The sequence below is a fragment of the Bos indicus genome, chromosome 3 (genome assembly GCF_029378745.1).
Source record: "Bos indicus isolate NIAB-ARS_2022 breed Sahiwal x Tharparkar chromosome 3, NIAB-ARS_B.indTharparkar_mat_pri_1.0, whole genome shotgun sequence".
Taxonomy (NCBI): Eukaryota; Metazoa; Chordata; class Mammalia; order Artiodactyla; family Bovidae; genus Bos; species Bos indicus.
This window is the reverse complement of record NC_091762.1, coordinates 99,056,289-99,126,726: the sequence shown is the minus strand read 5'-3', so window position 1 is coordinate 99,126,726 and position 70,438 is coordinate 99,056,289. Positions and strand designations below refer to the sequence as shown.

At 50.5% G+C, this 70,438-nt stretch overlaps 2 protein-coding genes and 1 long non-coding RNA gene across 3 annotated transcripts; 2 read left to right on the top strand and 1 right to left on the bottom strand.

Moving 5' to 3' along the window:
* The first annotated feature begins 15,999 nt into the window (after window positions 1-15,999).
* Window positions 16,000-17,038, top strand: FOXE3 (forkhead box E3). The gene has a single exon (XM_019957515.2). The coding sequence runs from the start codon at window positions 16,000-16,002 to the stop codon at window positions 16,945-16,947; it is 948 nt and encodes a 315-aa protein (XP_019813074.2). The 3' UTR covers window positions 16,948-17,038.
* Window positions 17,039-17,657: 619 nt separating this feature from the next.
* LOC139182248 (uncharacterized) lies at window positions 17,658-33,559 on the bottom strand. The gene is made up of 3 exons (XR_011565896.1): window positions 33,168-33,559; window positions 21,307-21,392; window positions 17,658-19,458 (listed from the first exon to the last, which is right to left on the bottom strand). It is a non-coding gene; the product is annotated as an uncharacterized lncRNA (long non-coding RNA).
* Window positions 33,560-33,631: 72 nt separating this feature from the next.
* FOXD2 (forkhead box D2) lies at window positions 33,632-36,271 on the top strand. The gene has a single exon (XM_019957514.2). It carries the CDS (start codon window positions 34,020-34,022, stop codon window positions 35,478-35,480), a length of 1,461 nt encoding a protein of 486 aa, XP_019813073.2. The 5' UTR covers window positions 33,632-34,019; the 3' UTR covers window positions 35,481-36,271.
* Window positions 36,272-70,438: the final 34,167 nt, after the last annotated feature.

Below are 70,438 nucleotides of genomic sequence, written 5' to 3'. Positions count from 1 at the left end.
TCAGTCCATGGGATCGCAAAGAGTCGGACACGACTAAGCAACTGGACTGAACTGAACCCTGAGAAACCCTCCCAGGGGCTAATTCCTCCCAATCCTTCCCCGTATCCACTAGACATCCACTGGAGCTCTCCATGGCTCCCAGGGGACCAGAAGAGCACCATCCTTCTTGTTTGCTCCTTCACTGCTCTGCTTAGCCCTACATTTGACTCCTTCAAATTAGCCTCTCTTGCATCATCTCAAGTGTCCCCTGGAAGTGCTCCTGCCTCTTGCCCTGCTTACATGCATCCTATCCTTCAAGGACGGACAGAGGAGTCCTGCTTGCTCCAGTAAAGCCCTTCTGACCACTCCAGCCTACACAGGCCTCTTCACCAGACCGCCTGAAATACCTGAAGTAACCATGTGACTTCACTCAGTGACCACCCCCCGCCTTTGAGTAAAGGCACTTTGCCACATACTGTAGAAGGATGCCACTTTCCACTAGTCTGTTTAATATATGTATATGTATAATGGATTAACTTTGCTGCATAGCAGAAACCAACACAGCATTGTAAATCAACTATACTCCAAGAAAATTAATTTAAGAAAAGAAATCCACCAGCGTCTGTTTAAACACAGGAAATGGGGGTTGATTACAAGGTACTTAGAGTCTCAAGTGACCTAACATGGTAAAGGACTTTACCCAGCTCATGACCACAGGGGTGGGGACTCTCCCCGCCTCTGTCTCTGCCTCTCTGTTCTTTTCTCTTCCCGAACTGGCCTCCTTTGCCCCTCTGATCAGATGGGGGAAACGTGGCTGCTCACAGCACCTGTCATGTCCAGCCACGTGAAAAGAATTTCCGCATTCCCAAGAGAGGATGACTGAACCAACAAGAGCTGGTGTCCCACTCTTGGCCCAACCGGCTTTGGGAGGAGAACAGGGCCACATTTTGCTAACATGACTGCCAGACTACCCTCTGGCGTCATTCCTCGTAGCCCTGGGGATTGGTGGGTGGGCTGTTTTGAGAGAAGGGAGTTATCATGAGCAGAGCAGATACCCAGAAGAGGCCTGTTACGTATATAAAACTGTGATGTGACCACGTGCTCATGAATTCCAGTTCCAAACTATGCTACTGACCTACTCTGTGACTTCAAGCAAGTCCCTACCCTCGCGGGTGGCTGAAGGCTCTTCATTTATACTCAGCGGAGGGTGGGACTAAGTGTCTTACTGGGTTCCTTAACTCTCTTAGACTTTGGGCCAATTGTCCTCTTCAAATCTAGGTTTTCTCATTTGTGAAATGGGAGTAAATATATCCACCTCACAGAATTATTGTAAGAGAGTGGGCGGGAAAATATCTAACGTGGGTGGGGTACAGAGATGCTCAACAAATGCTAGTGACTCTAGTAGATATAAACGGTGGTGGCTGCCCAGTCCATATTGATATCCCTCAAGGGTCATGGCTGGGATGCCCTCGTGTATTTGGGAGAATTGCTCCTCCCTCAGTTCGGAGCTGCCACCCTCTGACAGTGATTTGCAAGGCGTGAGCATGGGTCCCAAATTGGATCATTCAAGGTGCCTCTTGGGGGATTTTTTTCAAGTGCAGCTCTTTTGTCTCTGTTTGTAGAACTGTGAGAGATTGGGGCTTGCCAACAGCCAGGTCTCAACCTTGTGGAGAAAGTGGTCTGGCACAGTGATGCTGACATAAAGGGATGTTTGACTACTTGGTCCTGATGTCCCTAAATCCAGTTTCATCCTTGCCATGATTAATGCACCAGTACACCCGCCTTGTTTTTCTTAAGTTAGTTTGACTTGGTATTCTGTCGTCTGCAACCAGTGGCTCCTGATCATGCCTTCTCCCTTCCCTTTCTAAGCCTCACTCTCCTTATCTGTAAAATGATGGGGCTGATGCCCCCTTGATCTCTGATGCTCTATTACTATGTTCATTAATTTATTCTATCAATTAATCAGTCAGTATCACTTGTGCATCTGTTCTGTCCCTGACCCCATGTTCGACACAGACTATTGGTAAAGGAATAATTCCCATCGCCTGTTCTCAAGACTCACAGAGTTAGGCAGGGGAGGAGTTAGGCAAGCATTTGAGTACTGAGTGAGGTAATGGCTTTGGGAAAGGGAAGCACAAACACTGTGGGGAAGTCAGAGGAGACGTATCCCCATTTAGAAGGCTTCCTGGAGGAGGTGGCATGAGCTGAGTTTTTCAGAGAGGGGTGGATGTGGAGAGAGGAGGACAGGCCCTCCAGGCAGAAGAACCTGGCTTGTAAGGGCCTAAAGGAGAATGGGAGAAAGTGGCTGCCTAAGGCCAGAGGGGAGGGGACATAGGAGTTGACCTTTTATTTGTATTTCCCACCCATTTAACTTCTGCGAGAACAAGAAAAACTCCTTTTGTTTTTTTTTAAAGCTTGTAAAATCCCCAGGGTGAAGTCTTTGAACACGGATAAAAAGAAGTGACTATAGACCACAGAAAAGCACTGGAATGAAGGATGCTTCCCCTAGTAAGCTGCTCCACTGATCCTTGGTACCATCATGAAAGCCACGCTCACAGCTGCATTCGGCCACTGGTCCCAGCGCTGTTGGATCCATATAAAAATAGGGAGGCCTGGAACCTACGGCCAAGCAGATGACAGAAGAGCAGCCCAGGCAGGCCTGGGAGGAGTGTAAACATCCCTACCTCGTAGGAAACATACTCATTACATTCTGAGCAACAGTGGTTCACAACGCACCCTGGAGAAAATATGCAGTTATTGTCTTAAACATGCCAAAGCCGTACTAATGACTGCGCGCTTGCTCCAAAGCAGAAACTGTTCCAGATGCTGCTTCTTGCTTCTTGCCTCTAGGAGAGCCCTTCCTTCTTCCCACCCAAGATTCTGGACTCCTCCTTGGATTCTAGTCCTTAGGGAGACATAGGGTGGCCTGGGGTGGGCAAAGTGATTGCCCTTCTGGGTCTCATAAAAGCAGTCTAGGGGAATCTCTACAGACTGCTGTGGACATGGCCCCTGCCCACCGGGGGTAGAGTCGGGGGAGAAGGGCGCCCAGTGGGACGCTGGGCACCAGCACTCCAGGTGACAGTGGGGTGGAGGTGTGCATGCTCAGTCAGTCACGTCTGATTCTGTGTGGCCCCGTGGACTGTAGCCCTCCAGGCTCCTCTGTCCGTGGGATTCTCCAGGCAAGAATAGTGAAGTGGATTGCCATTTTCTCCTCCAGGGGATCTTCCTGACTCAGGGATCAAACCCACATCTCTTGCATTTCCTGTTTTATCGGGTGGATTCTTTACCACGGCACCACCTGAGAAGCAGTGGGGTGAGGGAGGTGGACGCTAAACTTAAGTATCTTCAGCTTCTGCATCTATAATGAGTAACGAGCCTATAGGGAAGCAGTAATTTGTACACTCAAAGCCCCAGACACACCCAGCGACAGCTGCCCCTGGGGCCCTGGGCTTGGAACTGTCTCCTGGCTGGGTGACTCTGGGCAGTACCCCAACCTCTGCTAGTCTCCACTCCTTCATCTGTAAACAGGATGCTTTTGGAAATTAATATTTTTCCTCTTGTTAATGAACTCACGCATGCTTATTATGTTTTTTTTTTTTAATTTAATCAATCCATCTTCGAATAGGTGATACACTCATATGATCTCAAGTTCAAAGAATACAAATGGAAAAGGGATAAAGTCTCCCTCTCTCACTCCTGTTTTATAACCACACTGTTTTTCTTCTGCCTGTGGCAACTGCTATTGGTTTCTGGTGTATCAAATGTGTAGAAATTTAAAAAAATTTTTACTGAATCATTAGCACATGTAAACACAGCAAAATGTATATGTCTTAAGAGCACAACTTGGCAAATAATGTTTATAGTTTTAATTTCTAAAAAATTAGAAAAAAAATCACCCCAATCTATTGTCTAGAGATAAAGCTTTTGATATTGTTGTGCATTTTCTTCCCATTCTTTTTCCATGTATATACACATACACAAACATTGGTATTGTACTATGTAACTTTTACATGCTGTTTTTTATATTTAACATTATATCATAAATGTTTCCTCATGTCCTTAGAAAGTCCTCAAAAATGTTCTTCTTCCACTACTTGCCGAATGTTTGCAGGAATAGACCCAACCTACTGCAAGACAGTAGGTTCAAATTTTCCCCTATTATAAATAATACAGTGAATGACCATCCTTGAATAAACCTGACTTGTTGAGCACATCCCTTATGGTGAATTCCTAGCCAGGGGAATTACTGAATCAAATAGTGTGAACTGAGTATTGGAACTCAGGATAGAATGATGGCGATGGTCAGGCCTGGTTCACAGACCACTGTGTTAGGGATGTCCTGTAAGACTCTTGGCTTAGTGCTGGACACAGGCACAGAGTTCCAGAAGTGTGAGATAACGGCTTCTAGAGAGACCACAGGTCAATGCCTGATCCTCACCCCCTCCCAGGCCCTGCCCTCGAGGCCCTCCCTCCTGGAGCCCCCTGAGAGCCACAAAGAAGAGTCTCAGCCTTATCTGAGCTTTATTATTTTAATCACTGGAACTTTGCCAAGTGGTGGGCTGCTGAATGTTTAACAGCTGGATTTGGGGCATGGGGGGGTGGGCACAAAATAGAGGGGAGTAGGTTCTGATTTGTAGCGTTTGCCAATTTCTGGTGCAAAACCTCCCACCGTGGCCAATTTCAAACTACCAATAAGTCACTGAGGGCAGTGCTGGGAGGAGATTGGCTAACCTCACCGGCTGGCCGACCGGCTCCAGCACTCCAGTTCTAGTCTTTTCACCTGCCGTCTCCCTCTACTCCCTTTTGCTTAACCCCTTCTCACTCATCCCCCACCCACTGGCTCATCCATGGTGATAGAGATGGAAGACTGTGGGAGCTGAGTGTGGTTAAAGAGCAAGAACATCCTCTCCCAGGTCTCTAAAGGAGAAACTGTGGCTCAGGGAGGCCAAGATGATGGCCCCAGCTCACCCAGCCGGGTGATGGTCCACAGGGTTATCTTCCCTGGTCCGTGCTTGGGGCCCTTCTCAGATGGGAGCCCGTGCTTTCTGCTAGTGGAATACATTGGCTTTTATAACCACTCCTCTTCCTCTCTGGTGATTCCAGTGCCTGGATCCACAAGAGGTTGAATTCCAGGCCTTGCCTTCAAGGAACTGAGAGCCTGGTGGGTAAGCAGACATCTGTGAGTGTCTTGTATGATGCAATGAGGCGAGTGCTGTATGGAAGCTGGTCTTTTCAGTGGACTCGAGGCTGGGCTTCCAGCCTTCTTGCTTGTCTCTTTGTATCAGTCTTTGTCCTTCCCTCTTTCCTAAGGGAATCTGTTTGTTTTCAGTATCCACTTTCTTCCCCACAGCAACCCTGCTGATAGGAAAGTGACTCATTCCCAGTTCTGCGGGTGGGTAGGTTCTGATTGCATGCATGCAGGCATGCTAAGTAGCCTCAGTCAAGTCCGACTCTTTGTGACTCTATGGACTGTAGCCCACTGGGCTCCTCTGTCCATGGGATTCTCCAGGCAAGAATACTGGAGTGGGTTGCCATGCCCTCCTCCAGGGGATATTCCCAATTCAGGGATCAAACCCACGTCTCTTATATCTTCTACATTGGCAGGCGGGTTCTTTACCACTAGCACCACCTAGGTACTGATTCAGTTCAGTTCAGTTCAGTTCAGTCGCTCAGTCATGTTCCTCAACTCTTTGCGACCCCATGAATTGCAGCACACCAGGCCTCCGTGTCCATCACCAACTTCCAGAGTTCACTCAGACTCACGTCCATCGAGTCAGTGATGCCATCCAGCCATCTCATCCTCTGTCGTCCCCTTCTCCTCCTGCCCCCAATCCCTCCCAGCATCAGAGTCTTTTCCAATGAGTCAACTCTCCGCATGAGGTGGCCAAAGTACTGGAGTTTCAGCTTTAGCATCATTCCTTCCAAAGAAATCCCAGGGCTGATCTCCTTTAGAATGGACTGGTTGGATCTCCTTGCAGGCCAAGGGACTCTCAAGGGTCTTCTCCAACACCACAGTTCAAAAGCATCAATTCTTCGGTGCTCAGCCTTCTTCACAGTCCAACTCTCACATCCATACATGACCACAGGAAAAACCATAGCCTTGACTAGACGGACCTTTTTTGGCAAAGTAATGTCTCTGCTTTTGAATATGCTATCTAGGTTGGACATAACTTTCCTTCCAAGGAGTAAGCGTCTTTTAATTTCACGGCTGCAGTCACCATCTGCAGTGATTTGGGAGCCCAAAAAAATAAAGTCTGACACTGTTTCCACTGTTTCCCCATCTATTTCCCATGACGGTGAACTTCCTGATGTTCAAGCTGGTTTTAGAAAAGGCAGAGGAACCAGAGATCAAATTGCCAACATCTGCTGGATCATGGAAAAAGCAAGAGAGTTCCAGAAAAACATCTATTTCTGCTTTATTGACTATGCCAAAGCCTTTGACTGTGTGGATCACAATAAACTGTGGAAAATTCTGAAAGAGATGGGAATACCAGACCACCTGACCTCCCTCTTGAGAAATCTGTATGCAGGTCAGGAAGCAACAGTTAGAACTGGACATGGAACAACAGACTGGTTCCAAATAGGAAAAGGAGTACGTCAAGGCTGTATATTGTCACCCTGCTTATTTAACTTATATGCAGAGTACATCATGAGATACGCTGGACTGGAAGAAACACAAGCTGGAATCAAGATTGCCGGGAGAAATATCAATAACCTCAGATATGCAGATGACACCACCTTTATGGCAGAAAGTGAAGAGGAACTCAAAAGCCTCTTGATGAAAGTGAAAGTGGAGAGTGAAAAAGTTGGCTTAAAGCTCAACATTCAGAAAACGAAGATCATGGCATCCAGTCCCATCACTTCATGGGAAATAGGTACTGATTAGTCCTAGTCAAACCTAGCATTCCCCTCTCCCGGTAATTGTTTTAGGAGTGGGGAAGTGATCCAGTTCTGGCCAATGAGAGCTGAGGAGACACTGGGGTATGGGGAGGGGAGCTTTCCTCTCCTAAGAAAGAGGCATAGGATACTTGCAAATCACTGCTGTAGTTCTGGGTGCTATAATTATCCAATCACCAGCCTGATAATGAAGCCAACCCATGAGGGACAGCAGAGCCAAGAGAATCACAGAGGAGAGCCAGAGCCCTCACTGCATCCTATCTCTGACCTTGTCAGGGATAAAACATATTTCCCTACAGCCTAGATCACTCTGAGTTGAGTTTTTCTGTACCTGTAGTCCAAAACATCCTAAATAATATCCTAAATGATAAAACCCTTCCGGTCTATCATCCACATTGCAAATGCAGTGGTTATTAGACAACAGGAATCTTACCACATCACTTCCTGATTCCAGTCCTCCCAGGCTCCTTTGGGGAGTTAGGATAAAGTCTTTGGTCAGTGTCACCTCTCCCGGACAGAATGTCAGTGCCTGAGGCTAGGATGGCGGGTCTCCATCACTGGCTCCCTGGTGCCCAGGGTAGGGTCCCGCACAGGCAAGTGCTAATAAATACTGTTGAATAAATGCAGAGAAGGAGGAGTTGGGGGTCAGAGACCTAGGCTCCATTTCTGGCTTTGCACTGACTGGCTTTGAGACTTTAGGCAAACCTCTTTCTTTCCTGGACCTCAATATACAAAACTGTGAAGAAGGCATATTGGACTAAAGCGGTAGTTTAAGAATGGGGATTAACAAATACCTCTCTGCTGCCCCATATGATAGCAGTTGTGCTTCTAATATCCACTGATGGATTAAAAATTAAAACGACTACAAAGCTTTGCCCTGTGGGTTTTTCTCAGTCACAGCAGCTTCCACATCCATTTGCAAAACATTCATACTTGTGTGTGAGACACACTGTGCATCCTCTTTACAGACAGCACAGGGTGCCACGTGGTTTCCAGATGCCTTGTTTTGGCTAAAGGGCCTCTAGATTGGGAATCATTGGCCCAGATCCTCTTCAGGCCCTGCGGGTTTATGTGTCTAACATGGGCCACGGGAGTTGTGCAACTTGCTCAGGCTCACATAGCAAATGAGCGGTGGAGTCTAACTTGCTCTTTTCCAGCCCAGGCTCCCTTGGCTCATCAGCTGGCCTGGCTGACAGTACTGCTCCCCATCAGCTACCCTGGAAATGAGAAGCAGGGAGGCATGAGAACCCTGAAACTGCCTAGGTTGAGGGTGAGGAGGATGGCAGAACACTGACAGCCACAAATGATACGGAACATGCTTCAGATGCCAGGTGTGTGGTTTAGTAGTGGCTGGAATTACACCCTCAGGGCTGAGCCTGAATCAAGTCTGGACCCAGCCGAGGCAAGGATCGCATGGGGGGTCTCAGCCCAGAGCCATGAAGCTGAGCAGAGAGGCTGCAAGGGCAGGAGGCAGGTTCCCAGCTGGAAATCAGGTGCCCGGATCTGTTGCCATTCCAGACACTTGTGGTGGTTTGTTCATTCATTCAGTGAGGTAGTCAGTCAGTCACTCAGCAAAGCTCCGTGAGCTGGGCAGCTCTGTGGCCTGGCACAGGGTCCAAGGATGAATTGGGCACAGAGGAACACAGACGCAGAGCATGTCTGAAGGCTCAGTTGAGTCAGGGGCGCGGGCAGAAGGAGAAAGGAAGGGGAAACTGGGGAAGGTTTTCCGGAGGATAAAATGGTTATCTTCTGTGTGCTAGTGCTTAATCGTTCAGTCGTGTCTGACTCTTTGCGACCCCATGGACTGTAGCCTGCCAGGCTCCTCTCGGCATGGGGATTCTCCAGGGAAGAATACTGGAGTGGGTTGCCATGCCCTACTCCTGGGGATCTTCCCAACCCAGGGACTGAACCCAGGTCTCATGCATTGCAGGCGAATTCTTTACCAACTGAACCACCAGGAAAGCCCCCAAGAATACTAGAGGGGGTAGCCTATCCCTTCTCCAGGAGAACTTCCTGACTCAGGAATCGAACCAGGGTCTCCTGCACTGCAGGCAGATTCTTTACAAGCTGAGCTACCAGGGAAGCCCTATCTTCTGTGAACGGTTCTCAGAGGACAAGGAGGGGTCCACTGGGCAGGCTGGGTGGAATCTTTCAGAGAGAAAGATGGACTTTCCTGTTAGTTAGGATCTTAGGAGATCAAGGGGCTGACTGGAGAAGTAAATGAGACTGCCTTTGTAGCCAAGCTGGCAAAGTGGTTTGCTCAATTTGGCCAACAAAGGCTCAGGGTGGGAGAGGACCTGGCAGTCTGCTGACAGTGGGTCTGTAAAGAACACGTGTGTGCTCAGGGGGAAGCAGAGCACGGGGAGACAGGGGAGACATAGGCAGTGGGGCCTCAGGGGAGTCAGGTGGTGTGGCTGCCGCCAGCCGGGTTAGGGACTCGGTCTGATTCTTGAGCTGGTGGGGAGACGCCTACCATGTTCAACCGATGAGGCCCTTCTCTAGTGGCTGAGGATAGAAGGGGTCTGAGTGGAAGGTAGGGAGCCCAGCCAGGAGGCCACTGCAGTCGGCAGTGTGGGAGCTCATGTCGGCCTTAATGAGGACTAAGACAGAGGGACAAGAGAAGAAAGTGCTTGAGACAAACCTCAGAGAACTAATGGATCTTGGTGAATGGAGGTGGTCAGAGAGGGAGAGAAAGGCGTAGAGGGGGATGGCCAGTTCCTGGATGTGTGACACAGCTGGGGTTTAAGGCGCTCTCTGAGATGGGCACTGGAGGCCCCCTCTGCCCTGGCGAGGAGTAAATGGCTATGAAGAGTCTGCTGCTTCCCCAGAACTGGAGCCTTGATTCACACAGCATCACATGCTGGGCCTTAGCTGCCTGGTCTCTTAGCGGCCGGCCCCTTCCCGCTTTAGTCCATCTGCTGTCACACTGATCTAAACAACGGATCCGACCTTGTCACTCCCCTGCTGGAAAATACTCCAAGCCTTCCTGTTGTCTCTAGAAAGATGTAATCTCTGAAACCTGGCAAATAAAGTCATCTATAATCTGACTCCACCTACCTTCTCTGTCTCAGTACCCCGATGTCCTACACTAGCCACAGTAAACAATAATAGTAACAACAAAAAACAGTTCATAGTGTTTTTAGATAACAAACTTTTACTAAAAGACCAAGTGATTTTTTTCATCACATTTTTGCTCTGCTTATTTTGATATGCTTTACAATATTTATTATTATTTGGTTCACAACTTTTGTCTTTTTCACAAAATTTTGTCAGAAAAATACATATTCTTCATCTTAGAAAAGCTGTTAGAGTCATAGGTACCACTTACCAAGACCTATGTTCTATTAATAAATGTATTCAAAAGTTCAATGTTTTCACTAAAATAAGCAAATAATTTAAAGCTTTATTGAAAATAATAATTTAAAAAAGTTAAAATAGCCAACAAGCAGTATTGATGTGTCAGGCAGTGTCCTAAGAATTTTATAGGTATTCAGCTCATCCAATTTTTTTAGCTTTTTACTTTATATTGGAGCACACAGTTGATTAACAATATTGTGTTAGTTTCAGGTATACAACAAACTGATTCAGTTATACACATACATGTATCTATTCTTTTGCAAATTCTTTGCCCAATTAGGTTGTCATGGATATTGAGCTCATCTCATTTTTCGTAGAAAAATACTGAAAGTCTTGCACTTCCCAGAAGGGACTATATGCTCTCGTCTTTGCACCCTCGATTTTCTTGTCCCAGTACTTAGCCATCCTTCTGACCATTTGATTCACATTTATCCACTATCAACTTGTACCAGGCACTATACTAAGTGCCAGGGATTCCAATATGAGTGAGACACAGTACCCGTAATGCAGGAGACAGACGCATGGAATTCAGTAAGTGCAGTGATGAGATGAGGTGGGGGCACAGAGAATGAGCCCTCATCCAGCCTGGGCCTGCCCCCCTGCAGCTGGACTTCCACCCTCTCCAGGAAGCCCTCTGGCTTTGCCAGGCTGGGTGGGCTCCCTTTTCTGTGCCCCTACCATCCCTTCTCTGCCTGTATCACACACTGACCACCCTGTATGGGCAGTGGCTGCATGGCTGCCCTCTCCAGGGCATAGTGAAGGCAGAGGACAGTCTGGCTCATCACTGACCCAGCACCTAGGACAGTCTAGACACAGGTGCTTGGGATTTGCTGAATGAGAGTGCTTGAGGAATGAAGACGCAAAACGAGGGGCAGCCTCCTCCTGGGTTCTTCTCTAATGCTCTCTCTCCAGAGTCAGGCCTGCTGCCCCTGTTCCGTTCTCCAAGGCTGGTGCAGGCCACTCAGCCCAGAAAGTGTTGCAGAGTTCAGGCTCTGTGGGTAAGGGTGGGGCTGCTCCTTTCATCCCTGGTTCAGGAGCAGCCTGGTTAGAAAAGGCATCCCAGACTGGGCACCCAACATGCCCCCTCACCAGGCTGCAACTCTCTGCCCCTGACTTCTGAGGAAGGAGCAGTATCTTGGGCAGCTCTGGTGTTAGAGGTAAGAGGGAAGAGGCCCTGAAGCAGCCCTTGGGATCCCTGGGTGTCAGGGCTGGGGTGGGGGTGTCTCCAAGAATTCCTTGAGTTCCTAAGCCCCTTTTCAGCCTCTGGGCTATGGGTTCTGTGGCAGCTGTGATGGAGGGCTTTAGGAATAAATGACTAAAGTGGTCTCAAACTAGGGTGCTGCTGCTGCTGCTAAGTCACTTCAGTCGTGTCCAACTCTGTGCAACCCCATAGATGGCAGCCCACCAGGCTCCCCCGTCCCTGGGATTCTCCAGGCAAGAACACTGGAGTGGGTTGCCATTTCCTTCTCTAATGCATGAAAGTGAAAAGTGAAAGTGAAGTCATTCAGTTGTGTCTGACTCTTAGCGACCGCAGCCTACCAGGCTCCTCCATCCGTGGGATTTGCCAGGCAAGAGCACTGGAGTGGGTTGCCAGTGACTTCTCCGTCAAACTAGGGTATTTGAAGAATATCCTAGGAAGCCTTTCAGGGCCTAGTGACAGCTCAGGCTGGTCCTTTGGACCCTCACTGGGTTAACATAGCTCTTTTTCTCCAGAGCTCTGGAGAGGAAGTTGGGGGCCCTCTTAGGGTGGCTGTGAATCTTGGAGCAAGGACCCAAGATAACTTTCAGCCTCAGCCCTCTCTCCCAGGCAGAGTGGCTGGGAAGCTCTGGCCCCCACCCTCTGCTCCTTGCCTCGAAGCCCCTCTTGGCTCATGGTGCCTCTGCAGAGGTGGGGCTGGGGGCAGGGAGCCTTGGGGGCTGACGCTAACAGCTTTGGACAGGGTGGGAATTTCCACTCCTATCTAGTGAGCCATCAACACTGTGTGCCCTGACCTGGGCCTTTGGCCTCTAAAGGGCAGTGGGAAGGCCGGCCCCAGGGCCAATCCCTGGCCATTAATCCCTCCTGCCAGCCTGAATATCCACCCAGCATGGTCAGACAAAGGCCTGCCCAGCCCAGCCACTGTGTTCCTCCCGCCCCAGGGGCTCCACTCAGACGCTGGGCCGCCTGGAATCCAGGCCCATGAGAAAGGGGCTGCCTTCACTGGCCATCTTATGCCCGGATGCTCAGCCGCATCCCGTCCGGCCCAGGGCCTGTGAAAAGAGGGCCCAGCCACGCTGAAAACAAGGATTAGCCCTTGGGCCACCCCCTGACACCGGCCTGCTTGGCTCCGGGAAGCAGGCCCAAAGGAGGGGGCCAGGCAGACACAGAGAACTGGAAAAGTCTGGGTTCTCACCCCTTTGGCCCAGCTCCCTGCCCCCACTCTCCCCAAGAGTGGCACAGCCAACCATACATTCAGTATCACTTACCCAACATACACTATATGTCCCAGACTTTACACATGGACTGGAAAATTGATAATACAAGAAAATTTCAGTCTGCCAAGGGAGGTAGTAAGAGTCATTCTCCCACAACCTACTCCCGACCCCGGGAGGCTATGGTAGGGGTCTTTGGAGGGGGGCTTCAGCCCTAAGGGAAGGGGAGACAATGGCTCTGGTTTCCTGCCTGAGAATAGCTGCAGCATTCTGCTGCACCTGGCTGAATACACGCAGGTGCTAAAACCATTTCTGTGGCTCTGCCTCTCTCCTGCCCTTCCTGGTTTAATACCAGAAATGCCAGGTGTGTAGTAGAAAATAAATCTCTTATTTAAAAAGTCTATTACCAGGTGCCAGTGTGGGCCAGGCACTTTCATACATGATCTCATTTGAATCTCATAACAACACCGAGCGGGTCTATTATGGTCCCTCTTTGGCAGGTGAGGAAACTGAGGCTCAAACGAGCAATTGGCCCTGGACTCGGCTCTTGAAGCCAGGCTCCCTGCTGCTGCAGCTGCCCGTCTTGCCTTCCTCTTTGGTGAGCTGTTCACTGTGGCTGCACCATCTTATGCTCCCAAGGCCTGTGCCAGGCAGCAGGCTGCAAGGTGGAGAGGGGACCGAGGTGGGGTCTTTTCGTGTGAAAACCAGGCTGATTCTTCACTTGTGGTGGGAGGGTGGTTGTCTCTAGATCTCTCTTGTGTCATCTTCTCCTTCCTCTCTGCTTCTCGGTCCTCTCTGCCTGTCTCTCTCAAAGTGGTTGGTAGTTGTCTGGGTGTCCATCTCTTCACTCTGTCTCCCCTGAGCACTGGCAAAGGACATGGCACAGAAGTGCTCGATCAATGATGTGGGTGAAACGGAGGCCACGAGAACTGAAGGAAGGACGGATTTGGATCCATGTGGAATCGACAGGACTTGCGGATTGCTCAGATATGGGGAGTGATGGGGGAGGGAGGAGCCTGAGATGATGCCCAATATTTCTGATCTGGGTGGTAAGGGGCAAAGGGTCCATTGGCTGAGATTTGGACTGCAGGATGGGGAGGAAGATGGATTTGGGGGTGCCCTGGGTTGAGGGTTATGTTAAATGGACACTTGGATATGCTGACTTAGAGGTCAGGAGAGAGAGGCTAGGCACCAATTTTGTAGATGAAGTTGTGAGAGCTGGAAGGACTCTAGAGTTAATTATTTCAATAGTCTCAGCTTTAAAATATCATGGTATGATGGTGTGCTGGTGCACTGAACTCTTGGTTTAATCCCACCTGCCACTTACTAGCTTTGTGAAGTCAGGCAAGTCTTTTAACCTCTCAAAACCTTAGTTTCCTTATCTGCAAAACAGGGATAATTACAGTGCGACCTCACAAGGTATTCACATTTAAGTGAGCTAATGTATGTGTTTACCACATACACAATGCTCAGTAATGGTGGCTGTTATATTATCTGCTGAGATTGGAGCTGGGAGAGTGGGCTGTTGAGCTTTGAGTTTGGAATTTGAAGCCCTAGGCCCTCTGGCTGATGTAGCTAGCTTTGATCATCTGTACCCAGGGGCCCTCCACAGCAGCCGAAACTGGGGAGAGACACCTAGGGCTCCAAATTTAAGGAGGCACTGGCTCTTAAATGCTGACCCTGCACTTGTATCACCCTGAGAGTGAGCACTCCCTTAAATTTGGGCCACTTCCATAGTCTTACCTAGTCTCAGCCCTGATCCCTTGAACTTGCCTAGCTCTAAGACAGACAAGCCTCTTTAAGACAAGGCTCTTTTATCCCTTAGTTCCCTCCAAGCCATGTCTGGCTTTCCTGTCACTTTGGAAAAGTTTCCTGAAATAGGCTCAGGGTTACATCTCTTTTGAACAGTGTGGTAGGTGGTGGTATTTCCTACAAATAGATTTTAATAAAGAATAAGGGACCTCCTCATCACCACCTTCCCCAATGAGCTGTGAGTCTGGCATTTCTGGAGCTTTCCAGATGGCACTAGTGGTAAAGAACTCACCTGCCAATGCAGGACACACAAGAGACCTGGGTTCAATCACTGGGTCCGGAAGATCCTCTGGAGAAGGGCACGGCAACCAACTCCAGAATTCTTGCCTGGAGAATCCTATGGACAGAGGAGCCTGGTGGGCTACAATCCAAAGGGTCCCAAAGAGTCGGACACAACTGAAGAGACAGCATGCGCACACCCCGCCAGAACATTCCCCAGTGAGACGTGAGTCTGGCATTTTTGGGCCAGTAAGCAGCTCTCTCAGATTTCCAGTCTGTGGAAGCACTTGGGGGGTCTCTCTTTGAACCAGTAACCGCTTCTTGGAACTTTGGGCTGTGCGTCTGTGTTTTGTGGATCTTCCCAGGGTGCATGACATGAGGGTGTGAAAAAGGGAGACTTTTTTCCTAGAACAGAAGATGCATGGAGAAGAGGCAGCCAGAAGGCAATTCCAAATTACAGATTTTCTAGGGGGCTCTTGATTTAAAGTAATCAGTTCTCCGGTTCCCAAATCTGCTGGCTGGATCGCTTTTCACAATTTTTTTTTTTCAAAGGTTACTGGCCTGGATGGGGCAAGGTTGTGGGGGAGAGAGCAGAGAGAGGAGACGCTAACCCTGGAGCCAGGAAATATCCTCCCCTGACAAAGCCTGCCTCCTGCTCTTCCCTTCCCCCCAGCCTACCTTTCTCCATTGTCTAATGTCCTGGGGTGGGTCTGACACCTCTTTGACCAGCACAGCATTAGGATGCTGAGGGTTGGCAAGTTGGCTCTGGGCGGCTCTCATCTCTGCCCCAGCTGGGATTGGAAGGACGAGGAGGAGTACCAGGAGAGACGGACAGAGGGGACAGGACTTAGCTGAGAGAAGTAGGATGGGCAGGGGGCCCAGAGAGTGCTCTGAATGGATGGATTTGTGATTGGCATTGACCCAAAGCGGTGGAGGTTGAGGCAAGAGTGGAAAGGGAAGGGGGCTGACTGAGTCTGGTGTGATGGGCCTGGACCAGGGGCTGACCCAAGGGAGATGGAGAGGGATGAGGCTGGGTCTGGGAAAGACTGACCCAATGGAGATGGAGAGGGATGAGGCTGGGTCTGGGAAAGACTGACCCAAAGGGACGGAGCCAAGGGATGGGTGAACGGTTGGGGATGGGGGAGAGAACCGTCAACCTTGTAAGAGGATTGGGAAGGCAAATTAGAGGGGGAGGCGCTGGCCAGCGGAGAACATCCGAGCCCTCGCCCCTGGCTGGGGGCACAGAGGGAGGGGGCCGTGTCCATATAAGGCAGGTCAGCGGCCCGGGTATCTCCGAGAACGCGGGCAGCCCGCCGCATTCCCATGACTGGGCGCAGCGACATGGAGCCGCCCGCAGCTTTCTCGGGCTTTCCGGCCCCGCCCTCGGTCGCGCCGTCGGGGCCGCCGCCGTCGCCGCTCCCCGGAGCCGAGCCCGGGCCGGAGCCCGAGGAGGCGGCGGCGGGCCGCGGGGAGCCGGAGCCCGCGCCGGCGCCCGGGCCGGGCCGGCGGCGGCGGCGGCCCCTGCAGCGCGGGAAGCCGCCCTACTCATACATCGCGCTCATCGCCATGGCGCTGGCGCACGCCCCGGGCCGCCGCCTCACGCTGGCCGCCATCTACCGCTTCATCACCGAGCGCTTCGCCTTCTACCGCGACAGCCCGCGCAAGTGGCAGAACAGCATCCGCCACAACCTCACGCTCAACGACTGCTTCGTCAAGGTGCCCCGCGAGCCGGGCAACCCGGGCAAGGGCAACTACTGGACGCTCGACCCGGCGGCCGCCGACATGTTCGACAACGGCAGCTTCCTGCGGCGCCGCAAGCGCTTCAAACGCGCTGAGCTGCCCGTGCTCCCGGCCCCGCCGCCAGCCGCCGGCCCGCCGCCCTTCCCCTACGCGCCCTACGCGCCCGGCCCCGGGCCCGCGCTGCTCGCGCCGCCGCCCCCAGCCGGCCCCGGCTCCGCGCCTCCCGCGCGCCTCTTCAGCGTCGACAGCCTGGTGAGCCTGCCGCCCGAGCTGACGGGGCTGGGCACCCCCGAGCCGCCCTGCTGCGCGGCCCCCGACGCCGCCTTCTCGCCCTGCACCGCCTCCCCGCCGCTCTACTCACCGCCGCCCGACCGCCTGGGGCTGCCCGCGACGCGCCCCGGCCCCGGGCCGCTGCCAGCCGAGCCGCTGCTGGCCTTGGCAGGGCCGGGAACAGCGCTCGGCCCCCTCGGCCCGGGGGAGGCTTACCTGCGGCCGCCGGGCTACGCGCCAGGGTTGGAGCGCTACCTGTGAGCCCCCTTCCCATCGGCGGGGGGCGGCCCGGGCCCCTCTTCCCCAGGAAGGGGCGCTGCCTGGGAGCCCCAGTCTCTGTCCCCGTGCCTTAGAGCGCACCTCGGAGCTCCCCAGCTCTGCCTCGTGGACTTGAGCACACCTGTTTCACCCGCCGCTGTCCCTCATCCCTGGGGAACCTCGCACCATCTCTCCACTGGACTTAACTCCCCATCCCCCATTCAGAATTGTAAGGCCCGCATTTCTTCTCCCTCCACTGTGAGCCCTCATCTGGGCACGCCCCCGACCTCTGCACTGTTTTGGGTCCCATGTCTGAGGATCTGGAGAACCACCTGTGAGGCCCCACCTCGAATTTCTAGTGAATTTCAAGCCTTTGGAAGTCAGACCTTCGATCTCAAACCACCTCCCAACTGGTCTTTAACCTCCCCTGGGTGTTTTGTTTTGTTTTGTTTTAATAACACATTAGAGGCCAGACTCCTAGGTCTGTGACTCCCTGGCTGTTGTCCCTTCATTCCCCCCACAAGCTTATCCCCCACTCCCACTTACTTGTCCGCTCTATTTCCTACTGAGAGAGCACACCCCTTTGACACAGACTGGAACCTGGCTGAGCTCCTCCAGACCCCAGGACAGCTCTTCATTTCTGAGACAAGTAACACCTTGACTTCAGGAGGAGTTAGTGGGCTGCCCCATCATCTGAAAAACTTGAGACTTACTAGATTATTATTATTTTTAATTAAAACTAGTTTAATTAAAAAGAAGAAACTTTCCTCTGGGCTTGGTGTGCTGGCTGGTGACTTGGGGGAGTGGTCTGGGGAGACAGTAGGGGAATTCTGTTCAGGATCTTGGGTTGCCGCATAGGGTGAGCCCCTTGTGAGTTACCAGGCAAAAGTTCATGAAGTAGGATTAGGATGTGATTCAGCCATAGCTGTGCTCATAGTAGGCCTGATGAAATGCCATCCATCACCTGCTGCAGAAGCTGGTAGAGATGGGGCATGCAGGTGAGTATATTTGACCAGTGGGTTTGTCTGCTGTGTGGGATTAGTCCTAGCTCCCATAAATAAGGGAGCAACGACTACTCCTCCAAAAAGCACTCACAGAATGTGCCAAGCACTGGGAATATAATCACTAAACTAATGGGCAAGATCCATGCTTTGAGCTTATGAATTAGTGAGGAAGAGACATTATCAATCAGTTCTCGGAGAAATGAGACAAGTACCATACAGCCTTCCACTCAAACTGTGGTCCAGGTACCTAAGAGCTTGGTAGAAATGCAGAATCTTAACTCAGACCCACTGAATCATCGGTTTCCACAATTTAACAAAATTCCAGGGTGATTAGCATGCACAGTATTCTGGAGTAAAGGAACCCTGCCAAGGCTGGGGCTCAGTTTAAAAGGCTACTCCCTACTTTAAGGAGTGGGACCAGGCTGCAGAACCATACATGCCCTGCTGAACTTCTGGAGCTGCATTCTGCACCCTATCTTAACTCCCCTGCTGAAATGGGAGCTGGAACAGCAGGGACTTGAGCTGATTCATGAGTGTCCCCAGCACCAAGGACAGGGCAGCACTGAGCATTCAGAAGTTGCAGGAGAGAGAGGGAGTTGGCCTTTGACCCTACCCTGCTTCCCGGTGCTGATCCAAACTCTAAGCATCAGGCTTTTCCCAGCTCCTTTGCCCCAGGGCTCTCAGTCTACTGGGGCCTGAATTAGGTGTGGGGAAGGGCGGGGGAGGGGATCAGTGTGTCTGAGCCCAGGGTGAACGTGATTTGCATGTTGGACGTGCCTGATACAAGAGTTTAAAGCTCTTGGGGCAGCGATGGAGGGTGAGCACAGAGTAAGCAGCTCATAGAGGAGAAAGGTTCAAGAAATCCGAGAAGGCAGGGAAGGCCCTCTTTGGGGATAGGGCAGTAGGTATGCAGAGTCTGGTATGAAACGCTCTGGACAGACCCTGCTCCCTCAGCTATTAACCCCTTTGGGCAAGTCAGATTTAATTTGCCTGATGCATAACAGCCCTTCACTTAATATTTGATGACTGACTGAATGAATGAATCCCTAGCGTCTAATATTGTGCCTGACTTACTGAATAATGATTGGGTTGACAGTACTTTGGCACCTTCTTACCCATTCTCACTTGCCGTCCTCGCACTAATCTGCAGTAGAGCTGAAAGACGTGGAGGTGGAGACTAAGTCCCCATTGGTCCAATGAGAAAATCGCCCCTCCCTGCAGCCAAACAGGTAGGGAAGATCCCGCCCTCAGTTCTCTAAGGAGTAGAGCACCGCGGAGATCAAAATGCATACTTGCTTCTGCTCCAAATGGTGTTACAGTCCTCCTGCCTCACAGAACTTCATGATAAAGTCCTTCCAAATCCAAGAAATTTCCACAGACAGGAAGAAGAGGATCCTTCTTACTTGGCTGAAGTCGGGAAGTGCTTCTTGAATTCTGAATTCAAATCTTGTTTGCCATACAAGTCTCTGTCCCTGGGATCTTGAAATAGTGGGGACGAGATGAGAAATGTCTGAATGGAAACACCAGAAAGGTAAATACTGAATTAGAAAGTCAGAAAGATTTTATTTTAAAAATGCTTCTTTAATTTTCCTTTTTCAACATCAGGGAGGGCTGTGTGCCAGACCTTACGCTGGGCTCTGAGACCAGTAAGGATACAAACATGAGAGTGTTTATGCCCTTACAGAGTTCATTGTCTGGAAAGAGTTCGTGTCATAGAGCACCCTAAGAATTTTGACACTTTGGGAGGTGTTGAAAAAACAAAGCAAAAGCCCTAATTCAATTCTGTCTTTATAGCACCAAACACTATTTTTTCTAGAAGTGAGATTTCAATATTATTTCCTCTACCCTCTTTTTAGAGCAAATAATTTGAATAATCTTCAGAAATGTTAAGCAAATACTTATTCCTTCATTCTTATAGAAAACTTGATATCATCTTTACTCTGAAGATACATTTTTAACACTTGAGTTTTGTTTTTATTAAATTGAAACAATCATATAACCTAGCAAGTCAAATAGCAATCAAAGACCTTAGGACCTGTGCTTTGTTTCTTAGAAGCATCTATTTTCAGTTCATATTTGTCTCTTTTGGATCTGCTTTCCTATTTCCATGCTTATACTATTCTCTCTTAAAACAGAAATGATTAACTTCCTATTATGATAGATGATCATTTACCTCTAAATCTCTATCTCTTCCCAACTCCACCTGAAATTACCAACGTTTGGTTAAATTAGCTTCTAGGATTTACATTACTTCTTCTTGTCTAGTCACTAAGTTGTGTCATAGCCTATCAGGTTCCACTGTCCATGAGATTCTCCAGGCAAGAATACTGGATTGGGTTGTCATTTCCTTCTTCAGGGTATCTTCCCAACCCAGGGACTGAACCCGCATCTCCTGCATTAGCAGGCAAATCCTTTACCACTGAGTCAACAAGGAAGCCCTTTTACACGACTATTGCCATATAAATTTTGTTCTCCAATAAGTTGCTAGTGTACCATGACTACTCTTCCTTTTTTTTTTTTCTTTTGGTGCAACTTTGAATTTTCCTGGAGTTATTGCCTCATTTTTGTTTTCATTTGCTTAGCTTTATACCTGTGGCTAAATCTTCCCATATCTTCCAATAGCATAGTTTTTCATGAATCAAACTTATCAGGAAATCTGTCATCGCTTTTGGTCGTGTTTTTCCTTTCCCGGGGGCCTCTCTCCCAGAGCCTTCTGTCCTCCAGCTTCAGACTGGGCTGATTGTGCTCCATGCCTGCTGCCCAGATGAGGCCCTGAAATCTCCCTTTACTGTTTGCCTTGGAATTCCCTCCATCTCTATCCTCTGTTGGATCCTGTGCTCCTGGGATTCCAATGTTCCCTTTTGGTTTATTTCTTTGTTTCAGTCGAGGTCAATTTGGGGGAAAATTTTGCATTATCTGAAATTAAGATGATTATTTTAGCATGAGAAGCTAAGTGTGCCCTTTGACAATTAAATGATTGTGTCAAAGCTGTGTTCTGTAGACTTTATTTACGGGTGGTTGAGAACAAGGGGAATGGGAGACTGTTTCTTGGGTTCAGTACACACTTCCCGCCTACCCTACCTATCTACTGGGAAACTTGGGAGGCTCAGTGTTATAGAAATGAAGGATGCTTGTTTGGGTAGGAGAGTTAAGCTAGGGGAACGGTTCTGAGTTCCTTATAGGAATAAGGAGTTACTCATAGGTGAGCTGAGAGGGGTTGCTTCCTGACTTAGGGGGATTTGGAGCCCCCGGAAAGAATGACTTTGGGCCCTCAATGGTGCCGAGCTGCTTAGAGAGCCTGTGGGATTCAGCTCAAGAAAGTGGCCACTGTCACCCTGGCAGATAGAAAATTGAGTACCTAGGAAAGTGACATCTTTGGCAAGGACACTGGCCAGCATGTCAGTAGAGAAGCTCCTTCAGGTAATCTTCAGGGTTGTGCTTCACCTGGGAAGGCAGAGGGAAAAATGGGCCACATGAGAACCCTCTACTTCTAGGGACTGGCTTGGCTGGTTTTAAGCCCATGGGAAATACCTAGAAGTATGAGGTAGGGGCGGAGAAGGCAATGGCACCCCACTCCAGGACTCTTGCCTGGAAAATCCCATGGACGGAGGAGCCTGGTGGGCTGCAGTCCATGGGGTTGCTAAGAGTCGGACACGACCGAGCGACTTCACTTTCACTTTTCACTTTCATGCATTGGAGAAGGAAATGGCAACCCACTCCAGTGTTCTTGCCTGGAGAATCCCAGGGATGGGGGAGCCTGGTGGGCTGCCGTCTGTGGGGTTGCACAGAGTCGGACATGACTGAAGCGACGTAGCAGCAGCAGCAGCATGAGGTAGGGGGAGGATTTTGCAGGATATAGGAGGCTAAAGTGGTCTCCTCCTAAAGGAATAAAGCTCTGTGGGCCCCCAGAATTGATTTTAATGTTTTATTATAATGTCATTTAGTACAAGCAGGTGTAAATTCCTCAGGTTTGTATCTCTTATATAACTGTAAAACAAAGTATTTTAATAAATGAAATTCAAACAGAGCTACAAAATAAAAATTCAAATTCATTACATTAATCAAATGTAAAAAAAGACATTGTTTTGTTGAAATGAAACACTTGTAGCGTGAATGTGACTGTGACGGCCCACTGTAGGTCTCTGGGTTTGGTGTGCCTTGAGCCGTGTGATGGCTAAATCCATCCATTATTTTTTTTTCTTCTGAATGAAGTGCAAGCATTCCTTCATGTAGCAGGCCATGTCACCAACAGGCCCAAACACTGCATTTATTTATCAAGCCTATATCATTTTTTACCTTATCTCAAGATTAAAGAACTCCTTGATAATAAATGCAAATGAAGACTCTAAATACCAAGTTTCGGATACCAATGATATCAGGAGGTCATTTAAGTAATCCACAATATGCTTAAATGAATGTGTTTAAGATTACTGTTGAAACAAAAACATAATATTAAAAAATGTTCATAAATTTGTGATTGTATAAGAATATGTTCTTGGACCAGATTTTGAAACAAGCACTTGAAGATTTAAGTCGTTTATCTAAGTAACTCTAAAATTAGAGGAAAACTATAGTTACAGACTATAAAATCATAAAGGTGAGAATAGTACATATTAAAATCCATACAATGCAGTCAAAGGAAAAGTCTGAAAGGAAATTTCATAGCCCGAAATATGCTGTTAAAGGGGAACTGGGGTGGGGTGGGGAGACCAATTAAAAGGCTACTGCAGTATCCAGGCAAGAAAGGACGGTGGCTTGGTGGCAGTAATGGCGGTGGTAGAGAAAAGTAGTACAAAGGTACAGAAACAAGCAGCCATTGGCTAGAACCATCCTATTCCATGGAGGTTACACACTTTCCCATTTAATCACAGCCTCATGCCCATTCCCTGATAGCTCAGCTGGTAAAGAATCTGCCTGCCCCATAGGGGACCCTGTTCGATTCCTGGGTTGGGAAGATCCCCTGGAGAAGGGAAAGGCTACCCACTCCAGTATTCTAGCCTGGAGAATTCCATGGACTGTACAGTCCATGGGGTCACAAAGAGTTGGACACAACTGAGTGACTTTCACTTCACATGCCCACTCTGAAACTTTGAGGGTCAAGGGCATTTGACTAGTAGACAATCTGGTTTCATTTGACTAATTTAAGGAGTAACTAATCTTAATAGGGGCTTCCCTGGTGGCTCTGTGGTTAAAAAAAAATCCACCTGCCTAGCAGGAGATGTGGGTTTGACCTGTGGGTTGGGATGATCTCCTGAAGAAGGAAATAGCAACCTACTCCAGTATTCTTGCCTGGGAAAGGACAAGGGAGCCTGGCAGGCTCAAAAAAAGTTGGACACAGCTTAGTGACTAAAACAAACAACAGACGTATTAGTACAGGAGAAAGCAGAAAACATTGCCAGAGACCATTCCCCCACTGCTCCCACCAGAAAACACTCAGGCTAGCCAGTACTACCAGTGAGTTCTTCCAAATCATTAAGGAACCTACTTTTCTAGTTATATAAATTGTTCCAGAACACAAGAAGAATGGAAGTCATCCGATTCTATCTACTTAATGATGTTATCAAAGACTGATAAGCAGTGAACATGCAAACTATAGCCATTCTCACATACAAAAGAAGCAGCAGAGTTCCTTAGTGAAGTATCACCAAATTAAAGCCAGTAGTGTATTATAAAAATGCACGATCAAGCAAATACAGTTTATTCCAGGAATGCAGGATGGCATTATTAGAATTCTTTACCATCTGAGCCACCAGGGAAGCCTGTTGGAATTCTTAGCTCCACTTAATAGATGATGAAATTGAGGCTCATAAAGGTTAAGTGACTTACCCAGGTCAAGCTGCAAAGTGACAGACTCAGAACTGGACTCCAGGTCCCCCTGACTCCAAAGTCATTCTCTTCCTCTGAGAGAGGCCAGTGGAGATGGAAACTTGGATGGAAAGCCCCAGACACCAGTAAAATTCCTCAGCTCATCCCAATATCTGTGTCCCCTCAACTCACACCCACAGTGCTGATATTGAAAGCTACTTTCCCAAGCCAAGTGACAGGTTCCGGTTTCCTTTTTCTTTCAGTTTGCCCCTTCCTCCCTCTTGGACGCTTCCTTCTCTCCCCTGGTCTCGCTCATTAACTTTGTGGAGACAAAAGCGCCACCTATTGGCCACCTTGTATGCACCTGATTTGAGCAGCTAATCTGTAGAAGAAAGCTAGGATCCATTTGGATGCCAACTGGGGCTGAGGGTGGCTTCAGATCTCTGAAAGGCACTTGCTCATGAGCAGCCCACGGATTTGTTTTAGAAGAGAAAAACGGGCTGCAGTTTCCACCTCCCCCAGGAAGTCCTCCCAGATCTTCCATTCTCCCCTATTCTTGGCAGCTGCCCTTTTCTATTTAACAAAAGGACTTTTAGTGACTGTGGTCAGAATTTCACCTACTCAGACCTCACTGCCCTCCTCCCCAGTGGCCTTCCCAAAGATGTTCTGGTCTCTAGATTTGGGAAGGCTGGGCACTTGCCACCTCCACCCTGGGTGGGTCTATGTCCTGGGCATCAATCTGTGCAGGGTGATCACTCCTTCTCCCTTCCAGCCCCCAAACCCTGGGCATCACTGGCAGGTGTAGGGACCTCCAGGCCTCCTGCCAGACACTGCCATCTGCCCTTCCGGCCCTCCCCGTTCAGACCCCAATCATGACTCTCTTCTTCTGATCATAAATCACGTTTTAAGATCTGCTCCTCTCTGGCCTTTGATTTCTCATTTCCTTGCCTCTACTCATCCAAATCTGAGTAGCCCCAGCCTTGTGGGAGGAAGTGGACAAGGGAAGATCAAGCAGAGCCCTTTGTGAGAGGCAAGCATGTGATGATGAGAGCCGAACTCCTGGGTGAAACCAAGTCCCTCCACAGCCGGGGAACCTCAGGTCATCCCAGACTCATGACATCAGCTCATGCGGCAGACGGCACCATGCCAGACTGACCTGGGCTGGGAAGAGCAAGAACCTGGGTAAGGTCAGGCTCTACAGAAACATGATAATTATTATTGCTGTGAATGTCAATTGCTCACATTTGGAGTTATAGACAGGGCACAATACTGTAGTTAAGAGCCCTGATTCTGGAATCAGACTGCCCAGAAGATGCACTTCTCACATGTCGGATAAGGAAACTGAGGATGGGAGTTCAGAGGTGTATCTGAGGTGACACAGAAAGGGAGGGGAAGGTCTGGGAGTAGATCCCAGGCCTCAGGTACAACTGCTCCTCTCCAGTCTCATGAACAACCAGGGGAGGTACATTCTCTTGGCAGGTTGGAGCAGGCATGCTCAAAAATGTCAAGGTTGAAGAGGAGAGCAGGAAGCCTCACCAAGACCTCTTGACTCCTGCTGCTGCTGCTGCTGCTGCGTCTTGACTCCTAGTTGGCTCTAACTGGAGTACTAAGTTTCATAAATCCCTGAGAGGTAGTGCCAGGAAATTTCCTTGGTCTCTGTGTCCAACCTAGCTACCTGGATACTTTACAAATGAGAAAACTGAGGCTTAGAGTGATTATTTGTCTGAGACCAGTAAGTGGTGACAGCATAATTAAAACTCAGCTCTAAGAACTGTACTCTTTCTGCTGTACCTGGATGGCTTTAAGATTCCTGCCCAGTGATTATCCAGCCTCTACTTATGCATTTCCAGTGATGGGGAGCTCACTACCATCAAAGTAGCAGATCGAATCTCTGAAGGACAGCCATGATGGAATTTCTCCCTTCTATGGAGTCACGGAAATTGAGTCTCTTTATAACCTTCAGATCCCCTTTTGCCTTGGTCTTTGTGTTCCAGGTCAGCCCTTCAGAGATCTGGAGATGGCGGCTATGTTAACCCTGAGTCTTTTATTCTCCAGGTTAACACCTCCCAAACCAGGTTTCATGTCTTTGAGACATTCCCCCATCCCTCCCTGTATTAATTAGGGTTAAGTTCAACTGTGAGCAACTGATTCCCTCCTCCCCAACCTTACATACCAAAGAAAATTCCACAACAGTGGCTTAACCAAGATTGAAGTTTATTTCTTTTTCACGTAAAAGTCTGTGCAGGCAGTTCAGAATGGCATGGCACCTCAATGGTCTCAGGAACCCAGGATCCTTCTCTGCTGTGGTGCTGCTGCTTGTGAAAAATTTGACTCAACCTACTAAGCAGAAAGGGGAATATCTTTAGAATATCTGTGAAGTCTAAGGGTTCTAGTTTCAGGCAGAGGAGGAGGACTCAACATTGTCACTAAGCTCTGGCTCCTTGGGGTGTTTTCATCTGTGGATGGACTTTGATATTAAACAGCACTCTCCACACGACAGGAAGGATGGTTGCTGGCAGCTAGACCTGCGTGCTCATCTTCTGATCCAAAAGGAGAACCCCCAAGAGTTCCATGTCCATGTATCCCAGAGCCCAGAGTCTTTATATCCTGGCATCTCAGAGTTCATGTATTGAATCTCGTAGAAGGAGTGATTAGCTTGACTTAGGTCCCACCTAGGCCTATCACCTTGGGCTTGCAATGCTGTGTTTGATCCAGCCAGGTTGCCTGTCTGCTCCTGGAGGCAAGTGTGAGGAGGAAAGAGACTGAACAGCCCCATCAGGAGCACCACATGGAATACAGGAGATCTTACCCAACAGAGAGGTGGGACATCTCAAAACTGAACACATTCAGCTCACCATGCTAAGAAGATTGAATTTTGTCTCATAGGCAATGGAGAGTCCCTAGGAGATTCTGGCAAAGTGTGGCTGGTTTGATTGATCAGAACCATTTTAAAGGAAAGAAACTGAGGTAGACAGCATGAGAGAGAAATCCAGTGGCTTCAGGGACCGGGGAAAAACTCCCCCTGATGGGGATACACATTCTTCTTCCTTCAGGGAAGGGGACTGATGGGGGAGAAACAATGTCGTAAGAGAACACATATCTCTAGTGATGGTGTAAGCTAGATACAACTTTGTCTAGAGTCCCAGAGTGAGAAGTGTGTCATATGATTCATTCATTTATTCATTCATATATCCACATATCTAACATTATCTGAGTATCTGTGTTGGATTTTATGCCTGGCAGGAGGTAGTGTTTAATAATGATGATGATGGTGATAAGAAATAGTTGTTGAGCTTCTCTGAAAGTTTCAGGCACTGGGCTAAGTGCCTTATTTCATTTAATTCCCACAACTATTCAATGAGGTAGGTACAATTATTATCGCTATTTTGTAGAGGAGGAAAGATGAGGATGAAGACAATGTAATTTCTGTTCTCAAGGAGTACACAGTCTAGCGAGGGCAACAGACTAGAAAACAAATTGTGACGAGAGGGAATTAGCATTTTGGAAACAGAGGCAGGAGCTCTGCACAGCCTGGCCAGCGTGGGGTGTTATGGGGAGGGGAAGCAACTCAGAAATCTTGACATTTGAAATGGATGGATTAGGAGGAGTGAGCTGTGTGCAAGGTGAAGATGTGAGAAAGGGCAAATCAGTGCCAAAGCTAGAGATGAGGCTGGACAAGCAGGCAGGGACCAGGCTGCCTGGTAGCCTTTGCAGAGAAGCACATGACGCCCAGAAGGAGAGCATCCCTGAGGAGGCCTCAGGCTGCCAGGCAGGTATCACAAGAGCCTCCTACAAATTACATGCCAATCACCCTCCCAGCTTCTCCCTTAACCTTCTAACTGCAAGCACCAGAAGGCCTTCTCTGGCTGACCTCAGATCTCAGCAGCACCCTCTGGGTATTTATTACCAGCCCCTTTCTCCCTTTCCAGGTTAGAGGAGAGGGTGGTATTTGCCTGAATTGAAGTGTTTTCAGCCTCCAACAGACCTGCCTGCTGATGTAAGGACGCTTGGCCAACCCCTGAAATTTGGAGCCCTTCAAAGTAGCTTGATCTGGGTTGGAGTCAGGGGAAAGAAGAGTTTGATCTTCCAGGGCAACTTTGCCCTCCCTGCCCTCCTTACTGCCCCATCCTGGAACAGGCCTGGAACAGCCCCCCGCCCCAACCCCCATCTCTACACACATACACACAAGTTCCTTCTGGCATTTCCTGTTCCTATTCAGGTGAAGTGGAGAGGGCTCTGGGCTGGGACCTGGGATCTAGTTCCACTTTTGCTGTGTGACCTTGGGCAAGTCAGCCCTCTTTCTGACTTGGAAATGGGTCTCAATTTCCTCATCTAAGAAACGAACTTTGAAATCGACAGTCCAATTTTGGGATACATGATTTCATTCTTTATTTACTGATGGTGAAGGGGGAGGAAGGAAAACAGCACATCCAGCATGGAATGCAAAGGGTGGGTGGAGTGGATGGACTAATGACCCTTTCTTTGGAGAAAGATTAGTTGCCTAGTGCGGTAGAGCGCTAGAGTCGAGGGTTTCAGGCTTTAGGTTCTTGGGAGCTCGGAGCAGGAAGAGGGAAAGATGAGTTGGGCTCTCAAGAAGGCAGGATTTGAGCCAGGATGTGAAGCTTGGGTACAAGCTGTGAAAGGAAACAAGCATGTGCAAAGAGGAGTCCAGAGGTTATAAGCTTCTGAATGATTTTGCCAACAGGGGTGGGGAAGGGGCGCTTTGATCCCAGACCTGGTCGTCCAGTCCCTGCCTCGTTGTGTGTCTGCGCGGCTCCTCCAGAGGTCGCTGTTTCCCTGAAATCCGTCCCCAGCTCCAGCGCAGCAGAGCCGGGACTCTGGCTGGTCCCCTATAGCTTGGCTTCCGCGGCTCCACAGCAGCTCCAAAGGACTCAGGTCCAGCAATATTTACTCGCCCCGGCTAGGACTTACGGCATGATCAGTGACCCTGCCTGGGGCTCCGAAAGGCTAAACGTGACGGCGCGTGTGCGCGTCCGTGCGTATAGGGTAGGGGATCTCATTCAGACGGCTCCGCACCCGCCCCTCCCTCTCCACCCGTTTGGGGCTGCGGAAAGCCGTCCGGTTCCCGCGGCACTGCGGTCCTCGCCAGCCGCGAGGACTTCATAGGACGGAGGTGGCCGCTGCAATCCTCCTGGCTCTCCGCGCGAGGCCGCTGGCCCCTCCTCTCCTCGCCACGGTGCAAGCCCCCTGCCCAGGCTCGCACCCTCACATCCTCTTTCCCTGGAGGGTCACGCCGAGGCCCGGAGTGGGTCTGCAGCTCGAGACCAGGTCGCACCCCTTCGGGCCCCGAGGTGGAGCTGTGGACCTGGCTGGCGATCGTTCCAGGGCTGTCCCCGGCCCAGATGTGCGGTCGGGAAGGGGAGAACTCGGCACCGGCGCCGGCCTCTCAGAGACGTACTTGAGCACACAAAGCCACCGTCGCCCGGAGGAGCAGACACACGCACGCGGACCCAGGACGCACTCCGCAAGGCACTCTGACCTGATGCCCAGGCCTCCACACACCTGGAAGCGTCTCCAACTCCCCAGGCCCTGCGGCATATCTCCCAAGTGTGTGCGGCTGGTCCTCCCTGGTCGCTGCGAAGCCGGCTTTTCTAATCCGGCGGCTGGTCTGGGACCCGCGCTGTTTTTTCACCCTCTCCAGAGCCCGCAACCCTCTTCCCGCGAACGAACCGGAGTGCACAGGCTCCGCGGCGCCCAGGGCTGGGTCCAGAGGGTGCTCCCGCGAGCCCCCATCACGCAGCCGGGGGACGGTGGCCGTGCACAATGGAAGGAGCGAAAGTCGTTTCCTCCAAGAGGCGGAGGATTCCCAAGGTGTGGGGGACCGCAGAGGCACCGACCCCTGAGCCGGTGCAGAGCTAGCTAGCCTGGGAGTGAAAGAGCTCACGCCGCCCGAGGCCCGGCCACTTCTGGGCTTGCAGAGAGGCCGGGCTCTCCCTGAACTCCTGTGTGTGTGGAGCCCCGCCGCCTGCAGCTCGCCCCTGCAGGTCACACGATCTGGAGTCTCCCGCCTCTCACTAAGGGCCAAGACAGCCGACCGCCTTTGAGCAGGCGATGATCTGGAGGAGAAAGGGGAGATGGACCCGCTGCAGCCCAACCGCCGTCTTGCTCCAGAGCTGCGGCCCCAGGGAGGGACCAAAAGAGCGGGTGGCTGCGCGGTAGCTTGGCTAGGTTTGTGAGTAAAATCAGAGAAGCGTGCAAGCGTGGGGTCCCCTGCCTGGCTCAGGCGGCGCTTTGCAGCGGGTCTGCATGGAGGGGCGGACCTCCGTGCTCACAGCACGCCAACCGTGGGAAGGCCGCGGGAGAGCTCTGCGCCGCTCCTGGCCGGTTTCGTGATGACAATTATATTCTCACAATCATCCGAATCTCTCCTTCCCCTCTAGCCGAGAAGAGCACGTCTACAGGGGCCAGAAGAAGGGCAGGGAGGAGCCATAAGGGGAGGGACGCTATTGATAGCTACACAGCGCAACAAACAAGCAACAACCTCCTGTCGGTGCTCCGAACATTTCCGAGTGGAAAATTCCCTGGATTAGCGCCCGCCACCCCCGCCCCGACGCTTTCTCTCAATCCTTTCTGGGCTGCTCGAGAAAGGTGGCTAAATAATGAGATGGAGGAAAGAGGCTGAGAACTACCAGTGACACTGTAACCAAGACCCACACAATCTGTCGCCTCCTGCTTCTTGGAGGCTGCAGGCATGGGTGCTGAAAGCCTAGACTTTTGTCAGCACCCAGGTTTTCGAGGCGAGGAGTGACAGACACACCCAAGGACGCACACACGACCCACAGACGTCGAAGAGGCAGAGCCTGCAGGCAGGAAAAGCTGGAGAGAAGGGCAGGAAACGAAACGAATCCCGAATATTGGGTCGCCATTCTCCCAGCCCCAGGGCACCTATTCCTGGCATTGTTCAAAACAAATTTGGCCAGAGCTTTGGGAGGAGTGAGAAGCTCCCAGAAACACCTCCCCAGGCAAGCGTGGAGCTTGGGTCAGGTGTTAAGAAGCGTTATTTGAATAAATAGAGGAGTTCTAGTCTGGGAGCCTGGGCACCTGGGCCCAACCCAACGGAGGGGCCCTTCAAAAAGCCTAGCAAGTTACATGATCTCCTTGCACTGTTTCCACTCTTATAACTGTGTGTTCTGAAGAATCTGGAGGATTTTTTAAGAATCACCTTGCAAAACAGAGTTGGGGGGGGGGGGCATGTCTTCTTTCCTTGACCTGAATCTCAGCAGAATGGAGGGTGAAACAGGGCCAGGCAGAGGTGTGGGCTGATGGCTGCAGCTGCTCTGTAGAGAGGTAAAGTCTTGACTGGAGCCTGAAACGCCTCAGTCAGTTTTACCCTGAACTTGGGCAGGGGGCTGGAGTGAGGGGAACCAGGAGAGAGTTCTGGCAAAGAAAGAAGCTGCTGATTCATATTTGCCATTTTAGAAATAAGGACATTTAGAAAGTGAGATGGAGAAGGATGTTGCAGCTGTTGTTTTTCCATTTACTTAGACATTACCAGAGCTCAGCTGGGTTGGAGCTGCTGTGTATGTGGTGGATGGTATGGGGTGTCTGTGAGTGTCAGTGAGAGGTCCCTGTAGTAATGAGCAAGCTTGAAGATTGCATAGGTTTGCCAGATAAAATAAACCTGGTAAATCTAGCAACCCTGGGTATGTGAGTTCATCTGGACTCATGCAAATACTTGTCCCCAAGGCCTTTATTTGCTTCCTGGGGGGCCACAACACCTATGAAATTCTGATTCCAGGGCCACTAGTCTCTGTCCAATTTCTTGATTATGGTTTGAGGACTGGAGCACTTCTCTTTTCCCAAGGACAGTCTTTGTTGCGGACCCAGCACACTAGGTGGTTCCCCTTGGTCTGAAGTCCCAGATGGGGGTGACTGGCAGACTTGCTCTCACAGGATATGAGCAGCCAGAGCTGCCTTCCACTCTCTTCTGCTCTTAGCTGAATCACTGGGGAGGATGGAGAACTCTTATCATGAGGATTCCATGACAAGGGTTGCACCCAGCCATGCTTTTTCACGTTGTAGGAGACTGAGTCCCACTGAACCCAGGGTGTCTGTTGTCCCACCTGTGGAATACACTAGAACGGAGACTGCTGTTGGGTGAAAGATTTCATCCACTCTCACATGACCCTGCTGAGATATAGCCTGCAGGGTGGATAAATCCCTTCTACTCTGCCCCCAGTACTATCTACAGAAAACCTAGTTCAGTAGGGTCACTGGAAAGGACTATTAATAGATAGCAGCCGTGTAACCCAGCCCAGGGCTAGAAGCGGGTATGGGATCCAGATGGGAGACTACACTGCTCCAAACCCCTTTCTCCCCAGGAGTCTGCAAAGTGCCTTCAAGATCCTCCTTTGTATCTAGCCTAGAGTGATGTGGCTTTTACATATTAGTCAGGAGGTGGATGTTTTTAACCTCATTTTTACAGAGGAAGAAACACAAAATACAAAGAGCAGGTAAGGAGTGAAGCCAGCACTGGGATCCCAGCAGGCTGGCTCCAGGGTCTTTGCTCTTAACTACTGTTTAGAGCAGGAAACTGAGGCGGCGGTAGGAGTGGAGAATCACTAGCTGACAGTCCTACAGTCTGAGACAGCTGAGCGCAGCTGGGCTCGCGGCCTGCATGCCTGAGCTTTGACCACTGTGGGGCGCTGTCGGGGCAGCAGCCGGTCCACGGCTCTGTACTTGGTCACGTCCAGTGCCCATCTCCCCTGTCACCCCCAGAGGCTGAGACGGCCCCAGTCTGAATTGGGAGTTACTGGTTGCTGGAGGGAGGCCAGGAGAAAAGTCCTTACGGTATGGCCAGGAACCCAGCTGATGAGAAAAAGAGCACGGAACCAACACTGTGTGCATAGGATTGTGAAAGCTGAAAGCAACACTGGCTTGCGGTTGAGGTCAGGGTTCATTGACAGAGGTCTCTGTGCTGCCTGTCGGTAGAGCCTCCAATTCCGGCGAGAGAAGGGGGAAGGGAGAAGGAACGTAGGTGGCTCTGTAGTGAGACTGGGTGTGGGAGAAACAGGGAAATTGAGTAAAAGATTCTCAGACCGACGAAGAGAAATCCAGATAAATGCAGGGTTTCCACAGAAAACAGAGGCAGAGATTCACCGAGAGCTAGAGAAACACAGTCACGGAGCTTGAGTGAGACAAACGGGTACCAACACAGAAAAAGATCGGATACAGGCAAACTCAGCGATGGGCCGGTCCGCGCTCTCGAAAGACGAACGAAGCGCCCCAGAAAAGCTTTCGGAAAGCGGGCAACCAGCACGCGACGCGCTCCCTGGGGAGCTACACTGCCCGCACACAGTCCCCCATTTGGAGTCCCGCGGTGTGGCAAGGGGTCCCTTGTGGCGGGGTCCAGGCCTTGGAGGGGAAGACAGGGGTGCAGCCAGAATCGCTCACCTCTCCGAGGCCCGAGGCTCAGAACGCCAGCTTTGCTCCTTGCGATCACTTAAGTGCGTCTCGCCTTGGGCCGGAAGCCGCTCGGGTTCCTTCGGGTCCCGCTCCGGCGGCGTTGGTCCCGGCGTCTCAGGCTCCGCTGGTGCGGCTCCAACTGCGCGTCGGCCTCGGTGGCCCGAGCGCTGCTTTGGGGAGATGACGGATGGGGGACTATCGCTGCTGCTCCCAGCTCCAGCTGGCACCCGCGTGAACCCTTACCATCCAGGGCTGAGCGCACTGAAGGCAGCGGCTCCAGAGAGCGAGCGTTTGCGGGATCTGCGGGCAAGAGGAGGATCTGCCTCCGGCCACCCGAGCAGCGCTCCCGCGGCGGCGGCTGTTTGTTCCCGCCGGGCCCCTCCGCCGAGGCACTCTGCCCGCCCCCGCCAGCCCCACCCCGCTCGGGGAGCTCCGCCCCGGACTCGGCGCTCTTCCGCCTTAAGCTGCCGCCAAGCGGGAGGGACTAATCCCCCGACCTCTCCAGCCCGGGGCGGGGGAGGGGGGGCTGGGGGCCAAGACCGGCAGAGTAAGGGGGGGCGCCTCAGCGCCTTCCGCCCGCGCCCTGGGCGCTGCCCCTGGCTCGGGCTCCCGGGGCAGCGGAGAGACCCGTCGCCAGTAGGATACTCAACGAGAGATGAGAGCGGCAGAGTGAACCACGAGGGGGCGCTGCAGAGCTGGGGGACACCCCTCCCCGCCAGTCCTCAGTCCCCCGCCCCCTCCCCGCCCGCGCGCAAAACACACTCGCCCCAGAGGCAGCGCGGCGGAGCCCGAGCCGCGGCCGGAGCGGAGCCGGAGAGCGGCGGTGGCGGCGGCGGCACCATGACCCTGGGCAGCTGCTGCTGCGAGATCATGTCCTCCGAGAGCTCCCCGGCCGCGCTGTCCGAGGCCGACGCAGATATAGACGTGGTGGGCGGCGGCGGCGGCAGCAGCGGTGGGGGGGAGCTCCCTGCCCGCTCTGGGCCCCGCGCCCCCCGGGACGTGCTCCCCCACGGCCCCGAGCTTCCCCCGGAGGAAGCCGCGGGGGAAGCCGTGGAGGACGAGGAGGAGTCCGGTGGCTGCTCGGACGGCGAGCCCCGCGCTCTAGCGCCCCGAGGGGCGGCGGCCGCAGCGGGAAGCCCCGGGCCAGTCTCGGCGGCGGCCCGGGGCGCGGCGGGGCCCGGGCCAGGACCGCCGTCGGGGGGCGCGGCAACTCGGAGCCCCCTGGTGAAGCCGCCCTACTCGTACATCGCGCTCATCACCATGGCCATCCTGCAGAGCCCCAAGAAGCGCCTAACGCTGAGCGAGATCTGCGAGTTCATCAGCGGCCGCTTCCCTTACTACCGGGAGAAGTTCCCCGCCTGGCAGAACAGCATCCGCCACAACCTCTCGCTCAACGACTGCTTCGTCAAGATCCCCCGCGAGCCGGGCAACCCGGGCAAAGGCAACTACTGGACGCTCGACCCGGAGTCGGCCGACATGTTCGACAACGGCAGCTTCCTGCGGCGCCGCAAGCGCTTCAAGCGGCAGCCGCTGCCGCCGCCGCATCCACACACGCACCCGCACCCCGAGCTGCTGTTGCGCGGCGGGGCTGCAGCGGCGGGGGACCCCGGCGCCTTCCTGCCCGGCTTCGCGGCTTACGGCGCCTATGGCTACGGCTACGGGCTGGCGCTCCCGGCCTACAGCGCACCCCCGCCGGGCCCAGCCCCGCACCCGCATCCACACCCGCACGCCTTTGCTTTCGCCGCCGCCGCCGCCCCTTGCCAGCTGTCGGTACCCCCGGGCCGTGCCGCGGCGCCTCCACCCGGACCTCCGACGGCCTCGGTGTTCGCGAGCGCAGCCTCGGGTCCGGCCCCTGCGCCTGCTCCGAGCGCAGGGTCGGGCCCGGGCCCCTCGGGCCTGCCAGGCTTCCTGGGCGCGGAGCTTGGCTGTGCCAAAGCCTTCTACCCCGCGTCCCTGAGCCCTCCCGCAGCAGGCACCGCACTCCTGCGCCCAGGCCTCAAGACGGACGCGGGCGGAGGGGGCGCGGGGGCTGGGCAGAGGCCTTCCTTCTCTATAGACCACATTATGGGCCACGGTGGCGGCGGGGCAGCACCCCCGGGCGCCGGCGAGGGCTCCCCGGGGTCGCCGTTCTCGGCGGCGGCGGGTCCTGGGGGTCAGGCCCAGGTCTTGGCCATGCTGACTGCCCCGGCCCTGGCTCCAGTGGCCGGCCACGTTCGCCTCTCGCACCACGGGGACGCTCTCCTGTCCTCAGGGCCCTCGTTTGCCGGCAAAGTCGCAGGCCTCAGTGGCTGCCACTTCTGACCGTGTCGGGATCCGGGCCACTTTGAGCCCGCACTCCTCAGTCTCTCCTGGAGCTCCTGCGGTCCCAGCGGAACTCAGGGAGTCTATTTATGAAGAGTCTCCAGACCTTGGGCCGGCGCCCGTGGTTCCACGCTCGGAATCTCTCCGACAGTTGGGACGAAGCGGGCTTCATCGCTCAGGAAGAGGCCCGGGTCTACGCGACGAGGTCGCTAGCCGTGATCCCATTTCACTTTGAGCAGTAAAAGGGGGAGGGGATGTCTTCGCTTTTCCCCAGTCTCTGCGTCTCTCGGCAGCCCCGGAAGAATGTTTTCCCGGAGAGGTGCCTGCCCAGGCCCGGGCAGATCCCGCCAGAAACACCAACTGCGCAGAGGGGTCTCCCCTTCTGCTTCTCCCTCACTCCTTCCCCAGCTTTGAGGCCCTGATTGTTCAATATTATAATTTAAAGACATTTATTATCTACTTTGTGCTTAAAAGGAAAATGCAACTCCCCCCCCCGCCCCCCCGCTATTTTCCAAAGCAGTTCGTTCTCTCTCGGAAGCCTACTGCAGTGTCTACACAGGCGAAGGTGAACGGAGAGGTGAAGCGAGGGTCTCCACAATGCCTGGGCAATCCCGAGATCCCACTCCATTGAGGAAAATCCTCCCTCTTTTGCGTCGGGGGCGCTTTGGAAGGAACTTTACCCCTTTCCCTTGGCCGGCTGGGTCCAGCCATCCAGGGCCAGCAGCCCTCTCCGCGGTCTGCTTTGTCCCAGGCCCTGGGATATTTATTGTAGCTAAAGGCAATGAGGTTGGGGTGGGAGAGGAGGGTCTGGGTCAGGGACCGGAGAGGTGGGGGTGGGGTGGGCCAGGGCACATCCTGTGGCAGGGGTCCTGTAACCATGTGTAAATATCTGTATCGCAGGCTGCTATCTGCGTTCTCTGTCCACTGGGTGTGCATTGATTTAGACTTCTGCAATTGGGGAGACTCTGTGAAATCGTCTGATGGTTTGTGTGGAAGAAAAGAAAACCTGTCTCCCCCCACTCCCCATCAGTGTCAATTGAATAAATGTACGTGAACTCCAGCAGTCACCAGCTCTGTCTGCTTGCCTGCACTCCCCATTCCCAGTCCGGGGTCTCACAGACTCCTAGGCAGAGTGAAGTGAGGAAGGGCCCTGATCAGGCCAGGCCGGCAGAGGAGGGCTTGGGTTTGTCAGATACAGGGGACACTGGCCTTGGCCTTCGGCTGTTAATAAGGCCAGGATTCTGGGGTGCCTGTGACCCCTCCAGCACTTTCATTTTCGCTCCGGTCCTCGAAGGTTTCTGCCTGGGGTGTCTGCAGAGAGGTTTTATTTCAAATGTACCTGGGGGATTCTCATCTCTTTTTAGTTCAGACTTAGCATGGCCTGGGCAGATCTGGGTGCCTCAGGCTCATGGACAAATATACCCATTAAGTACAGTGTGAGTGAAAGTGTTTACTGATGCATATTCTGTAAGCCTTTCTGTGCTTCTGGACATGGGGGCTTTTATGGAGCTTGTGTCCATGTTTGTCTGGGTTGTCATGTAGCCTTGCTTTTTGTCCTTTATTGGGGGGAGGGTGTCAGTTGTATTTCAGGACATCTGTGTTTTTATTTCCGTGTGTATCTGTGATCATGTCTCTGTGTTTTCGATTCTCTGTCACCATCTCTTTCTGTGTCCCTAAGAGGGGAGAGGTCTCTCTCTGGCCATTGTAGGGCATTCTTTGCGTCCCCCCTTGGACACCCCCCCCACACACACACACATGGAATAATCATAGTGAAAGGCCTGAATTGGAAACTGTGAAACCCCTCTCTCCTCCAGCCAGAGAAACTTGGGGCAGGGCAGTATGAACTAAGGGAGAGGATCGGTGAGGCCTCATTCTACTAAGGTAAACTTCCCCAGTCCTTGAGCCTTGCTCAGAACCTACTGCCTGAATGCAAAGCCATTGGGCTGGCTGGAGTCTTCCATGAGCCCTGAGTCTGGACTCCCAGAGGCCAGACTTGCAAGTGTGTTGGATGAGAGGTGCTTGGGGTGAAACAAAGATGGTTACTTAGCTCTTTTCTCTGAACATTCAACTAAGGTCATAGGAGAAAAAAGAGAAATATGGAGGTGCAGTAAGAAGCAGTTCAGCCTTTAGAGAAAATAGACACATGCTGGGGGTGACACGTCTCTTGGGAGACAAGTGACAGAGAAGGAAGAAGGAAAGGTCAGAAATCAAATGTAGTGAGCTTGAGAGGGGCAGACAAGGAAAAGCCTTACAGGCTGCTTTAGGCAAATCTTGGGCGTTAGAAGCAGTAGGAAAGAAGGAAGAAGTAGAGGAGACAGTACCCTGTATGAAGAGGATCAGAATCACGATCAGGGTGAGAACACACCAGGGTCCAGGAAGAGTGGCTGGGACTCCTAAGTCTCTTAACACCTTCCTCTCAGTTAAGGAGAGGGGAGGTTCCAGGCATAGATGTTAAATGCAACCCCTCTGCCAGAGGTGAGGCATCCTCTCCTCCATCTTGTTGAGAGTCTGCGGGAATGGAGTGAGACTGAAGCACGGAGCTCCCTTCCAGTGATTTTATCAAATAGTTCAGGAGAAGGAAGGTTAGATTCAGTGGTAGATAGAGGGAAATGTCTGCTGATTCTGGGATAATGGTCTCTTGCTGGCTGCTTCGTTGACTTCTGTTGCTGAATTTGATTTCATTTCTTTTCACTTGAAGGTTGAGCGTTTGAACATGATCGTGTGTTTGCCCTCTGTAAAACACTTGGTAGCTTAGATGATCTTATTTACCATGAATATGCCACCCCCAGATATTAGGTTGGAGTGTTAAGTAAAAGATACCAATTTGTTTCTCCTCTAGAAGAGAGAAAATTAAGTCAGCCAGAATTCATATCTGATGATGTAGATAGATATTTCCACAACTGCTACTTCCAGGAGAAGCAGTGGGTCTTTTGGGATTGTTCAGTGTGTCTTTGTGAAGAGTGTGTGTGTGTGCATGAATTTACACATATTGCTTGGTTTATACGCATGAGAGGGTCTGTATGAGGAAAAGGTAGAAATAAAGAGGATTGGAGAAGAGTGAGATGCATCCTTTCAGGGGATTCTAGGGAGCTTGGCGTCTCAGACCAATTCAGACCCCAGTTTTGTCCTGGGTCAAGAAGGCCAGATCTGGGGCCAGATATAATTACTGGCCTTGAAAAATACCAGACAAGAACTGTTGAGATATGTGCACCGTTGAAGTCAGGGGAGAAGGGAGGATATTTTGAATTCAGGACTCCTTCAGGTTGTGTGGGCTGGGAACCTGTTAATTAAGAGCTGGCAAGGACCCACCTGGGACCTGGATTGTAGGGAGGGGCAAGGAGAAGGCTGCAGTAATCCCAGGTTTGTATGGTAGAGGCCTGGGACTTCTTTTTCCCCCTTCCCCTGACAAGAGAGGTTCTGTAAGTGGCCCCCTCTCACCCTCTGGGTGCATAAGGGTGGTGGTTCAGCGTAAGTCCGCTTACCTAGGAGGGAAGCCAGCCTTCTGGGAGGAGAAATAGGCCATTCCATCTGGAGTCCCTCCTGTGGGTTCCCTGGCCGTCTGGGTGGATACAGCTGAGTCTCTGACCCCTCAAGCTCCAACGATCGGTGACAATAATAAGAAAATATCCAGGGCACACCTTCATCTCTCGAGGTGAGAAAAAAAAATGCCCAAAAATCGGCTTGGGGTTCAGTAAGTGCTGCTGAGAGCGGGCAGTTTAAAGGAGAAGAAAATTGGCGAATTTCACTGGTCAATTTCACTTCATTTCGTTCAATTTCGTTCAATTTCATTCCTTTTCATCCGGCGCCGGGAGGCCCGAGGCCACAAAGAGGGGGAGGGGGTCTTTCCGGGCAGAATTTCCCCATCTTGCAGATTTACTCTCTATGGCTGAGAACAGCCTTGATTCTCAAACTTTGACATACGTCTTTCAGCCAAGGCTAAAGGCAGACATTTTATTTCATTTTTATTTTATTTTACTTTACTGAAGGGTGTTTGGTTTCGGTGATCGGGGCACATCGGTGAGCCTCTCCCCATTTCTCTCTTGAAGCCCAATTAAATTGGTTAATTCTTTTCACCGCCGATTCCTCCCCATCTTTCTTTCTCCTGGGGCTCCCCAGACCACCCAGGAGCGGGAGTTGAGGTGGGGGCGGACACTTCCCCCTCCATATCCAATTTGTTCTCGCCACAGCGGGCGCGTCTTCGTGGTTACAAAGCGCTTTTCCCCTGATGACTTTTTTCCCCTTTTCAAAAACACTTCTCTCTCTCCCGTTCAACTAGCAACCCACCCCTCCTCCCTCTCCGCTCCGGTTTATTTAAACTTCGCCTCCTCCAGCGCCGCCGTAGCGCACACTTAATGAAGTTGAAGGCTCGGTGAGCCCGGGTGAAGAGGGTTTGGAATCTGTTGAAAGGGGCGTTTTGTGACACTGATTGGGGCGGGGGTGGGGCCGACCGCGGACCAGACAATGACGGATCAGGCGGGTTTTCCTCCGCTTAGGGTCAGGCGAATAAAGGCGCCGACGCAGTTTAAACGAGGGACCCGGCAAGAAAAAAGGGGGAAAAGATTTGAGTGTGGAGCGTGCCTCTTAAGATTTCAACCTTAGCGGGGCGGTGTGAGGAGGCGGGTCGCCTGAGGTCTTTATGGATCGGAATCGGAATTTAACTGAAACGCTGCGCATCCCGCCAAAGAGAAGCGAGGCGAGTTTGGGTTTGCTCCCAAATTATTCCGATACGTGGTTCAAAAGGTTGGCAGGGTTGGGGCCTGGCGAGGTATCCAAGAGGACCCACCCGCACGCTGAGACCCAGCTCACATTTGACCTTGCGGCTGGCGTTCTGAAATTTCCGGAGAAACGGTGAAAGAGAACTAAAGGTGGCAGAGGTCGTACAGGATAACTCAGCCTCCTAAGCTTTTCGTCTATCGGGGCATTTGAGAGCAAGACAAATGTTAGAGTTTTGGAGCGGAATTATTCTGTTCCTTAAGGTCGGCATAGACACGTACCAACACAGAAAGCTGTAGGGAGGACAGAGATTCCCAGCTCTGGTTTAGGAAAAGAATCTTTTCGCGAGCTGGTGGGCGCGGCGCGGGGCGGAGCGGGCACCGCCTCCTTTCGTAGCGGAGAAGCAGTGCGGCCCGAGGCTGTGGCCGCTTCGGAGCCCTAGAGGCTTCGGACTGTTGGTGAAGGAAAGCGTTCTCCTCCGGTACCTGCGCCCCAGGGCTGGACTGGGCGCGGAAACACCATCGGGGTTGTTTCCGACCCTCGCACAGCTCCCAGCTCTGAGTCCTGGGTGTCTGCGGAGCTCTGCCTTTTCGCTCCACGCGGACTCAGAGCGGAAGACGCTCGTCGTCCGAGTCTTTGCTTTTTTCCACGCGGCAGGGGTCTGCGCCTGCTGTCCTACCCCCGGCCATGCCAGCCTCCTGGCCGCAATCTTGTCCTCCTGAAGGGGGTCGACAGTATTCGGGTCCTCAGCCGGTATCCGCCTCCTTCCCGCCCAGCTATTCGGGGATGCGCTGCTCCCAAGGGCTACGCATCAGCGCCCGCACGCTCCGGCGGCTGGGAAGATGCTCACAGCAGCTGCTACAGGGGGCCCTGAGCGTTTCGCCCCGGGAAGCCGGGATCTTGAAGGTCTGTGCTCATTTCCCCTGATGTTGGAAAAACGTCTTAGGATAGTGTCACCTTCGGGGCATTTCTGTCCACGAAGGCAGAATTATCCTTGGAATTGCGGTTGCATGGATCTTAGGACTGGAAAGGACGAATTACTGGCAGAACAAGATATTTAAATCAGTCCCTACGTTTCCAAAGAATCGCCGCAGCTCTGAAAAGCGTATTTCAAATTATGTGTGGACACTGCCAAACGGTGTGTGTGTGTATGGCGGGGTGGAGGGAGATGAGGGTATAGGAGTGCGGCTTATTGTCCAAATTAATTCGTCGCCCCTTCCAGAGTGCCCTCGCTTTGTGTCCCCCTCCCCAGCAGGTGTCGGTGTTGTTTGGACTCCTAGACTAGCGGCCCATTCCATTCAGATGCAGATGTGCGGGTCCCAGTAGGGAGACCACCACCCCCACACAGGCTCTAGTCCTCGCAGTGCCTCCGGTCTGCGCCTTTGGGGCCCAGGGGGCTCGAGTCACAACTGCGAGTTCCATGCAAATGTCCAATCTTTGGGGGCTAGTTCTCCCTTCCCGACGTGTCACTCCAGTCCAGAGAGCGCAGCTGGTGAGGTTATCACTTAAACTAGCCTCGGACCCAGATGGCAGGAGCCTAGAGGGTTCTGAGGACGGTATGGCTCCACTTTCTGCTTTGGAATGGAAGAGACCAGACAGGTATTACACAGCGGAACAGTTGTAGATCGGGCCAGCGGATCCAAGAACTTGGGCTCCCAGTATGGAGTGGAGGAGTCGGATCGCAGGGCTGGAGACGCTGGTGGGCTGGCCTTGCATTGGTACCATCCGACAGCCCCAGGCAGACTGGAGGATCGGAGGACTGTTCTGAGGATCTTTTTGCAAACTATGAGTCTTTGATATAGCATTAAGGGGGCAGATGGACTTCGAGGCAGCTTCCGGGTTCTGATGGGCCCCAGGCAGCAGGTCTGTCCTCTGATCTGTTTACCCCCTCCCTCCTCCCTCTGTTGACCATCTGAAGAGTGTGAGGCCAGTGTCAGGGCTCAGTTTGTGTAAAGAACAGTTTTCCTGTTCAAGGAGGTACCTGTAAGGATCAAACGCTGGCGAGTTAATTTGCCTTAGGCCCTGGACATCTCTTAACTCTTTGGCTCCTTCTTTCCACAAATATTTATTGAACACCTACTGTGTGCTGGGCATTGTACCAGAGGTACAAGCAGCAAACATCTGCCTATCATCATAAGATGCCGTCTAATTCTGATAGTGGAGAACAGAAGAGAAACAAAAGAAGTGATTATTACCATATTTGAGGTTTAAAAAAAAGTGGTATGTTAAGGGTTAAGGATGGTAGATTTCCACTTTATGATGATGGTTCCAGGTATCACAGTCTATGTGTATGTGATTTTTGAGTATTTGGGGGTCTGTGACTGTGTATATGTTTGTGTGTGAGAGGAAATATGTGTCTGTGTGGGTGATGGCTTGGGGCTGAACACTTGCGTGTGCTAGCATGTATATTTGTGACTGTATCACTGTGTGAGAGTGTGGTCCCCCGTTCCTGGAGCAGAGGCAGAAGCTGGGGGGATGTGGGTGTGGAGGACTGGGGTGGAAGGGTTAGAAATAGGTTTCTTCAGGGGTGGGTAGGAGTCCTGAGTTCTGAGCCTCATCCCTTATTCTTCTAGCAAAGACTGAGACCCATCCACCTTCTTCCTACTTCCTTCCCCACTGCAGGCAAAGCTGGGATTTGGGGGCAGCCAGTGAAGGTACTGAGGGGCACAGTGACCAACCCGTAGTGGAGCAGATTAGCCTTCCCCTCAAAGCCTCCACTTCCTCCCTATCCCACTGGTGTCCAGTCCCTTTAGCCTGCCTTAGATGGGTGGCTCCAGGCTCTTCCAGAGCAGTGAAGAGGCTCCACAGTCTGGCCTCTGACCTGCTCTTCTGCCTGGTGCCATGAGACGCCACCCCCCCACCTCCCGCTTCCACTCTTCCATCCCACACTTGGTCAGCAGCCCCGAGGGCTTTGGAGTCTTCATTCCTAGGAAACTAATCTCACAGCAAGAGGACAGTGCCGTTTGTTGAGCTGGTAACACTGGAGCTTGCAAGGTTTCCAAGGCTAACATTGAATGGATGGAGAAACAGGTCTAGAGGAGGGGTGAGGATGGGTTCGCTCAAAGTTGCTCAGCAGGATGCCAGATATAATGCTGGAATCTACAGGCTCTATGAACCAACATCAATAGTTAAAGTATTTGCTTAGGCATTTTGAGGGAAATAAAAACCCAGCATCTCCCCTGGTACTCTAGGGAAGTCTTAAGTGTAGTCTGGGTTATGGATGCTTCTGAATCCTTGCTTCCCAGAGGCAGGACTGGAGGAATGTTGAGATCCAGGTGTGAGAAAGCAGACTATGATTCAGATAAGTTAGGGTATGAGGTTGGTTGCCCTTGGGTGAATGAGGTGCAGTAAGGAGGAGTGTGAGTGAGCAAGAACCTCTTGTGTTCCACTCTATGCCAGGTTCCTGGGCTGGGGCAGACAGCTGAATCCTTCCGTGAGCCCCAGACCTGGCGAATTTGGGGCAGCAGCTTGGCAGTGAGGAAGGAGCGGTGGAGAGGCAGGAGAATAGTCAGGGTTTGCCAATAAATTGTCTCTTTCCCTTCAGTCTTCCCAGCGAGTAACATTCCTCCTTCCCGGTTTCTAGTCCACCCACCTGGCTACCCCGAGTCTTGCTTCCTATGCCCCATCAGACTTTAGACCTTTCAGACAGTGGAGGATAAATGAAGAAAATCTGAATCAGGTAGGCCTGAGGTTCCCCTGGCTGGAGCCATTCCTTCCTGAACCAGGATGGATGGAATGGCCCAGTTTTAAGGCTTTGAAGAATGTTGGTGGGCGGTAGGCCAGTGTATGTGTGCGCCTGTGTGTGTGACCCCACCTGCGTGCATGCACAGGAGTGCATAGAAATTCTGAGTTACACTGACCCCCGAATGGTACCAGACTTTGATGCCTCTTTCCCTTCCTTCGCAGTTTTCATTTTAGCACCTTCCTGAAGATGATTAATACTAGGGGCAGAGACGGGGAGGAGGGGAGAGGATTGCTGCCTCTGTGGCCTGGGGCCAGTCCTTCCCGCCCTCATTGAGCCTCAGTTTCTCTGTCAGAGAAATGAGCTGGGTTCCCTTAGCCTGGACTCACCTTCCAGGTCTGGGGTCAGTGACTTCGTCCAGCTCCTCCCTCTGGTCCGCCAAGGAGTTCTCGCTCCTCCCTCCACTCTCCTGCCAGGGTGCAGGAAGGGACAGAGCTGGCCTGCCACAGGTTGTGCTGGGACTCCAGAGACGCAGCCCAGGGGGCCACCTCAGGGTGTCCATTGTGTTGAGGGGTAGGAGAGTGGGGGCTTGACTTGCTCCTTTCTGGACGCAGGAGACTTCTAGCCTAGACTGTGTGATCTCTCCTCCCCTGGCAGAGCTGAGGGCCTGAGTCTCCAAGGACTTCTTGGTTCCCTGCTTCTGCATAAACCTGCCTCCTTTGTGGATCATGGGGAATACATGCTACTGTGAAGGTGAGTCACCACCTGGCAGCATGCTGAATTCCCTGCCCTTTGTGGCATTGGGATAGGTGCCAGGGAGTGGGAGGCCGGTCCCCAAAGTGACCGGGAGCCTCTTCCCCAGCTCCCTTTACTCCTGCCTCTATTCGTCCAGAGACACCGCACCCCCCTTTCTGGGAAGCGCTATGGGGAGTGTCCGCATGTTGAGGAGGAGGGAGAGGGGCTGGAAAGACTGGAACCAGGATAGGTGGCCCGCGGCGTGGGAAGGACAGTTCCAAAGCCCGGCTGGGGAGCGGGCTGTGTTCTGCTTCTTCCCTTGGTGTCCCGTCTGAGGGTAAACTTGAGAACTTCAGATTGTGTAGGGTTGTAGCGGCAAGTACACAGAGCCTGGGGGTAGGGGGTGGACCGCGCTCTCAGAGACAAATCCCCAGCAAGCCTGTCCGCAGACCGAGACCCAAGGCAGAGGGGAGAGGCGGGAGGGGGAGGGTCGGGCTCCGTGGTCGCTCGTCTGCTCTCTGCCTGCATCTAGAATTCTCGCTTTCAGATGCACTCACGCACCCAGTTGCATGCTGTGAGCAGAAAGAGCCACAAAGATGCGTGTAAAGACTATTGGGAAGCAAAACACTTCCTGGAGGGCGAGGCCCGGGACCTCCAGTCTCCCCACCTCCACCAGGCTCCCCATCTGAAAGTGAGAGGAACGGAGTTCCTGAAACTCTCCCAGACCCGGATCCGAGCGCCGACGGGGCCCTGCCACCTGGGGGCGCCGCTGGCCCCGAAGTACCCGGAGCTTTCCCGCCGCTACCGAGGAGGTGACCCCGCCCCGCCCGCTCTGACCCTCCGTTAGAGGCTGATCTGCAAACAGGGAAGCTCTTGCTTTAAAGCGAGCCGACCTAGCGCTATAAGGGATGACCAACTCTGAGCCCGCCTGACCCTGCGCTAACAGGCGTGACCCTGCACTGACCCGGGCCGATCCACGCTAACGTGCTAAGGGGACGTGCTTGGGCTAACCCGTCTGGCTCTGTGTTCTCGCTCGCAAGGTTTTTCCGCACAGATTAAATGCTGAGGCTGTCCGGTCCTTGTCGTAGGTCCCCAAGCTCTGGCACCGAAACTGGACCCCTCATCCTCACCCCCACCTTCACACCGGTCGCTGCTCCATCCTTTCTCCCTCTGGCACATCATTTGAAGAGAAGGCTGGGCTTGCCATAAAGGTGGTGGAGTGTGGGAAGGAGAACTTCCTTAAGAAACTGATTCTGTAGAGGCTGCGGCATCTTGGGGGCCAGGGCTATGTGTGTCTTCCTGTGTCTGTGCTCCCACCCTGCCCCCACCTCTCTGTCTACACTTGCAGCTCTAGCTTGGGGCAACTCCATCCTCTGTGGGCCCAGTGTTGCTCTCTGTGAAATGAAACGAGCTTACCACCAGGCCATCCCTCATTTGCTGAAATGTTCTTCCATATCCACTCATCAGTCTCAATTCATTTCAGCAAGTCTCTTATTACCTGCTTTGTGCTTGAGGATACAGTGGTGAGCAAAACAGATGTTGTTCCTGGCCTTAAGGTGATGATGATCTAGGGAGGAGAGGAAGAAACAGACACGTGCATATCTAATTAAAACTGTAACATGGGCTCTGAAGGCAGGAGACAGGGGGCTTTGAGAGAGACTAGCTGGAGGATATAATTTAAGAGGTGAATCACTTCCCCCCTCTGGCAGGCGGCAACCTGTTGCGGAGACCGACCACCACCCAAAACTCCATCCTGTTTGACTCTGATGCCTATCAACAGAGCTCTGACCATTGGGTTACCAGTCACTGCATTAGCAGGGAGCCAGGGTCCCCTTCTGCTGTGCCATTGTCCATCTCAGAGAATTACTTTCATTCCACCAAGAGGGATTCACCCTTCTTTCTTATATTCAGGGAATCTTCAAACTCGTTTTCCTCTCCCCTGGTCCTTGGAGTTGGAAGAGGCAGTCTACCCTTCAAGAGCCGCTATGGAAACCAGGCCAACTTTGAGATACAAGATCCCTTTGATTCTGAGATCTTTTTACCCATCATGGTCATCTTGTATTGGTCATACCCAACAATACATTGTTGTTCATTAGAAGAATAATTCTAGATGTCTATGATTCTACCCTTTGATAAGTCCAAGAGTCAGTGATTCTAAGGTTCATGCATTTGATTGTCTCTTCTCCCCCTTTCTATTAATACCTGGTTCACTCCCAGCTCAGGTGTCACTTCTTCCAGGAAGCCTTCCATCCCTATCCCTCAAGGCTGGTGTTAGATCCTGTCCCCAGTACTTCCACAACCCCTGGTGCTTTTAAATAACTATTGTAGAGTGTTTTCTACTCATTGTTCTACCTCCCTTTACCAGACTGAGAGTTCCCCGAGGGCAGGAGCTGAGTCCAGTGCATCTCTGTGTTCTCAGACATGACACAGGCCTGGCACCTGAGTGAATGAATCAACCACCTGCGTGTGGAAGTGCCCCCAAAATGCATCACATTGCTCAAAGTCAAGTGGAGTTAATGTTACTCAGAAGCTTGACCCTTAATAGAGCAGTGATGGTGTTTGGTGCCCTGTGTGGTGGGGGAGAGGGAGTGGGCACAGCAGTATCCAGAGCAGGGCCTGGGGGCCCGTGAGCCCCACGGTAGCAAGATAACCCGAAGAGAGAAAGGCAGCAGGGACTTCAGCCCAGCTCCATCTCCATTCTCTTCTCCCTTCTGAAGGGAGCTTGAGCTGGCAGGAGCCCTCTGAAAGAGGGGACCAGAGACTTCTCCACTGTTTCCACTCTCCCATGGTGCAGCAGCTGTCAGGGGGCAGGTCTGAGCTTCTAGAGCTACACGGAGAAGAGAAGTGCTCCCAGTCCAAGGGCAGAGGCTTCACTTGCCTGGTGTGAGTGAGGGTGAGGGAGGGGTGGGAGAGAGGGGAGTGAGCAGAGGGAGTGGCTTTCAAGGGTATGGGACAAAGAGGCTGACTCAGCTGGGACCCACAGAAGGCATCTTTCATCGGACTCATCTTGTTTTGAACTCCTTCTCGTCTCATCTGGCTACCCAGACGATAGAGACCTAGAGGACAAATGTATTGATTGGAAATCCAGGCTGAACAGAAATAATCTCAAGAGGAGGGGACTTGAGGCCCCGGTGTGGGAACGCACCTAGTGCCCCCTCACCCTCGCCCGCTCCATTTTCCCTAAGTGTGCACACACTGTGAGGACCTGGACCAGGTTACAAGGGAGTAGAGCTGAATCAAACAGACAGTTCCCTGGCCACGCACCTGCCTCCCATGCAGCAAACACTAGCCCTACCATGGCTGATCATTCCTGAAGTGGGCCCACTCTAGGGGTGGGTGTAGGCTGGGGGACAGGAAGGGAATTTATCCAATGTCCTATGCCTGAGGAAGCTCACAGTCTAATGTTGGTATCGCCTGGTGCTTCAATTCAAGGGCAAGGGGGTTCTGGGATGGGGAGGAGACCTAGGAAGACTTCCTGTAAAAGGTGGCATTTTAGCTGGGACTTCAAGGTTTGGGAGAATTTGGATAGCAGAAGTTTGAGGGGAGGGCATCCAGGGCATTCCATCCTTCATGAGCAATGGCATATAGGAGAACTAAGACTGAGTCTAGAGTTAACTCAAGCCAAGAGGGCCACCCTGTACTCTTCCTGGATCTACAAAGACTACTCTCTGTATATAAAAGGTCTTCAAAGTCTTAGTAGTTTAACAAATGAAGATTGTTTTTATTCATCTCATAATCCAAATGTTGGATCAGTGGTGGTGGTAGTAGGGCAGGGGACGTCATCCAGAGACCCTGGGCCTTCCCTCTAGGGGCTCTATTACTCTCTAGAGGAGGTGTTCTTATTTTTTTGTGTGTCATGGATCCTGTTGGCAGGCTGCTTAAGCCAATGGGCCCCTAAGAATAAAAATGTTCAATACATAAAATCCAATTCATGGGACTGTAAAATAAATCAATTATATTGAAATTCAAGTATCAAAGTGTTAAGAGTTTTTATATAATAGGATGGAATATAACAAGCAGAAGACAGCAAAAGGATTGATAGTACAATTTCAACATGTTTTCAGTGTAAATGATCTTTTGATATTTCGACAGCCACTTAACATCATATAGAAAAATATATGGGTGGCCTAGTGACAGGTATGGGGAATACCACTGGGATTTGTTGCCTCTCTTTGCAGTTAAATATAATATTGAATCTCAGTTTGGAGGTTCTGTAAAAATAAAGATAAAAATTTTTTCATCTGAATATATGAAGCTCCCACATAGCAAATTCTATCATCGACCCTCTGGGGATTATGTACCCCAGTTCTAGTGGCTTGGCATCCTCCACTGGAACTTCTAAACTCATCAGAGGAGGAAAGAGAGCTGAGGATTTGGGGTGGGGGTGGGGTGGGGGCGTGTGTGAGTTTTTAAAAGGCCAGGTCTGCAGGCAGCAAATATCACTCTGATCACTTTCCTTGGTCAGAACCCAGTCACACGGCTCCAGCTGATTAGCTGGGAAATAGTATCTGGTCTTGAGCACAGGGGTCTTTCTAGGTGGTAAAAGAATCCGCTTGCCAGTTCAGGAAGTGCAGGAGACCTAGGTTCGCTCCCTGGGTCAGGAAGATAACCTGAAGAAGGAAATGGCAGCCCACTCCAGTTTTCTTGCCTGGGGAATTCCATGGACAGAGGAGCCTGGTGGGCTACCGTCCGTGGGGTCGCAAAAGAGTCAGACATGCCCGAGCACATATGCTTGTGTGCAGGAGGAGAAGGAGTAGGGAGAGGAGTAGACTGACCTTGCCACACTTCTGTCAGGGGAAAGTCATCTGAAACCAAACACAGAAGATGCTTGAGAAGGAAAGGCTGAATTGAATATTGGAAGAAATGACCTTTGCCCTAAACGTCTCTTGCCTTCCTGTTGCCTCTGTCTTTATTCCTCTCTCCACCCATTTGCCCTTCGGTCAGTCTGTCTGATTTTCCCCTCTTGGCCAACTCAAATCCTTTGTGGGATGAGGAGGGACGTAGAAGCACACGTAAGTATTGAGAGTAAAATGTCCCTGTTGGCAGATAATTGCTCACGGTCATGTCTACGCTGTCTCATGGCTTCTCCCCCGCTGGCAACCTCCATCAATGAAGAGGTGCACAGACCTCGCTAGAAAGTAGTTCCATCCCCATCGTCTCATTTGGTCCACCTGGGGACTTGAGGTGAGCATCTGTATTTTCCAGATGAGACTTGTAGATGTTAAGGGGCTCCTGCAAGGTTGCACCGGAAATAGCAGCATCAGGACTTGAACTCTGATCTGATTCCAAGGGTCCCTTCGCTCCTTTGTCCCCACTGAAAGGTTTTCTTTTTCTTGCCTCCCACCAGCTTCCTGCTCCTCCATGGGCCTCCAGGCAGGCTCTGAAGAGGGAGGGATGCTCACCCCTCCCCCTGCCCCCCTCACAGTGTGGTCCAGGTCCCAGGGAGGTTTCCTTGAGGATTCTTGGACAGGTAGGGCAGGACCCACTCTTTGTCAATGACTTGCTAAGGCTGCCAGAGAGACCCTGGTCCTGAGTCCTTACGTCCCTTCCTGCTGCAAGAGTTTCTGTCCTTTATTTCAGCACTGCCCAGGGTCCCCCATTGGCCTCAGTCTTCTTATCCATCCTACTCAGACATTTCTTCTCTTCTCGCTGCCCCCTGTTCTTTCCGCTCTTTCTCTCCTCATTCATCTTTCCGCCACCTCTGCATCCAATCTGAATCTCCTTTGTCCGAAGGCCGCTCTGCAGGGTGTCTTCTGCAGGCTCACTCCGGAGCCTTTGTCTCCTGGAGTCCTCTAGGCACCCTAGCCTCAGCAGCTCCAGGAAGGGGGCTGAGGCTCACCCCCATCCTCTCAGATCTGGTGACCTCAGAGGACCCCCGAGGGGCTGGAAACCCAAGTCCTCCTCAGACCCTCAACCAGTCAGTGTCCACGGCTCTGGACCATCTCCTTGGTGATAACAGAACAGCACATGTTCCTGAATCTAATTCTCCTCTGGACCGGCAGGTCCCAGTTTCTTCCTCTGCCCTCCCTCATCCCCTGCCCCCTGTCTCTTTCAGAACACCCCTCCCCCCACTGCTACATTGACGGGGGCTGCAAGGGGATCTGGTTTCTGATGTGTTTGCTCTTGGATAGTTATGCAGAGGGCAGCCCTACCCTGCAAAGACTCCCCGGGGAGAGGGGCCGCCAAAGAGTCACAGTCCGGGGTCTGCTCTGTACAAACACACACGCACACAGAGGCAGCCGTGCTGGAGTGTGAGCACATGCACACCTCTCACCTTACCTTACCCTGCAACACACACAGGCACCCACACACAGATATAGAGTCAGGGCTTTAGGTGTACCCAGCAGGATGAACCTTTTCAAACACTGGCAGAAGCGGAGAGAATGGTAAAATGAATTCCTTACACACCCACCACTTAGATAAAACAATGATTAGGTACAGGCACATCCAAGTGACAGCTGCATTTAGCACAAGTAAGTGAAAAAGTCTATTTAGCGTTTTGCTGGTTACACTAATGCAGAGTTGAGTGTGTTCATTATTTTCCCATGAATAATTACGTGGGGAGGGTGTATTTAATGGAAGTGGGTATGGGATGGGCATTACTAGCAGTCATGGAATATCCTCAGCCGTTATCCTTGTAGTGTCTTGTGTGTCGATGACAACAGGGGTGTGAACTGGGTGCGTTGGGAATCTGTGACATGTGTCATGCCTGGGTGGGTGTGTCCTGAACAGTGAACTCAGATCATTTTGTGATGATAACTGTGCCTGTGAGGAAGTGTCTGTGTGTGATAGGGTATTTGGCATGTGTGTGTGTGTGTGTGTGTGTGTGCGCGCGCGCGTGCATGCGCATGCCTAGGGCCCACAGGAGAGGTGTGCAAGTGTCAGGAGAAGCTGAGAGGCAGCCAGCCTGGCTCTTGGGAGAGACACTCATTGTGAAGAGCTCAGCGCTCGAAAGCGGCTGTTTAACAGCTTGAGCATCAAATTATAGCCCACGTGGACAGAGGTGTCAGCGGTCGCTGGTTGCTGTAAATACTTCACTGCAATTGACAACAGCTTGTGGAGGGCTAAGTGAGACGGGGAGTGGGGGGCCTCCTGCAGGGACCCTAGCCCTATAGTCCTGTCACTGCTGGATGGAGTGCCTTTGGGGAGAGGGTACCTGGCACAGAGCAGTGGGTCTGCAATGGGGTAGACTTCAGAGATAGACTGGTTCCAATAATCCATCATTTATAGCTGGGTAATCTTGGGCAAATGATTTACCTACTCTGTGCCTCTGTTTTTCTATCTGGGAAAAAAAGAAAACAACCAACAGAGATCTTCGTGAGGAAGTATAAGAACTTTCTCATCTGAAAGCACTTGTAGTTATACAGACATTATCTTTTATCACTTTGTGTAGGAAATTGCACGGGAATTAACACAGAGCCTCTCCCACAAGAAGCTCTCAATAAATGTTAACCAGTGCTGTTAGCTTAGTGCTATTGTCTTCATAAGCCTGGATCCATAGCTGGAGGTACCATAGTGCTTCCAAATATGCATGGGAAAAAGGCTTCCCAGAGGGCAGCCAGTGGGTCTTTGTGGGTTTTCAGAGAAGATGTTTTTTAGTTTCCTGTCTTTCAGAGAATCCTGCTGGACAGGATCTGAGAGATTCTGCCCAGGGACTCTCTCTGTAGATCTTCTTGCCTTCATTAGTGCCTTGGCTGCTGCGTTCTTGAAAAGTCCTGGGTAAATGGGTTTCTGCAAACTCAATCCCATTTAAAATGCACTAGCAGGGCTAGGAGCTTAAAGGGACCCTGGGGTGAATTCTTTTATAAAGCATAGCATCTCCTGAATGTATCTATTTTATAAAGCACAAAGAATTATAAAGTAGTAATAGTCAGGGTTTCTTGAGTGCCTACTATGTGCGGAATATTTAACATCTATTATTTAATTATGGGCTCCCCTGATAGCTCGGTTGGTAAAGAATCCGCCTACAATGCAGGAGACCCCCAGTTTGATTCCTGGGTTGGGAAGATCCCCTGGAGAAGGGATTGGCTACCCACTTCAGTATTCTTGGGCTTCCCTTGTGGCTCAGCTGGTAAAGAATTCGCCTGCATTGTGGGAGACATGGGTTCAATTCCTGGGTTGGGAAGATCCCCTGGAAAAGGGAAAGGCTACCCACTCCAGTATTCTGGCTTGGAGAATTCCATGGACTGTATAGTCCATGGGATCACAAAGAGTTGGACATGACTGAGCGACTTTCACTTTACATTTAAGTATAGCTTCAGAACAAGCCTATGGAGGACAATATCCTAATCTTCAGAAAGAAGGAATAGATGTACAGAGAATACCACAAACCTACCCATGGTCACACATGGGAAGGTATGATGGGAACTCTGTCCTGTTCCTGTGGAAGCTCAGTTCTTTCAGCTGTGCCCTCCCCTGCTTCATCCTGCCTTTCCCATCCCTCCTCCCCTCTTCTTCCCTTTCCACAGCCTCTCTTCTTTTTTTTTTTCCTGCAATTACACAAGAATCTTTATTTCATATGTACTACAAAGAGGGTAGTTCTAAGAATCAACAGTCACCTGAACCACAGAGACTTCAACAGTGTTTAAGCAGTAGGACCAGTAGTTGTTACACGTCCCCGAGTTTTTGACAGTTCTTGTTAAAAAAAAATTTTTAATGCACATTTTCAGAGAGAAAAGTACAATGAACCTCCTATATACCCACCATTTAGATTCAATTAGATTCAATTAGATTCATTAGATTCAATTCAATCAAAATTTTGTTTCCTCTGTCCTCTACTTCTTTGAGATCCTGTTTTAATTTTCAGACAGAGGAATTATTGCATCAGTTGTACTAGTTTCTGAGCATGCACTGAACTATATATACAGTTGGAGAGTTTTGCTTTTATTCAGAACAACTTGATGTAATTATCATATCCCGTAAGCAATAGTGTCTTTCCTGCATTTCTGTGTTATCACAAGATCCTTTTAGATCTTGTGACTGGGTAGCTTTTTTTGTTGGCTTTATCCTGCACCCTGTTAGCTGTTTTCTGATGGAACCCCTCGAGGAAGGAAGTTCCCAGTGTGATGGAAGGGACAAGGCTCTCCAGCAGCCCGTTCTCCATGGCTCAAGACAGTTGATGGTCATCATCTTCGCTTTCTTTTGTAAGGATGCAATGAAGCTCTCTCCTTCACCTCCTCCTCAAGTTAATAATTATGATAATAGTTAAAATAATAACCGTAATTTTCTACAGCTTTCCGTTTTCCAGGACTGCTTTCTTTTTTAACTTTTTTTGGGGAGGAGGGCATGCTGTGTAGCTTTGGGGATTTTTTGTTCCCCTGCCAGGAATTGAACCTGGGCTCTGAGAGCGAAAGCGCTGAGAAGGACTACTTTCTTAATGCCCTTGTGAGTGGTCCTGCTTCTCTTCCAGTTGATTGGCTTTTGTGTGTTGAATTCACCCATGAGAGGTCCTATCTGTGGTGATGGGGTCTTGGGCAGGCGTTTGACTGGGAGCGGCAGGAAAGAGTTCTTCCACCTTAGAGGAAGCCGTGGCTTCCCTGTGTGTTCTACTCCACAGCATCTGGACGGTCAGTCATAGGTCTGTTGGATGAGTCTTGAACACTCTCTGCATGTGGATGTGTGTGTGGAGTGTTCCAAGGATGAGCTACTGAGAGAAGCGAGTCCTTGGACCACGAGACCTGCCCTTCTGATGTGGGATGCAGGTTTGCCCCCTGGGACGGTGGCTTCTAAAGCAGTTGGCCGAGTAGAGCAGATCGTTCCTAACGTGGCAGATGGCTGCCCGTGCACAGCCGCCCCACGGCTGCCTGGGTGGTCATCTTGTGAGATCATCATAGGAGAGTGTGGTGGGCTGGCAGCAACACTTACACCACTTCACTCAGCAGCCAGGCCTCCCTGCTTCCCACCAGCTCACATTCCCATCCATCCTGTTTAACATAGGGCAGGGCGCTTACGACCCCTGAGGAGCCAACACCCCAGGAAAGTGGAACAGTTTCTCCAAGAATTTTGAGACATGACTGCATCTCGGACTGGATTTTCATCACCTTTGTGAGATACTGTTACCCCTTCCCTGCTTGTCATAATTACAGAATTTGATTTAGTTTTCATCTCCTTTTACTTCACTATGAACACAGCCTTACCCTGATAAGGCCTCTTCCTCACTGAGTCTACCTTGTCCTACCAAATTATCTTTGGACAAGTCATTCATAAAAAATTTTCATTGTTCCAATTCTGGAAAAATCTGGGGGACTGTCAATGGCAAGATGATTTTTGCTGGTTGATGCTGCATCTGTTCATCATATGGTGTTTCGTCTGTCAAGAGCCCCCTTACAAACTATTGAAAAGATTTCAGAAAAACTACCCAAGATGATAATTTTGAGAAAAAATTAAAAAGACCATTAAATGATCTGACTTTAACCATAAGAATGGCACTGCTCGACACAGACTTCAGTCTGGGCAGCCAGCAAGGAAATGTTGCAGGCTTGCACATTAGAGCATGAGACGGGCCTTAAGAACATCCTGGCTTCACCGGATGCTTCCACGCCTTGCCATGACATGGCACCCAGAGACTGTCCTAGTCTCTGTATGGCACTCTGGTGTAAGTGGAAGGGGACTGTATTTGGTCAGAAGCCCCAGAGTATACAGTTCAGAGTTACACTCACTGTGTAAGTGCAGCTGTGAGATTCAACACAGGGCTGCCCACAGAGGGGGGTCCCCTGAAACCAACAAGGGGGTATGTTCTGAGGAGGAGTGATTGCATCGACAGTGGGGTTTTCTGGAAGATTCCCTGGAGGCAGTGGGCTTTGGTCAAAGGCCTAAAAGATTTAAGAGAATCTTTGTTAATTGCGATGGTGGTGGAAGGAGAGACTGATGTTATTTTTAAGCACTGCCAGGTGATGCTGGCAACACCCAGGGTGGAGGGGCTGTGAGCACAGGTGTAGCAGTGAAGGCTTTTTACCATTTGCAATTAAATTATACAGTCACTTTTTAATAACTGTCTTGAGAGCAGGGACCCTTGCTCCATTATTCATCTCTGTATCCCCAGCACAGCCTGGAAGGATGGTGGGTTTGGATATAGGGCAGGGAGAAGGGAGGGCATTCCTGGAGGGGAAGTAGTGTGGGCAAAGGCACAGAGGTAGGAAAGCATGAAACATGGGTTGAGATCAATGAGAAGTCTGGATCATCTGGAAAAAAAAAATAGCGTGTGCTGGGGAGTTGTGGGCGATGAGGTTGGAAGGTGGGCAGGAATGCTACATTTTCCAGGTTGGGTCTGAGGCCACAGCAGTGATTCCCTGTGGAAGAGCAAGGGAAAGGATTGGGCAGCAGCAGGGTTTGCTGTGTGGCCTATGGTGGGCTGGGGTGGGTGGCAAGAGGCTGCAACCGCCTCCTTGAGTTTCTGTCCAGCCCCTCGTCTCTTCCGGTGTTATGCAACTAGAAGTTGAGGGAAGGGCCAAAAATGTCATTTTTCCTCTGTGGGCAGACACACAGACACACACACACATCAATCCTGAGAATGATTTTTTTTTCCGTTTGTCAAGAGCCAGAAAAAGGCTGAAGGTATAAAGTTCAGAACTGGCAGGGCCAGAGGGCCGACAGGAGGGCTGAGGATCTTCGAGCTTCATAAGCTGCAGCAACTTTTGGGAACTGGAGAGAAGAAAGGGATTTCCACGAAGCTTTGCGGTGGCCTGTGGGAGACCTTATGGAATGTCTGGAGAGGACGTGCGCTCTCTCCTGAGCCTGGGCTATGCTGGGGGTTGGCACCCATGCCCATCAAACACTTCTTTGGGCGTAGAGGGTAAGGCTTTACAGGCCAGGGCTGGAAGCACCGGTCTCACTGCCAGAGCCATGCTGCCAGGATCCATGTCCTGAGTCCCCAGCCTGCCAGCTCTGTGACCTTGAGGAAGTTACTCAACCTCTCAGTGCCTCCCTTTCTTTGTCTATAAAACAGACGCCACAGCATCCACCTTCTAGGGTTTGGACAATTATGTCAGTTCATATTTACTTAGAATGGTGTATGCGGTAAGTGCCCGATAAATGTTAGTTGTTGAGCTGTTGTTGTTGTTATTGAGAACATGGAGGTCAGAGAAGGGACGTGATGAAGTTATTTATACTCGAGTCCCAGCTGGGATTAGAATGGCTACCTTTAGGCTTTAAGAAAGGTTACATTACTTTCTGTATATGCTGATTAAGAAGTCAGGGAAAGAGTACATATTTTTAGAGAACAGTTTCTAGAAATGATTAAAATTAAAAAACAAAGTTGATGTTTAAATCTCTAGCTGTCTGAAAGCTCCAGTATCTGGAAAAATGCATTAATCAAAGGTTCTAGATAGCTGAATGTCACCGTATGTGTGTTTATTTATTTTAATTCTATTTTTGTTTTCATATGTGAATTTAGATTTGTGGCAGCTAGACACACATGATAATTAAAAACTGAATGTAAGCATTGCCAACATTGGGAAGAGGTCATGCAAAAATGTTTTGTTTTGTATTGTAAGGATCATTAGACGTGGAGACCAAAGATCTGGGTGTTGGCTCAGCCAGTAACTGGCTATGTGTCTGGGCAACTAGTCTAGCCTTCCTGAGACTCTATTTCCTCATCTGCAAGATGAGCATAAAAATTCATTATTCATTCATTCATCAGTGATGATGATGGTAACAATGACTATACCTATAAACAAGAACTGTCACAAAAAACAGCAAAACGGGAAATGTCCCTGAATAATTTCAAAATGCTAAACTTTCCTCCACTTCTAGGTAGAATTTATTTTTTTTCAAACTTTAGTTTTCCCAAGTTATTAAATAAGTAATTTTTATTTACTGTAACAACATTAAAAACTATCATGAGCAAAGAGAAGAAAATTAAAAATCAGCTTAATATAATTATGTATTTGGTTTCTACTGAAATATTGAAAACCTGTGTATCTTTAACAGATGTTCAGTAGGTGACCATTTGCATTTCATTTCATTCTCGTAAGAGACCTGGGGGAGGCAGGCAAGGCTGGGAATTATTAATTTTGTTTTATAGGCAAGAAATTGAGGCCCAGAGAGGTTTGTGATTGGATTAAAGTCACACAGCTAACCATGTTTCTTCTGGATGGAGGAGACAGGAATCCTTTCCAACTAAGCCAGAAGGGCTGGGCAATGTGGGCAGCTGGGCTTATTCACAGGGAAAGAGAAAGAGGGGAAGGCAGCTGAACTGTCCCAGACGTGCAGGAAGACATGTGAGCAGCCAGCAGCCATGATGTGGGTGGAGATTACCCTCTCCAGCTGTGGGTTTGCTTTTCCAGGGCATCATTCCTGGTCACCCACTTACCAGGCCATCCTTACCCTTGGAATGCTCCAAGACTGGGAAGATTTTTAGGAAGATGGAGGACTTGGAAAAATGAAGACAGGGGTGGGGCTGTGAGGTCGTAAGATCTGTGCAAGAGAAAGCATAGAGAGAAAGACTTCAGGTCTCTAAATGAATTTATAATTTCCCAACTTTGTGTCCCTTTTCCCATGCACTAAACTGCTCCTCTTCTGGTAACCCTGTCCCAGCAGAAGCCACTATCTGTACCTTAGCTTAGGTGTTACCTCCTCCAGGAAGACTCCCCAGCTTGCTCTGCCCACCTCCAGTCGTGTCAGACTTACCTGGACTGTCAGCTCTGAGTGGCCTTGATCTAGGGTGTGTGTGTGCTCCCATTTGCCCTTTCGTGTACCCTCATCACTCACTACCCTCCTTCCTTCTACCACTTCCAGACCTGGAGAGTGCCTGTGGGTAGACCTTTGCTGTCATTGACCAGCTGTGAACTGGAACCACACTGACAGCCTCCACTACTCCCAGAGTCCCCAGGATGATACCTATGTCATACATTCTATTCTGTGGTCGCCCTGTTCCTTAGAGGCTGGAGTTGGCCAGGTGTGCTGAATTTCAGTTCCGAAAATTCTGTCTCTATGGTTGTACAATGTCATGAACCTCCATCCATAGTTCTTCAGGCACTCTGTCTATCAGATCTATTCCCTTGAATCTATTTCTCACTTCCACTGTATAATCGTAAGGGGTTTGATTTAGGTCATACCTGAATGGTCCAGTGGTTTTCCCTACTTTCTTCAATTTCAGTCTGAATTTGGCAATAACGAGCTCATGATCTGAGCCACAGTCAGTTCCTAGTCTTGTTTTTGCTAACTATATAGAGCTTCTCCATCTTTGGCTGCAAAGAATATAATCAATCTGATTTCGGTATTGACCATGGGGTCACAAAGAGTTGGACAAGACTGAGCGACTGAACTGAACTGATAGTTGTATGACCTCAGCTGACGGAGTCCTAAGGTATCAAACCTGAGCTTCATAGCTTTGAAAATTTTCAGTGAGACAAAAATATGTAGGCATTCTTTTGCAAAATGAAGTATTGTCTTCAAAGGTAAACTTTCATAATCATTATTCAGCAGAGACATCACTTTGCCAACAAAGGTCCATATAGTCAAAGCTGTGGTTTTTTCTGTAGTCATGTGTGGATGTGAGAGTTGGACCATAAAGAAGTCTGAGCACTGAAAAATTGATGATTTTGAACTGTTTTGCTGGAGAAGACTCTTGAGAGTCGCTTGGACAGCAAGGAGATCAAGCCAGTCAATCCTAAAGGAAAGGAAACCAACCCTGAATATTCATTGGAAATACTGATGCTGAAGCTCCAGTACTTTGGGCACCTGATGCAAAGAGTTAACTCATTGGAAAAGACCCTGATGCTGGGAAAGATTGAGGGCAGGAGAAGAGGGCAACAGAGCATGAGATGGTTGGATGGCATCACTGACTCAATGGACATGAGTTTGAGCAAACTCTGGGAGATAGTGAAGGACAGGGGAGCCTGGAGCGCTGCAGTTCATGGGGTCTCAAAGAGTTGGATGTGACTTATTGACTGAACAAATTACTAATAAGGTCTCTATATCTCTCTCAAGGGAGAAATCACCTTCTCTACCACAGTTATCCATTTATCCACTCATTGATGAGCACTTAGAGTGTTTTCATATCATGGTTATTATAAATGTTGCTACAATGAACATGGGGATGCAGATTAGTTAGTGTTGTCGTTTTCTTTGGGTAAATACCCAGAAGTGAAATTCAGATCTTCTGCCTAGGTTTTTTTTTGTTTGTTTTCTGCCCAGTTTTTAGTCAGACTGTTTTTTTTTTTTTTTGCTGTTGAGTTGTATGAGTCCTTTATATATTTTGGATATTAATGACTTATCAGATACATGGTTTGCAAATATTTTCTCCTGTTTTGTAGGGTATGTTGCCTTTTCATTTTGTTGATAGTTTCCTTTACTATGCAGAAGCTTTTAGTTTGGTGTAGTCCCACTTGTTTATTTTGCTTTTGGTGTTGGATTAAAATAATCATCTCCAAGACCTCTTAATTCATCCATTGTTATAAAGACGGTATGGTAGATAATGAATTTAATTTTCCATCCATCCGTCCATCCTTCACCATTTTACTTATGTATCTTGTTTCTTCATCTCAACTCCCTCGGTTCTCTGAGCAGCCTCCCCAGTATCTCAGCCTTCTAATTTAGAAATATCCCTTTGAAATTGTAGATACCCTCTACAGAGTATCCATAACCACTTTTTCCAGCTCAAAGGGATTTTTCTGGACTCTTCCTCTGTCCTTCCCCCAGGGACCTCCTTGGCCTGGTTTGTTTTCCAGAATTTCAGCCTTATTGTCTCCTTCTTGAATTCTCCTCCTTTGCCTGGTCTTTTTGTGCTTTATCCAGACTCTCATGCCTTGTCTCTGATGGTTTCCTCTGCCTGAAACACTCTTCCCTACATTGTCTCCTGTTGATGACTTTCTACTTATCTTCCGAACACTTAGTTCAAATGTCACTCTTTTGTGACAGTGTCTCTTTCACATCTTTCGACATTACCTTTTCCAGCTGAATTAACAGTCCCCTCCCCTGTGCTCCCTCAACAATTTATATATCTCGCTAGCACAGCATTCACCACTCTGAATTTTAATTAGTTGCTTGCTTCTCTGTCTCACTGCCTGGAGGGAGCATGCTTAACCCATCCCTGCGCTTCTGGTACCTGGCTCAGAGCTGGGCTAGTAGTAGCATCTGTCTGTCTATCTATTTATAGATCTATCATGATCATCATCACCATCATCAACATCTATCCATCACTTATCATCTATGTATCTACTATCTGTCAATCATTTATCATCAATCAGTCATTTACTTATTTTTGTATCAATCATTTATCACCTATGTATTATCTATAGAAGAAGTTAGATGTGTTAGTCGCTTAGTTGTATCTGATGCTTTGTGACCCCAGGGACTGGTCAGACTCCTCTGTCCATGGGATTCTCCAGGCATGAATACTAGAGTGGGTTGCCATTCCCTTCTCCAGGGGATCTTCCTGACCCAGGGATCAAAACTGGGTCTCCCACACTGCAGTCAGATTCTTTACCATTTGAACCACCAGGGAAGCCCATATCTGTTCATCTATCACCTACCTATTTATCTATGTATGGAGTGAGTAACTCACTCTGTGGATAAATGGAGTGACTCACTCCATTTATAAATGGGTAAATGAAGGACTCACTCTGTCCTTCACCACTGTGGTCTCCATTCACCTAGTCACACTCTACTCTTACTTGAAAGCTTTGCTCATGTACTTGCTTCATGAAATCATCCTTGATTTCACTGCCCCATCAGAATTTCCACTCCCTATTCTAATTGTCCCAGCGCTTTGCTGAAGGGGAGATGGAGCGGGGAGTGGGAAGAGGTATCCTGTGGAAACTGATGGCACCTCTCCTCCCCTCCCGCTCCTCCTCTGTTTTAGCTGTGCGTCGTTATACAGGCCCCTGGCCAGCCTGGCATTCTTGATCCTTGAGACTCCAGCTTCCCCTCACCTCTACCCCATGTCCCAGGTGACTTAGGCAGGCTAAGAGAGGAGCCTTCAGAGGTGCTAAGACAAAGCCGGCTCTTTCCAGGACGGGAGGGACATGTTCACCAAGAGAACTGTCTAAGAGGATGGGCCCATGCTAGGGGACTTATGTAAATCAGAAGCAAATTGAATGCAAATATTATGCAAATATACATGTGGTTCTCCTGATTGCTTCTTTCAGTGGGAGGGGGTCCTTGGCAAGCCTCTTGCCTGGGTCACTGGGAACAGGATGAGCAGGGACCCTACCCCCATCCATTTGTTCTCCTTCCCTTTTCCCACAAGGCCCATCATCTCTATCTGACACCATAGCTACAGCCCATGCTTCTGTCAGGAGTGTGTGGGGCTAGGGTTTCCTATCACCCTCTCCTTAGGGGTGGGCTGGTTTGTATCTCCCTTGTCAGACTGGGGAGTCCTGGAGGGAATGTGGTGGCAGGAATGCTAAGGTCGGCTTATCTCAAGCATGCCTACATTCTGAGAGGATGAATATGGGGAAAGGTCCTTCTCCATGACTGTGTCAGCTTTGCCTGAGTAATTCTGCCCCTCTGTCCCCACTGTCCCCACAGACTAGCGAAACCCAGCGGGGGAGGCTGGAATGAGACTTGAATTTCTTGGTTTGGAGTAAGGCAGAGTCCTGTTTTGTTTACTCCACCAAAAAAGAAGAAAAAAAAAAAGTTGTTTTTCCTGAGGGGAGAAAAGCTCCAGTCATTTCCATAAACAGGTCCACCTCCTCTCCTGTGCCGGAGAGTAGGCTTCTTAGTTGAGCCTGGCTCTTGGTCTGAGTGTGAATGAGTCAGTCCCCACAGGCTGCGCCATGATCCAGGGCATGTCTTTAATTAAGGGGACAATTGCTTGGCTCAAGGATGGAGACTTCTAGCCAACAGCCCGATCTACTCCGTCCTGTGAATCTTCTCTCAGCTTGTCTCAGAGTCAAGCCTCTTTTTTTCTTACTGAGGAGACGAGATGTGGGCAAATTGGAATGAGAGATGGGGGAGCGGCCACCTTCTGTGATTATGTCTGGACTCTAGTGAGGGCTCCTCCAAGAATCTGGAGCTGGTAAGAGCAGAGACATGCTGGACCAGAGCCCTTGACATCTGTATCCTTTGGTATAGGAAGGTGAGAGACCAGTCCCTCATTTTACAGGGGCCCAGGGGTGGGAGACCTTTTTTAAGGTTATATATAAAAAGGCAGTGACAGAATTTGGATGCTAGAATGCTGAACTTGTGCTGAGTTTAGTTCACTGACTTCTTTATCCAATGGGTATTAATCTGAGCAAGAAGTGGACAAACGAGATGATGGAGGCCTGAGCTGCTGGGTTCAGCACAAGTAGCTTAGTAGGCTATTTTCTCAGCAGTGATGTTTACAACTGCAGATTAGCTTTTTTTGTTTCTGTTTTTCCCTTCTTTTTTTCAAACTGCTCCTCTGTCTGTTGTTTGTTTCCTTCAATTAGTCAAGTTCCTGAAAGAGTCCTAGAAATTCTTTGTCATTTACGAAGGTTGCTAGTACTGGAGCTGCTGTGTTGGGGTTCCTGGGTGACCCCCTGAGCCTGGGAGGAGCCTGGGTCCTGGGATGCTGAGGATGGAGGGGAATGCTCTGAGGTATGGATGCTGGAAGGATGGTGTCCTGCGCATTCCCTGGGCCTGTTGGGTTCTCAGATTGTCCCTGGGAAAAAGGAACAGGGCCCAGACACTCAGAATCCATGGGGAAAGGTGCAGGCTGAGAGGTTTGCAGTGCTTTTCTTTCCTCAAAGACAGCTGAAATCTGGAGATGTGTGCAGGGAGAGTTGTGGCTTCTCCAGCAACTCAGCCGGGACCGCCAAGTCCCCTCTAAAGGGTAACAGATGGACCACAGCTAGGGCTCCAGAAAGCAGCGCCAAGTCCTCGTATCGGAGCCCAGTCGGAGGCCCGTGGTATTTCACTAGTAGCGAGGCCTACAGGGAAGTGGGGCCCTGAGAGGATGGCTCCTTCCTCAGTGGGCCTTGGGAACCTGGTCTTGGAACTGGGGCATGTACCTCTGCCCACATATTCTTTATTTTTTTTTGTCCACATATGCTTATCTAGAGCATCCCCAATACAAGGAAGTGGAAGGAGGGCTGGGCCATAGGAAGTATAGTGGCCTGGATCACTGGGAATGCTGTTTGTGTGTGTATGTGTGTGTGTGTGTGTGTGTGTGTCTGTGTGTCTGTGTGCATATGTGTATATGGGAACATGTCTCACCTCCCAGAATCTCCAGTATTGTGTGTAGAGGTTAAGGTTAAGGGCACAACGTCTGGAACCAGGTTCAAATACTGACTCTTGTCACTTACCAGTTGTATGATCTTGGGCAAGTCACTCCACCTCTCTGTGCCTCAGTTTTCCCATCAAGAAAATGGGGATAACCTACCATGTAGGATTGCTGTGAGATTCACTTCGTGAACACTAGCATCTAGTAAGAGTTATTTGTATTATTTTGCACAACACTTCCTGTCAGTCTCTCTTATGAGTCTTAGGACTAGGTTTGGAAGTAGCTCCACAGATGTTCACTGCTTTCTCTGTGTTTCAGAGGAGATCTGGGACTGGAGGGCAGCATGATTGATTAGAGCAAGTCCGGAGTTATACAGCCAGGTAGACCTGAGTTCAAAGCCATTTACAAGGTATGTGACCTTGGTTAGGAGACCTTGCGTTTTTGTACGTCAGTTTTCCCATCCATGAAATGGGGAAATCCTTATCTCATAGAGAAACTGTGAGAATTAGATGAGAGGACATATGAAATCTCTTAGCTCACTGCCTGCCAAATTGTAGACTGTCAGTGGTTAATGTGGTTTGTTCCTTTTTGCCCTTTAGAATGCCTACAACAGAACTGAATTTTTTTTTTTTAACCAAAAGCTTTATTTTTCCTCCATATACATTTAGGAAACTGGTCTGAGAAGAAGGTTCGTGAGATAGACCAGAGGACTATATACAAACTGAGGAATTCCAGATCAGCAAGACAAAGTGCACAGACAACACAGTCTTCCCCAGCGCCCTGGGGCCTAGGACTGTCCCAGCCGAGAGGAGGCAAGCTCCTGGGTGGCTGATGAGTTCAGCTGAGGAATCGTGCTGATCTTCAGGAGTTTGCTACTTGCATGCTTATTCCTGACAGCGGTGAACTTGGTCATGTTCTCGACTCGCATGGCGTTTTTGGCCATGTGCTGCATGCCCGCTGGCACCTCACTCTCTGGGTAGCTGGTGTGATACTGCTGCTTTAGCAGAACGGAACTTTTTAAAAAAGTTTATTTATTTTTGGCTATGCTGGGTCTTCATTGCTGCACAAGTTTTTCTTCTTTTTAGCGTGTGGGAGCTACTCTTTAGTTGCGGTGCGCGGGCTTCTCCTTGCGGAGGCTTCTCTTGCTGTGGAGCATGGGCTCCAGGGCATGTGGGCTCCAGTGCCTGTGGCGTGTGGACTCACTAGTTGTGTCTCCCAGGCTCTAGAACATAGGCTCAGTAGTTGTGGTGCATGGGCCTTGCTGGTCCCCAGTATGTGGGTTCTTTCCAGATCAGGGATGGAACCCATTTCTCCTGCATTGGCAAGGGGATTCTTTACCACTGAGCCACCTGGGAAGCCCAGAACTGAACTTTTATGTATTTCTCTTTAATTGCAACAATTATTTGAATGGCAGTGATAATAACATTCATAATAGTAATAACTCCCCTCCTCCTATATAGCTGTTTATTGATTTACACATTGTTCACATATATCATCACAGGTAATCATAACAATAGCCCAGTGAAGCATGTGGTATCATTATCCCCACTTAAAGATGAGGAAACTGAGGCCCCTTGAGAAGGCAAGTAGCTTCCAACAAGGCACTGGCCAGGTTTTGCAGAGGGATCCCCTTTCCAGCTGTGCAGAGGCCATGGCTCGCTTGGGTCTAGGGAACCCCTGTGCTTATGCAAATGGATGAGTGCTAATCGCTTTCCTAATGGGAAACACACGGGGAGATAGGATCTGCAGCAAAGCGGAAAGGCCTTCCAGGAGAGCAGAGTTGCAAGAAATCCCAGAGAAATCTGGGAAGATAAGGCGCTGCCATGGAAACTCGAGGGTGGGAGCCTGGCAGTGACTCCAAGGTAGGCTGGGATGTGTGTAGTTAACCGACTGCCTTGGGCCCGGAGCAGCTTGGAGAGCAGGGTCCCTCTCCCTGAGCCAGGTCCACTTGTAGGGCAGCTGAGCACAGAATTCCTGGGCACCTTCTCCTCTTTACTTTGCTCTGTGATGGGTTCTAGTGTCATCCAGACACATCTAAACCCTGCCTTTTAAGAGAAGACTTCAGCAGATTGAGCATCTGGACTCTAAAGCCAGATCCTCTGGATTCAAATCTAATTTCTGCAAACTTACTAGCTGTGTGACCTTGGACGAGTTACTCAACCTCTCTGTGCTATAGTTTCCTCATCTGTGTATTGGGATACTATATGTTAGTGATGATCCTATACTGAGGATTAAGTGAATTAATCCATGTAGAATGATTAGAAGAGTGACTGAGACATAAGGAGTACTAGATAAATGATAGATACTGTTGTTGTTGTCATTATTACTTTAGAAAGACAATAAAAATTTGGCCAAGTCCTTTGTTTGCTTGGAATACTTCCAGAATGTCTCACTGCCCTCAGGCTCCAGTGCATTCTCAGTGCTGCCGTCTGCATGTAGCCCCTGCTCATGTTCCAGCTTTATCACATTTCCTGACCCACTGCCCTGCAGCCACCCTGAGTGACGTGTGTTTTCCTGAACGTTCCATACTTTTGCCTCTGGGCCTTTGCATACGCAGTTTCCTTGGCCTGGAGTTTCCCCTTCAAAGGATGTGCTGTCCTCCCATCCCCTGTGTTCGGCTGTTGCCAAGGAAGCTTTATTTCTGATGCCCAGCAGATTTAAAAATATATTTATTTATTTATTTATTTGGCTGCTCTGGGTCTTAGTTGTGGCATGTGGGCTCTTTAGTTGTGGCATGTGGGATCTAGTTCCCTGCCCAGGGATCAAACCCGAGCCCCTTGCTTTGGGAGCACGGAGTGTAGCCACTGGACCACCAGGCAAGTCCCTGTCCGTCAGATTTTGACGTCCATGCCCGCGGCCTCATGGCCTCTCGAGTCCCACTAACCCAGCACTTACCACCATGTCATGACTGCTCAAGATCTGTCCCCCACACTGGGCTGGGTGGCCTCTCTGTGCCCAGTGCACAGAGCAAGTCCTGACCCGGAGGAGTTTCAACAAGTGCTTGTTGAACAAATCTAGAAAGGAACTCAGACAAGTCCACCAAGATAACTGCCCTGAGGTCCCACTCGGCTTCCGTAGACAACACAACCTGAGAAACGGCAGCTTGAAGGGAGGTGAGGCTGGTGGTTATAGAACAGGCTTTTGAGACAGATTGAGGTTTGAGTCTTGACCCTGCTTCTTGTGAGCTGTGTGACTGTGGGTGAATTGTGTAACCTGTCTGACCTTCAGTTTCTACCTTGGTAAATGGGAATAATAATAGACACTGAGCATGAAGTGAAATCATGATGTAAAGTGCTTTACCCCATGTCTGGAACATAGTAAAGGCTGTTAAGTGGTGAGTGTATACTTCACCATCACCATGATCCATCCTAAAGCTGCCTATCCCACAGGCTGCCTTTACAGCTACTGCCTTTAACCTGGGCAGCAGCCAGGTGTGTGAAACTGTCTCTCACATTGTCAGCAAGGAGGAACCACCTGGGAATCTAAGTGGAAAGAGGACTGGTTCGGTGTTCAGACATCTACCTGACGGCCCTGCCTGACCCAGCCATTTCGAGATCTCTTCTGGCATTTGGATTCTAAGGTTTGGTCCCCTGGACTCTAGAATTTAAAATTGCCTATCTCTAGCTGGGGTTCTACTATATGAATAAAGCCACACTGTGTATGGGTTGATGCTAACATGCATTCATTTTTTACTCATTCCACATTTACTGAGTACTTGCTCTGTGGTTGGAGTTGGCGATACCTAAGACTAGTATGGTACAGTGAACCTGCTCTCAAACTGCTCACAGCCTGGAGGGGCAAAGGTGTAAACGAACAGTTAAAGACCAAGCTGTCAGGACTTCCCTGGCAGCCCAGTGGTTAAGACTCTCCCCTTCCAAAGCAGGGGGTGCAGGTTCGATCCCTGGTTGGGAACTAAGATCCCACATGCCTTATGGTCTGTCCAAAAAATAGAAAAAGGGAAAAAACAAGCTGTCAGGGGCTGTGAAGGGATCAGGGGGCTATGGGAGCCCTAGCTTGGACACCTGACACTCCTGAGCCTGTTCTCTGTCCCAGGTGCTTGCTAAGGGGTCTCCATGTGGACTGCTATTTGGTCTTTCAAGAGCCCGAAGCTGAAGTTCCAATGCTTTGGCCACCTGATGCGAAGAACTGACTCACTGGAAAAGACCCTGATGCTGGGAAAGACTGAAGGCAGGAGGAGAAGGGGACAACAGAGGACAAAATGGTTGGATGGCATCACTGACTTAGTGGACATGAGTTTGAGCAAGCTCCGAGGGATAGTGAAGGATAGGGAAGCCTGGTATGCTGCAGTCCATGGGGTTGCAGACATGACTTAGTGACTGAACAACAACAGAGCCCAGCAGTTAGGCATGAATATTGTATTCGCCTGAATGTGTTTTCTGTTTCTGCTGTAACAAATTCCCATGAAACTGAGTGGTTTAAAACAACACAAAACTACAATCTTATAATTCTGGAGACAGAAATCAGGAACCACTTTCACTGGACTAAAGTCAAGGTTTTGGCAGAGCTGTTTTCTGCAGGCTATGAGGGCAAAATCCATTTCCCTGCCTTGTCAGGTTTTGGAGACTGCCTGTGTCCCTCAGCTTCCAGAGGCTGCCTGTGTCCCTCAGCTCAAGGCTCTTGCATCACTCCAATCTCTGCTTCTGTCACCAAATTCCCTCCTCTTACTCCGACCCTCTGCCTCCCTAGGGTGGCAGGGACTCATGATTACACTGGATCTGCCCAGATAATCCAGGATAATCTCCCCATTCTAAAAGCCTTAACATAATCACACCTGCAAAGCTCCTTTTACTACACACGGTAACACATTCACAGGTTGCAGGGATTAGGATGTGGACACCTTCGGGAGGGGGTGCTATTTAGCTCACCCCACCATCTTCCAGATGAGAAAACTAGGGCGTCTGAATGTTAAGGAATTTCCGGAGTCATTTAGCCCAATCCTGGGCTCCCTGGTCTTAGGCCTTGAGCTCTTGTCCTTGAAACAAGAAGACTGCTAGTGGAGGTGAACCTTGAACCAGGTTTTGAAGAATGAATTGGAGTGAACAAAAGGTGTGGCAGGTAGAGGAGTGGTGTGGGCCAAAGCACATTGGTGAATGTAAGCTTAGCTCCCGATGTGTTTTGGGGCCATAAATTGCTCAGAATGGCTGGAGTGTGACGTGAGTGATGGGGAGCAGGTGGACAGGGTCTGGATGGTGGAGATGCCTGCCATTCAGCCTGAGAGATGTGAAGATCCCTGGAGTGGGGTTGGGCTTCCCTGTACGTCCTGGATCAAATCCCATTCTCTCTCTGAGCTCTGATTTCCAGTCATGGGAAATGATGGGCCGTGACTGGGTGAACCCACCGGCCTGCCCCCTCGTTGCCTGTCCTGGTCCCATCCATCTCTGGGCAGAAAGGAGGGCTTGATGAACTGCCCCCTCCCCCAATACCAGGACAGTGACGGTTTCCAAATATCTGTCTGTTGAAATAATGTTCTCTGGGCGCTGGGCCTCCCTCCCGCCCTCACATTCCTGGGCGAGCCTGCCTGTTTGGCTTGCTCGGACAAATATTGACTTTCTCTGTCCTTCTCACTCTGGGTCTGTTTAAAAGGCATCAATCTTTGCCGGGGTGTGAGCTCCCTCTCCGTAACCTGTGGCCTCTGCGGTCCTGTCCGGGCAGGGAGTGGTGGGGAGGGGCTAGCAGGCCCCGGGGGACACCCCTTGGGCTGCCATAGAGAGGCTTTCATGAGATCGTCAAGTGCCTTCCATCCGGTCCCTGCAGCGTGGCATTCACGTGGAGACTCTCCGGTTACCTTCCTCCCAGCTTCACCACACCAAGCAGGGTAGCTCTGTGATCCTCTGTTAGAAAACCCTGCTGACTCTACCTTCCAAGTCCTACCCATAAGCCAACCACTTCTCAGCTTCCCCAACTACTGCCTGTGTCCAAGAACCATCATCTTGCTCTTGGGTTATTAAATTAGCCTCCTAACTGGTCTCTCTGCTCCTGCTCCCGTCAGGCTGTTCTCAGTGTTGGAGCCAGACTGCAAATGGTCGTCAGATCCTGCCACTCCTGTGCCCCCAGCCCTCCAGTGATCTCTCGGTCACTCAGAGGAAAAGTTCTTACCAGTGGCTTCAAATCCTCCATGGTCTGTCCCCGCCTTCCTTCCTTGACCTCCCTTCTCACTCACTCCTGGCTGCTCTGCTCCAGTCTCATTGGCCTCAGCCTGAGAAACTTGGCACTGACGGTTCCCTCTGCTGGCCTGGGGGGGCTCCTGTTCCCCCACATCTGTATTGTTTTTGCTCAGATGTCACCTTTTCAGTGAGCCCTTTCCTGGACAGCACTCTCCTACCCTTCCCCCCCCAGCACTCTGTCCCCTCCTGCTTTATAGCGCTTCCTACATCTAACAGGCTGTGTATTTAATCACTGATTTTATCAGCTGTCTCTCCTGAGGGCAGGGATTTCTGTCTGTTTCATTTCGCAGCTGCAGTGTCTGCACCTAGGATGGTGCTGTCCCACAGCAAAGAGCCTGACTGTCCGTGGAGTAAACATGCAGCTTCCTGCTTTGTAGATGAGAGTTCGTGGGTTGTTAGTGTAGTAGCCAACATTTATTATGTGCCTTCTGGGCACATCACATACACAAGCTCACCAGATGCTCACAACAAGCAATCTGTAAGCTGGGCACAGCTATTGCCCCCTTTCGTGGATGAA

Coding starts and splice junctions, on each gene's coding strand:
- FOXE3 (XM_019957515.2), top strand. CDS start 16,000: ATGACTGGGCGCAGCGACATGGAGCCGCCCGCAGCTTTCTCGGGCTTT.
- FOXD2 (XM_019957514.2), top strand. CDS start 34,020: ATGACCCTGGGCAGCTGCTGCTGCGAGATCATGTCCTCCGAGAGCTCC.